General features: G+C 39.9%; 1 protein-coding gene and 2 long non-coding RNA genes across 3 annotated transcripts in view; 1 reads left to right on the top strand and 2 right to left on the bottom strand.

Annotated features, from left to right (window-relative positions):
* Window positions 1–703: 703 nt before the first annotated feature.
* On the bottom strand, window positions 704–2,382 carry LOC144381557 (uncharacterized). Its single transcript, XR_013446894.1, has 2 exons — window positions 2,085–2,382; window positions 704–831 (listed from the first exon to the last, which is right to left on the bottom strand). It is a non-coding gene; the product is annotated as an uncharacterized LOC144381557 (long non-coding RNA).
* Window positions 2,383–3,489: 1,107 nt separating this feature from the next.
* On the top strand, window positions 3,490–38,379 carry RAP2A (RAP2A, member of RAS oncogene family). The gene is made up of 2 exons (XM_036068365.2): window positions 3,490–4,089; window positions 34,481–38,379. The coding sequence occupies exons 1-2, from the start codon at window positions 3,776–3,778 to the stop codon at window positions 34,716–34,718; spliced, it is 552 nt and encodes a 183-aa protein (XP_035924258.1). The 5' UTR covers window positions 3,490–3,775; the 3' UTR covers window positions 34,719–38,379.
* A 17,057-nt stretch (window positions 38,380–55,436) lies between these two features.
* LOC144381460 (uncharacterized) overlaps window positions 55,437–57,077 on the bottom strand; it is a 6,125-nt gene continuing 4,484 nt past the window's right edge. The window contains exons 2-3 of the long non-coding RNA XR_013446700.1: window positions 55,933–55,995; window positions 55,437–55,502 (exon numbers count right to left, since the gene is read on the bottom strand). This is a non-coding gene — a long non-coding RNA (uncharacterized LOC144381460). The remainder of the gene's footprint in view (window positions 55,503–55,932; window positions 55,996–57,077) is intronic.

Genomic DNA, 57,077 nt, shown 5'->3' with positions numbered 1-57,077 from the left:
TGTGACAGTTGAGGGTATCTGGGTATAGGTAAGATAACTCTCAGATTTAGTGGGGAGAGGAGAAATGAAGTTTTTTTTTTTTTTCTTCCAGTAATGCCCTTCTGAAGCTAAAGAAACCCTAAAGTGTCAGTGCACAGTGTTAAGTTTTCACTATCATACAGATTTATAGCTCTTAGAGAAAATTCAATTTCATTTTATCTCATTTTTATTTTGTCTTTCCCACAAACAAATGGAGACATAAGTTTTTATTTCTAAAATCACTCTCAGAATAGATAGTTCATGCTGGCATAAAAATGAACATGATTAAGGAATCAGGAGACAGACACCCATCTCCCAACCAAATCTTCAAAATTCTCTACACGTTCTGACATCCTTTCTTATGGAAGCTAATCCTTCATCCAGTATTTCACATAAAGGCTCAAATTAGGTAAGTACCATCATATAATACAGAAGAGGAAAGAAAATATGACCTGCTTATCATGTTTCTTTTGCTTATTAGTGGTTAAAAATCTACCCTTATGGCAACATTGAGAATGAACATTGAGAATGAATATCAAATGAATATGAATTCATTGAGAATGAATATCGAATAGCAAGATGAGAAATATAAATGAGGCGCAACTACCCTAAGGGCGGCCGTCTGTATACTTCTCCTTATCAAGAAAAGTCAGCAGTAATGAAAGGTCAGAGAAAACAGCCTGGAAAATGTCAAAAAGCTCTCCTAATTCTTTATTATGCTAAGTGGGGTGACTAGGGAGCCCACTCACTATTTTTTGTGTGACAACTTCTATCAGATGCACTGCAATCCAGAGCTTCTCAACTTCTGGGGACCTAGGAAATGAAAAGTTGCTTAAGGTTACATTGTGGATTCACAATCCCAATGCAAATTTCCAAAAAAAACCCAAAACAAAACAAAACAAAAAACAAAAACAAAAAGCCACTGGACCTTTATTTGCTTCCAAAATAAATGATTTTTCAGCTCCATTGCAATGCAACGTACTACACAGATTGTAATGATCTATACAAAGAGAGAAAGTTTGAGTCTTCTCAAAAAGCCTAGGAATTTTATCACCATGATGCACAATTTGGATCTTAAAGAGACAGTCTGTCTTTCTTCTGAAAAGAAGTGTGACTGTTACAAAGCTAAAGTAACCTCAAATCAGCATACAAGTTTCACACAAAATATGAGACTTGTAAAAAGCTAGGTGAACACTGCACTCATCTACAACATCTTCTTGAAATATCCCTGCCAAAAAAGCTCAGATGTGATTTCCTTTAATTTTAATTCACTTTTTCACATTACTAATCTAGAATCAGATATCAGATCCTCTATGGTTTCCATGATCTTAAAAGATTCTTCTGATTCGAATTTTTTTGCAATCTGCCTTCACTGCTGATTCCAGAGGCTCAGATATTACCTCTCATACTTTGACAACATTTAATCAAGAAATGAAGACTGAGTTATATTTATTACACATTTTGACATGACACTTGCCCTCAATTATTTTAAGCAAAAACTTGGTATGTGCTATACTATAGCAAGATAATGCAAATATAAATTCTCCATTCTAATATAATGGACTAACAGAGCAATAGAACACTGCTGAATCTAAGTACACCTTTGTAGTAGTTTGGTAACTGACAGAAAAGATGGTAAAGGAACACCTGGTTTTTCCAGGAACTCAGACCAACATCCTCTCTACATGATGACCTTGTGGGGAAAGAGAAAGGGCGAAGAGGTATGCCATGATCAAACGTTAGAACTGCAGAAACTTATTATTCCCAAGAAATGTGATTTAGTAACAGATGGGTGTAGACTAGTCTGAGAAGGACAGAGTTTAAGTAAGGTAAATCCAATAACCAGTTATTACAAAATATAATCCAGGAATACTTGGAAATATAACTTCTAAATTTGACGTTGCGGGTATGAGAGAGTGCAACTAACATATGCTACAGAGACCGAACGGTAAGTTTAAAAAACTAAGTAGTTAAAAAAAAAAAAAAAAAAAGTTTCAGGAGGCACGCATGGAAGACCCGTGCCAACTGCTGCAGTATGTCTCCTTAAGTACCGGAAAATTTCTCACCCTAAAGACAAAAGTCCCTGTTTTCTCGATTCATCCCACGATTCAGCCCACATTCCCTCAGCACCATTTCCATGCCCATCATTTAGGCAGCATGCCAAGGAGACGACGTTAAACGCAGAATTCATCACTCTCGCCTGCAAAACACCTTGCTCCTTGCCAGCATAGGGCACGGCGACCGGCCCCTCATTCTCCGACCCCTCCCGGACCCCACCAGCCTCCCTGTCTCCATACCACCGGCCCTAGGTGGCAAGGGAATCGCGAGTCCTGGTTGGCTCACATCGAAACTCCGTCATTCGCCAGCTCACCTACGATTGGTTGGCAGAGGTGCGCAGGAGCAAACGCCCAGCCTGGCCAGGCAAAGGGAGGTGAGTTGGTTGATCCTGCGACTAGAGTTTCCCCCATTGGCTGACGGGTGGGTGTCACGTGGCATGAAGTGGCTCTCGATTGGCCGAGAAAGATACCATGGGGTACAGAAACGTGATCTGGTTGGTTGGACCGAATCCCAGCTTCCTACTAGGTGCCCCAGCTAGCTGTTGCTATGAGGTGTCCCTGGGCCTTCTGTTGCGGGTGGGAGTTCCGTTCTCCCGGTTTTCCAAGCGCCCGTAGCTGAGAGGGCGTGGGAAGAGCTCGACACCAGGCCGGCGATGGAGCAGGGCGGGGCTGGGGGCGTTGGGCGGGACCCCCAGCGACGTCACCGGGCGTGCGCCTGGCTTCCGCGGACTCGCCTTTGCCACCTCGGGCAGTGGGCAGAAGGGGCCCTGCAACCCCTCCCTCAGCGTTCTGAGTCTTAAAACAAAGCTTCGCTTCGTTGTGTTTATGTTCGTCCCCTCAAAAAAGCTTCTCGTTTACGTTGATGCAGGATAAAAACCAAAACTCCCAGTACTGAGAGACTGGGTGGTGTCAAGCAAAATCCCTCACCAAGACCTCCTTTTGGGCCTTGCCCGTTTCTTCTTTTCACTCTCCGCCTCACGTTAAAGCCTGCAGATTGCTCCGGCCCCGCTAACATCTTGTCTCCCCCAAATGCCGAGCGTGGGATTCTCCAGTTGACCAGGTTCCCGGCTCAGGCAAGCGAACTGCGCATGCTCAGGACGCAGGCCCTGGGGTTCGACGGGGCGTGCGGGGTAGGGTGGTGTTGGGCGGCAGAGGAGGTTGTTTATCTAACCGCGAGCGGAGGCTTCCGCACGGCGCAGTCTCCCGGGAGCGCGCGCGGCCGGTCGCCTAGGCGACAGGGAGCAGGGGCGGGGCTGCGCCGCGGAGCCCCGCCTCGTGCCGCCGAGCCCCGCCCCCGGCAGCGCTGCGGCTCCCGCTCGGGCGCGCGCTCCGGCAGCCGAGGAAGCTGCGGTGGCGGCGGCGGCAGCGGGCGGGGAGCTGGGCGTGGAGGCGCGAGGGGCGGGGCGGGCGGGTGGCACTGCGGGCCCGCGGCTCGGGCGGCTCCGGTGGCTCCGGCGGCTCTCGCTCGCTGCTCGTGCTCAGTGCCCGCCGGCGCCCGCGGGCCGCATTGCCGCCCGGCTCGGCCCATGCCCGGGGCTGCTGCTCCCTCCGCCGGCGCCCGGGGGGTCGCGGCGGCCGTGAGGTGGGGGCGGCCGCGGGAGGCGGCGGGGCCGGCCGCCGGCGCAGGGTCCGGGGGCGCAGCGCGGCGGGCGTAGGTCTATGTCGCGGGCGGCGGCGGCGGCGGCGGCCGCGGAGGGACGATGCGCGAGTACAAAGTGGTGGTGCTGGGCTCGGGCGGGGTCGGCAAATCCGCCCTGACCGTGCAGTTCGTGACCGGCACCTTCATCGAGAAATACGACCCCACCATCGAGGACTTCTACCGCAAAGAGATCGAGGTGGACTCGTCGCCGTCGGTGCTGGAGATCCTGGACACGGCGGGCACCGAGCAGTTCGCGTCCATGCGGGACCTGTACATCAAGAACGGCCAGGGCTTCATTCTCGTCTACAGCCTCGTCAACCAGCAGAGCTTCCAGGACATCAAGCCCATGCGGGACCAGATCATCCGAGTGAAGCGGTGAGAGGGCCGGGGGGAGCGGGCAGGGGGCTTCGCGGTGCTGCCGGCAAGCCGACGTCCCGGGGCCAGAACTCCCCCGTGCTCTGGGTGGCCGTGGACAGGGGGAGCTGTCTGGGGAGATGGCTCTGGGGGTCTCATGCTCTGTAATAATTTTTTTTTTTTTTTTGCCAGCATCACCACCACCACCATCCTCTTGAATCTCAAATTTGAGTGCTTTGTTTCACAACTCAAATTTGGCATCCCGTGAACCTACAGCACAGCTCTTTGTCTCTTGGATATTATTAGTAGCACTTGTGCAGAACCCCAAAGGAAACAAAGTTTAAAACTTGCAGTGGGGGAAAGGGTCGGGTAGGTTTGTGTTGGGAAGAGGGGAGTTCTGCAGGCATAGTGGAGACATTTTCAGATTGAACAACAACAAAAAAATCTACCTTGGCAATACTTGACAGCAAAATTGCTCACACATATATGGTAAAAATGTCAAGTCCAGAGGAAAGACACCTTTCTCCTCTCTTAAAAGATTGAGTGGTGCCAAGGCGTTTTACAAAAATGAACTGTGCAATTAAGACGAAACTTTGAAGACATTAAATTATTTGAAGACGTCCTAACAGTTCAGTGAGGTTGAGAGAGTTATTAGCATATAGGAGCCCAGATATGCCATTTACATTAAAGAATGCGGCTTAACTTTTTTTTTAATCCAACTGCCTTACCCTCTCAAAAAAAAAAAAAAAAAAAAGAAAGAAAGGGAAAAAAGCATTCCTGGAAACAAAACTGAAGTTTCTTCAAAGGTGTAACTCAAGTATTAGCTAATTTAAAGTTAATGCAAACAAGCTTTTTCCTGATATAAACTCTTTTTTTTTTTTTACAGTGTGCATTTTGAAAATATGGCTTGTAGCTTAAATGGCTTAAAATACTTGTTTTCTCTTAAATATGAGTATATATTTTCCTATAATTTCAAGCATCAAAAATGTAATAATATCTCAGTTCAAAGTTTTAGCAAATTTTTCTAATTACTAGTTGCACATTATTGTTCTGTGATTCTTATTAGCTAATAATTGTTAATAATTTTGATATAGTGTAATTTTTTTTTCCTACCTAACTCTAGCTTTAGCCCTAAATTTGAAGACATTTACTGAAAGATAGTTGTAAGTGAACTGTAGACACAATCATGTTGTAAGTCAGAGTCACTTATTTTGAAAGAGCAAAGACCAAGTCATGTGTACTCAGTAGGTACTCAAAAATTCATTACAAGAGGTGGATTTTTAATGCAACATATGATCAAAGGGGATGCCCTGTCCCCATCCCCCTTTAACTCATTGCGCATACACTTTAATAGCTAAAATAAAATTTTGTATATTATTTCTTGCTAAAACTCAAACTAGAATAAAATGAATATTTTCATGGTCTCTGTTGCCGTTCTAAGATCTGTAAATCTGATAGTTTTTTACTTCTCCAGTCTCATTTTCTTAAAGTTAATTGCTGTAGATAACAAACGAGCAGTTTTGGTGCTAAATTTAATAAATGTATACTTAAGGGGCTACATTGCAGTGACTGAAATCCTTAATTAGTACACCACCCCCCATACTACTAAAAAAAAAAAAAAATACAGAACAGGGCAGTCTAATACATTGTCACGTGTCAATCTTAAGCCATATACATACATCAAATAATAAAATGAATGCCCCAGCTGCTCCAAACTTTACATTTAAGTGTATACATAAAATTCAAACATTGATAAAAGGGCAAACTTCTTGACAAAAGCCTAGGGGACAGAATATGGCAAAATATCCTCAGATAGTTTAGTCCACATGATTTTGTAGTTTCTCATGATTTAGTGGAGATTACTAATAGTGGGCTAATCTAAACTTGGTATGGTGAAACTATTTATTTGTTTGCACCACAACCAAGGGAGAAAAAAAAAAGTAAAATTCTACTTGCCTAGGTGTCATTTTACTCACTAGTCTCAGTTCTTGATGTAAAAAAACCATGGGTCAGCTGACGTCAAGTTCATAAACTCTTTTCACTGGAATTCATCCATCGTATCCGTAAGGACCCCTTGGGCCCTTCTGTGTTCTGACATTATATACCTCACCCTAATTTTATCATCTGGCCTCCCAGCCTATAACATATTATAAATAACTTACATAGAAAGAGAGGATCTGTGTATATTATGTATATTAGAAGATAATAGATAATGCCTATATGATGCTAAAGTAAGCATTAAAGGTGCTAGTAATTTAACTCCTCCCACTTGAGAATAAAACATGATTTTCAAATAAGTAAATTTCCTGTTCTTTTTGGGAATCAGTTTTTAAATTAAGCAGTTGCTATAGGAAGTATTCAGTAATTATTCCTTCCTCTCTGCCCACTAGCTGCTTTACATATTAACAACCATTGTTTGGGGGTATTTAATATCACCATAATGCCAGTGACAAAAGTGAAGTGCAGAGAGGTTTGGTATTTTACCCAAGACCAGTCACTGATGGAAGGATTTAAACCAAGATCTGTTACAATCCATGTACTCTTCTTCTATACCAGGCTGGCTTTGAACTTGTTATTTACTGGCAAATTCAATACCCAGCTTTTGGTCTAGGGTGGCATTGTTCCATACAAGTATAATGTGAGCCACATATGTAATTTAAAACTTTCTAGTAGCTTATTTTTTTTAATTATAGCAGATAAAGTTAATAAGGCATTTTTTAATGTACTATTTGCCATTTTAACGTGTAACCAATATTCAAAAATTGAGATATCTTACTTTCCTTTTTATTCTAAATTTTCCAAAATCTGGTGTGTAATTTACACTCACAGCACATTTTAATTCAGATATATTTCAGGTGCTCAGAAAGCACCTGTGGCTGCAGGCTACCATATTGGGCAGTGCGGGTCTAAGGTGTATGTATTGCAGGGAAGCAGTAAGCCTCAGCTTCCTTATCTGTGAATGAGATGCACCCTTCAAAGTCTTTATTAGGATTAAATGAGATAATTTATTTTAAGGTGTCCGACACAATACCTTGAACACAGAAATTGCTCCAAAATTCCAGCTATTCTTTTATTAATAACCTTGTCACCCTACCTTCTTTAAATTTTATCCTTGATATAAATGTAATTTTAGAGGAAATAAATTTGTGACTGCCTTTTGAAATTCATTGCCTGATGTAGACAAGATGAGAATAAAAAGCAACTGGGATTAAAACAACCCTTGGAAAACTTTTGCTCATATATTCTCAAAATATTTTCCCTTATTAAGGGCCTTATGGGAAAGGGGAGGAGACTGAAGATTTAACTTCAAGAATAGCACCAATTCATGGCCAGTGACAGTGAAATGGAGCTTTTTATTGGATTGTTCTTGTATGGAATGTTGTGCTCTTAGAAAATGTGGAACAAGCCCATCCTCCCTCAAGTGTTTACAGGTGCAGAGGCATTCATCTACTTATACTACCTCCCGTCCAAGCCAAGGGGCCCAACTAAAAAGGCTGTATTTGTTAATTCACATACTTTCCTTTTTCAGCTTGACTTCAGATGAGAACACACACTCAAGGAAGTGGGATAGGGATATAGAATATGTTTCAGTTGAAATAAAACTAGAATTTTTTCTGATTTCATAATTGCTCCTCCCATTCCTCCCCGGGTAGGCCATGGTCCTGACTTAGTGCTTGGAACATGCCGTTCAAGGCCTGTTGTTCTCAGAATAAAGCCCAGAAATCTTCTACATGACCTTCCGAGGCGCAGCATGCTCCTGCCCGTGTCTGCCTTTCCGGCCTCACCTTTTCAATCTCCTCGTCCCTTAGGTTCCAGCACCCACACCTGCTTTTAGTTCCTTGAAAGTACCTGTCTGGGCTTTCCTTGTACATGTAGCATTTACCTTTTGCAGTTAATTCCTACTCATTTTCACCCCTACTTAAAAGGTTTCCTCCTCAGGGAAGCCTTCTTCCCCTTCCCAAGCTGAGTTAACTCCTTCCTGTGTTCCCACACTGGATGAAATGTCATGCTTCACGCCTTCCCTGAACCATGCATACCTCAGACCTCTCTGGTACCCTGAACTTCCCTCTTCTTGTAGCACTCACCGAAGTTGAACTATTTGTGTGATGATAAACGTGCAGTCGGTCTTTCTCATTAAACTCTAGTCCTGTGTGGCTAGCACAGCTCCTGGCAGAGAGGAAACGTTCAAGAAAAAAGTGTTGAAAGAAAACCAGTGTTTGGAAAGAAAACTATTTTTATTGTCCTTTAGCCTTGGTATCCCCGAACATTTTAATTTTATAGATGGGGGAGACGATTCTTAAAAGTCCATTTTGCACGTGGAGTAGGTGGTCTCCCTTCAGCTCTAACATTCTCTCACAGTATTGTACCTACTTGGGGTGACAAGGGAAGGGGTGAAATTTAATAAGAATCTTGAAGCATCAGGAGCTCCAAAGCCTTCCAGATGGAGGAAGTGGCATGGGAAACTCATACAGTGTGTTTGTTGGCTGTTAAATAGACCAGATTGGCTGAACTAGGAATTCATATACAAGTGTGAAAGGAGGGAGGTAAGGCTAAAAAATGTAAAGCTAAGTTACAGAAGGTTAAACAGTTTGGACTTGATCTTGTAGTAAAGGACCGTGATCAAAATTGGTATAGAAATGATAACATGGAGATGATGTGATAGAAGGTTTGGTGACAATAGACCAGAGTTAGGGGGAATGATCCTGCAATATTGTGATCATCTATCCTAGTTTTTGTGTGAAGTAGAAAGATTCTGAATTAGCATGGTATCTGCAGGAACAGAAAGGAAAGAAGGGATGCGAATAATACTGTAAAGAATGAATTAAACTCAGTTGGGGGGGGAGGGTCAAATGTAACCTTGGACACTTTGAACATGAGTGAACGGGATTACAGAGGAATAATGGGGGGACATTATTTCTGTGTTGGAGATGGTAATCATCCGTATAGATGCACCTAATAAGTAATTAGAATATTTGAATAAAGCCTGAAAGATCACTTTACATATGAATGTAAGAACTCAGGATCCTCCCTGTAGTTCAGATGTGGAGAGTAGATGAGACCTCCTGGGTAGAATAGACAGAGAGGGAAATGAATGGATATGGCCAGAAATAGAAATTGTAAATGAATATGGCCAAGGATAGCACTTGAGAGTTGTTAAGATATATAGAGGAGGCTTCACGCATTACTATATAGGCTAGAAGGCATGGGGGGCATTTTAAGGTTGGGAAAAAGAGAACGGGAAGAGGCAGCTGATTTGCACTACCCAAAGCGAAATTCGTTACTATTTTTTTTTAGTTTTATTACTAATATTTCTATATCATTTAAGCGATCACTTTTAAGTGACCAAACTGATCGTTTGCACTTTTTCTCCTCACAATAAGTAGCCATAAAAACCTTCTCTAAAATAGAGGCAGGTGGGGGCGCCTGGGTGGCTCAGTCGTTAAGCGTCTGCCTTCGGCTCAGGTCATGATCCCGGAGTCCCGGGATCGAGTCCCACATCGGGGTCCCTGCTCGGCGGGAAGCCTGCTTCTCCCTCTCCCACTCCCCCTGCTTGTGTTCCTGCTCTCGCTATCTCTCTCTCTGTCAAATAAATAAAATCTTTAAAAAAAATAAATAAAATAAAATAAAATAGAGGCAGGTGGCCAATTGCTACACAGACCTTGACCCATGACAGATTGGTGCTATGGAGCCGAAACCAGGGAATACATCAAATGTTTGTCCCAAGTAAGTGGAATTTCTAGAGTCTCCCACCACTCCTTCCTCCACAAACACCTTCTTCCCCAGTTTGATACCTCTAGTAACCAAAATTGTCATTGGAAGCTGGGCCTCCAAAGTACAGAGCACCTAGAAGCCATGAGTCACTTTTTATAGCCCCAAGTATTGTCTTCCTGAAGGGGAAACTTGTATTTGCCACATTATGAAATTAGAACATTACAATATTGTGCCTTTCTCTTTGCTATCCCGAGATTGGAATTGTTTAAGTTCGCTTTGCAGATGGAGCAGATGATCTCCCTTCGGCTCTAACATGCTGTTGGTACTTCTCTCTAGTGGGCGCCATGAGGGAAGAGGTAGGGTTCAATATGAGCCTTAACGAATGAGCAGCCTGTGACCCGCAAATCTTGTCTAGTTAAGATTTGGTGATAATTGTGTCAATGAAATCTATAATCAGAGGGATCATTCCTATAATTTTTTTTTTAAAAGGGAGAGGGGGCAAAAGTAATTTAAGTAGCCAACCGTTCTACTACTGCACACAGACAAAATACATCGCCTGTCCCTGCATATTGATATAACTCCTCCGGCAGGAACAAATGGATGATTTGAAGGTGACCTCACTGACCACCCAGTGAGAAATATTAAGGTCGCCAGGCAAGTGGATGATGTTGACTCTCTAGCGCTCCTTTAGGAAAAGGTGGAGTAATGAATAGGTAAACACTAAGGAGAAGGTGGAGGAACTGATAAAATGTCTCTAGATGACTCAGCCAACAGGAAGACCCAACTAAGTTGGAATCCTGTTATTTGTTAAAGTTTTCCAGTTAGTAATACATTTGAGTGTTTTCTCTGGGTCCTCTTCCACTAAATTATATATGTCACACTAAAATGCATAGATTATACATTTATGTATATTTCTAAGCAATGAACTTTACATAAAAGCATGTACACCATACTTAATTCATGAGGTTTTTTTTTTTTTTTTTTATCAAGGGTAATTTTGGTTACACAGTTTTTTCCTTAGCCATTGTCTTCAAACCTAAGCCCCTGGGGAAGGATGTGTGATTCTACTCTAGGGTTTTTCTTTTTTGCTTCTGTTTTCACTTTTCCTTGTTATCTGTTTTTCTCTCTCTCTCTGTTCTTACCCACTATTTTCTTATGTACTTATATTTTTCTGGCTTATGGAATAAAAAGAATTGTAAGTACTCTACAGTTTTTTTGGAAAAATATCTGGGTTTGGATATGAGTAGCCTCTAATATGAGATAAAACTGATGGAGACAGAATAATTACAAAAGTATAAATGTAGAGATATTATTTCCATAGGAAATGCATCATGAAATTTTAAGAGTGTGCAGAAATACTTTTTATTTCTTACTTTCACAGTTGTGGTTAATTATATTAAAAATTATTCTCAGCCTGGCAGAGAAAAGTTAAGTTTCTTAAACATACCGTTATGCTTTACCAGATCAAACTATGCCCTTCAGTAGAATAATAGCAGTAATGGTAATGCGATGATCTTAGACATCTACATTTCCATAAAGTGTGTAAGTAAAATGTAGATATGTTGGTAAAGTTTAAGGTTATCAAAATATCTAAAAATAGCGTATCTCTAGTTGTGAAGATTTTAACATGGTATATACCGAATACTCTTTCAATAGATTTAACTTTATACTTCCAAAAGATTGAAATCTCTTTGGAACTATTGGGCCCAATATTCCAACTATTTCACCTTTTATTCTTGTAGGAAAACCCTAATAAAACACCTACATGAGCCTGATTTTTAATACATTTCAGTTTATATTAAAGGTCACAACTGTGAAAAAAAATTTTTTTAGGCCTGTGAGTCAAAATAAAATTATTGGGTATCTGAATCAAATATCAGCAGCATATTGTATGGAAATCATGGTTTGGTAAGTCCAGTAACAAAGCAACATTGGGAGTCTTCGAATCTGATTCATTTTATTACTTAATGTTGAAGATACTGCACATTGCTGAAAACTCTTATCTGAATAAGCTATTTAAAATAGATGACAGTGTGTAAATTAAGTACACTTGTAAAGTATACATTCTTTTTACTCAAAATGCTCAAATATATTCACTGTCAGAATTGGATAGATTATTGTTTTTGCTTTGTTCTGTTTTTTACTTTCTCTAATAATCTTTCTTAATATGTGTAAGGTTTGAAAACATACCAAAACTGATATTTTAAGGGCAAATATAATCTATAATTTTTGTGTTTTTAAAAAATTGATTTTTATTGAGATATAATTGACATACAACGTATTTAGTTTTTTTTTCCACTTAGTAGAATTATGCAAGAGAAACATTGTAAAATTTATTTAAAACATTTAGAAGTGTCACTCCCCATAAAACATGATAATTTGATATGTATATACATTGCAAAATGATCACTACAATATGTTTAGTTAACATCCATCACCATTCATCGTTGCAATTTTGTGTGTGTGTGTGTGTGATGACAATTTTTACAATTTTCTCTTACCAGGTTTCAGATGTACACTACAATATTGTAACTATAGTCACCGTGCTGTACATTAAACCTCCAGGACTTACTTATCTTGTAACTGGAAATCTGTACTTTTTTACTACCTTCACCCATTTCTCTCTCTCTCTCTTTCACACACACACACAAACACACATGCACGCGTGCACGTGTTCACATACACACCCACCCATCCTGCCAACCACTTATCTGTTCTCTGTGAGTTCAGGTTTTTGTTTTCTTTTGTTTTAAGATTCCACGTGTACATGAGCTCATACAGTATTTGTCTTTCTCTGACTTATTTCACTTAGCATAATGTCCTCAGGGTCTATCCATTTTGTCTCAAATGGCAGGATTTCCTTCTTTTTTATGGCTGAATAATATTCTTTTTGTGTGTCTGTGTGGATATATGTGTATACAGACAGACATACCACATTTTCTTTATCCCTTCATCCATCAGTGGACACTTAGGTGGTTTCCATGTCTTGACCACTGTAAGTAATGCTTCGGTGAACATGGGGTGCAGATATCTCTTCGAGATAATGATTTTGTTTGAATAAATACCCAGAGGTAGAATTGCTAGGTCATATGTAGTTCTACTTCTAACTTTTTGAGGACCCTCCATACTGTTTTGCATGGTGGCTATACCAGTTTACATTCGCACCAGCAATGCACAAGAATTCCTTTTCTCCACATCCTTGTCAACACTTGTTGTTTCTTGCCATTTTGATAATTACCATTCTGATAGGTGTGAGGTGGTATCTCATTGTGGTTTTGATACGCATTTCCTTGATGATTAAATTACCATTTCATGTATTTGTTGGCCATTCATATGTCCTCTTTGGAAAAATGGCTTTTCAGATCCTCTGCCCAATTTTTTAATTGGGTTGTTTGTTGTTTTGTTTCTGTTGAGTTGTATGAGTGCTTTATATACTTTGGATATTAATCAGATCTATGTTTGAAAATATTTCCTCCCATTTCATAGATTGCCTTTTCATTTTGTTGATGGTTTCCTTTGCTTTGTAGAAGCTTTTTAGTTTGATATAGTCCCACTTACTTATTTTTGCTTTTGTTACCTTTGTTTTGGTATCACATCCAGAAAATCACTGCCAAGACCAGTGTCAGGGAGTTTACCCCCTATATTTTCTTCAGAGTTTTGTGGTTTCCGATCTTATGTTCAAGTCTTTAATCCATTTGAGTCGATTTTCGTGTATGGTGGAGATATTGATCCAGGGTCATTCTTCTGCATGTAGCTGTCCAATTTTTCCAGTACTATTTACTGAAGAGACTATCCTTTCCCTATTGCATAGTCTTGCCTTTGTTGTTGTGAATTTGTTGACCATGTATGCATAAGTTTATTTCTGGGTGTTCTAGTCTGTTCCATTGATCTGTGTGTCTATTTTTATGTCAGTGCCATACTGTTTTGGTTGCTGTAGCTTTGTAATATAGTTTGAAATCAGAAGTGTGATGCCTCCAGCTTGGTTCTTCTTTCTCAGAGTTGCTTTGGCTATTCAGGGTCTTTTGTGATTCCATACAAATTTTAGATTTGTTCTATTTCTGTGAAAAATGCCCTTGGGATTTTGATAGGGATTGCATTGAATCTGTAGATTGCTTTGAGTGGTATGGATATTTTAACAGTATTCTTTCAATTCATGAGCACAGAATATCTTTCTATTTATTTGTGTCTTTTTCAGTTTCTTTCATCCGTATCTCACATTTTTTTTAAATTGTTATTTCTGTCAAAAAACAAAGTATTGAAAAAAATAACACATCTCCCTGCCTACTTCTATGTATTCTCTCAGCAGTGGCTTTCACATTTTCTTAATCATGGCCCTCAGTAAGAAATACATTTTACATTGTGACGGTACACACAGCATAAATACAAGTCTCATGAAATAATAGTTAAATTTGTTATGTTCCTTGTATTATATTTTCTATTTTATTCTTATAATTTTATTTCATTGTTTTTAAATGTTCCTCTTGATCCACTAAATTGATCTCATCACACACAATTTGACAACTGCTATCCTACAATATTTGTACTCTAAGGAAAATAAATAGAACTATCTCTGTAATTGTTGGAAACAGCATTTATCTTTTCCTGCTTTTCCAGTTTCCAACAACCCTATATAAATGCTACAAAATGAAGTGCTTCCTAACATGAGTTAGTAAATGCACTCTCCATTACAAAGAAAGATAACATTTAGTCACTAAACAAAAAGACATGTAAAGTCTATCTTTGAAGAAGCCTTTATTTCTGTTAGTTGTGCATATTAGAAATATGGGGACCTATTTCTCATTTGTCGTGGAATTTTATTCATTCTGGTAAGGCAGGAGAGGTCCTGCCTTGTGAAGACTTTAAACAGAAAGAGATGTAGTAGGATTCAGCCCGGGATGTGTGCTTATTACAAGGATTATCCATCACTACAACAGGTTGCTGAGGAGATTTGGGAAAGTGATCTTTATTAGAGCTTTGGTGCATCTGTCCAGGATGACATTGATTCAGCTCTCCCTTTAACAGTAAAAATAGATGAAGATGACCATAATTATATATACCTTAATATCACTTAGTAGAATTACCCAAGAGAAAGGTCATAAACCTTTACTTAAAGCATTTATGAGTGTTATTTCTCATTCTTTTCTAGGAGCAACCCTTAAAAATTAATAATTCAGATGTGGAAATACTACATCATATTAATAATTCAGTACATATTAGTATTTTCTGCTTTATTAGGTATCTTTACAGCTTTCTGTCAATGAAATCTTGGAGAGTGTTTTTCTCTATTCTGGGATGGAGAATTTTGTTGTTTTATTCTAAGTTCTAAATACATCCATCGTTAGGTTTCCAGTGATTATAACAAATACTGCATATATGATAATTGCTCTAACTTATTATTTTATTTTACCACACATACTGATCTTATTTATGAAGACAGTGTTAATCCGGTTAAAGCTGATTCGCGGTACTTATTAGTCACATGATTTGGGGCAAGTTAACATTATCTGCACCTCAACTTCCTCAACTTCTGTAATATGGGTATAATACTAACGAGATAATGAATGTAGTGTTTCTTTACGTAGTAACCCTAAAATATCCGTAGTAAAGTTTCCCCAAAAATCACACACACAGGAATGCAACTCCAGCATTTATCTGACTTTATAAAACAGTGTACTGCCACATGATTTCTTAAGAATTAGACTCAATTGTGATTGCCTTACCATATCTAGATAAACTATATAGCCAATCTGGTAGTGTTTTTCCATTTTTTTTCCCACTGCTTTCTCGTCTGTGTCTGAAGTTGCTAGTACAGTATGTTACAGAAATTTAGCATAGACCCTGAGTGTTTTGTCTTTGCCTTCCCGTAGAGACTCTGTTGGCTGTAAATGGTGACAGTATGTTTTTGTGACTCACAAAGAATTGTGATGATTTTTAGTACATGTATTTTAAGCATAAGGAGTACTTTATAAAAAGTGATGAGACATATAATAAGTATTTGTTAAATAACACGTCTTTAAGTTGATAATGATAATAGACCTTTTTATGAATACCAAAAACTGTACAGGGGGTGAAGACAATTTTAACACTCTATATGGCCAGTTTAGATAGGTAGACAGAAGACAGATGGCTAGTGTAGAGAGAGAAATATGTTGACAGCTTTTTAATAAATTGATTTCAGAAGTTTTATCTGTCTTTGTATAAAAGTCATCACTGTCAACATTAAATACTATAGTTTAACTCACTTCATTTGCATAACATTGCTCTGGGCGTTATGCAAAATCAGTACAAGGTGGTATCTGTCCTTCTGGTATGCCAAAATGTTCTGTAAGTGAATATATATTTGACAGTGTTGAGTTGATGGTATATAGAGAGAGGGACAAAATGCATTCTCTAAAACAATTTGATTTCTAAGTTTCAAAATATTTTTCCACCGGAAAACATTGCTTTTACTAGGCCACCTTTTCTAAGGACTTTTTCGTGCATTGTAACTTGTAGAAATGAAAAATTTGTCTATAAGAGTAGTGCCCACAATGGTACATTCACTTTGTTATGTTTAGTATATTTCGATCCTCCCTGGAAATGAAATCTTAGTTTCTGTTTGTATTTGGTTATAGAATGGTTTGAGCAGAATTGTTATTTTAGAAAGCATTAGAACAGGAAACTGATTTGTGGAAAATTGAGAAAAAAACAGAATAGCTAGTCGTCAGGGAAGATAGCTGGGAGCCTAGCTAAAGATAAAAGTTGATTATCAAGGATAATCTAATATAGATTAAGAAACAAAAAATAAGCTTTATCTTTATATCATTTTTTGTTTTTGCATTTAGCAAAGTAAATATCCAACTACAGTGTATATAAAATTATACTGTCCAAAATATCATTCCCCCCCACACCCAAATGATCCACATACAGTCAAGACTATTCTTTATCTGCTTTTGAACCAACACTTCAAACAAACTTTGGCCACCGGTGACGTTGGTACAGTGAAGGGCTGGATGCCCGTGGTAAGAAAATAGTTAAATACATTTATGCACACATACATGAAAGCTAACTGGAAATTAAGATAACTTTTTTTAGTTTATTTTGAAGAGCAAGGGATGAGAAAAGAATTTCTCCGTGGTTAATTCAGTTCGTGCATACTGACTAATATAATATTACTAATGAGACAGAACTTTTTTTTCCAGTGGTCTTGCATTGAGGAGCAGTAATGTTTGCATAAAAAAAAAATGTCTGTTCTTGCTCTCAAATGGACATTAACCAGTTTCAGCGTGCTGGTTCCTTAGTGAGGAAGGCTCTAAACAGAGTGTTCATCTCAGTGATGGAGCTGCCCTGCGGAGCGCTGGGTGGGAAGGACCCTCCGGCAGCGTGCGGGCTCAGCAGGGTGAATGCTGTGCCCACCAGCAGCAGTTACCCTGAGGGAAGCAGCCGGTGTGGCCTGTTCCCATCCGTGCCTAACATGTCAGCGCCCTGATTATGGGAGGATACCTCCCAGAGGTACATACATTTGAAAGGCTGCCCTTGATGACAGACAGTGTTTATTCCTAAGGCCTTTCTGAACAGGTCATCTGTTTTGATTGAGGGAAACACTTGGACACTGATGGAAGGAAAGGGTTGTTTGGGGGAAGGAGATTTGGTCCATGGCTCTCATCAACACATCCTATTAAAATAACAAGTCTGGAAGCTTTTTTTTTTTGGCCATACTGATTGGCTCCAAACAATCCCATGCATCTTTTCCTTTGATTAAGTATCACTGTTTTGATCTCGTCCCTTTTTTCCAGCGGTGACCACGTGTCTCTGTTTACCTGGGGCAGTTCAGGTGTCTGTTGCTGTGGCACATTTTTGTACAGTGCCCATTTCCATCTCGAGTATCTCTGGGCAATAGATTATATGGTCATTCTAGACTCTTACCTCAAATTCCCTGTTTTTAGAATCTATCACCATTTAAATCCCATTTTTACATATATTTTTGTGATATCTAGTCTATATAGAGTCTGTTTTTTTGACCAACATCCTTTTGTATTGCATTTGTTGATGTGGGTCAACAAATCCTGATAAACTGGGACTTTTATTCCGTTTTTAAAGATGACATTTTTTTCTAAACACGCTGGATTAAAGATGGCTACAGAGTCTTTACACAACTCCCATCGAGAGGAGGCTCTGTCTCCCCTCCCCTTGAGTCTGGGCTGGCTGGTGACTACTTTGACCAACAGAGGATGGCCGAAGTGATGCTAAGCAAGTTTTGGGCCTAGTCACTAAGAGGACTAAGCAGCTTCCACTGTGGTCTTTTGGAGCCCTGAGCTGCCATGAAAGAAGTCCAGCCAACTTGCTGGAGATCCCATAAAGAGGGCTGAGACTACGATGGAGAGTAGCCAGCCCGCCAGCATTCCAGGCCTGTGGTGAGGGCCATCTTCGACCCTCTGTTCAGCCCAGCCCTAACTGAACACCACTGACTGTTCCCAGTCAGTGCCATGGGGAACAGCAGAATTGCCCAGCTGAGCTCTGCCTAAATCCCTGACCCATACCATCATAAAATACAGTAAAATGAGGGTGCCTGGGAGGCTCAGTCGATTGAGCGTCTGCCTTCGGCTCAGGTCATGATCCCAGGCTCCTGGGATCGAGCCCTACGTCGGGCTCCTTGCTCAGCAGGGAGCATGCTTCTCCCTCTCCCACTCCTCCTGCTTGTGCTCTCTCTCTCTCTCTAATAAATAAATAAAATCTTAAAAAAAAAAAAAGAAAAATAGTAAAATGATTATGTTAAGCCATTAAGTTTTGGGGGTGGTTTTTTATGCAGCAGTAGTTATCTGAAACAACAAAACATTTTAGGTACACATGTTATTTTAGCAGTTATTTTGATAAAAGAGTACTATTGATCTTTTGGATTTCTCTGTGAAGATCTTTAAAAAATATTAAAGATAAATGACAAGTGAATCAATGAGTTGATGTATCTTAACTCTTAAGAGGTGGCAAATTGATGTAAGCACCTACCACCTGGCCTCACATTTATCTGCCCTCACATTTTATCTGCCCTGTGTCATTTTACTCTCCCCACCCACACATAATTAACTTTGAAGATCACATTTGATTTTATTGAGAATGTAACATATTAGGGGCGCCTGGGTGGCTCAGTCGGTTAAGCTTCTGACTCTTGATTTCGGCTCAGGTCCTGATCTCAGGGTCGTGAGACCAGCCCCACGTCAGGCTCTGCACTGGGAGTGGGGCCTCCTTGGGATTCTCTCTCTCTCTCTCCCTCTCCCTCTGCCCCTCCCCCACCAACCTCTCCTCCTCCTCCTCTAAAAAAAAAAAAAAAAAGAAAATATAACATATTAAAGTTTAGTTTCAGCAGAAAATCTTAAGTATATTTGACATACTGCCATCTAATTTAACAAAAAAATTTCCTTCCATGTATTTATTTGGTGGTAGACTGCTTTGATTTTGATTATCAGGCATCTGGCACATAGAAAGTTTGTTGAATTAATGAATATAGGTCCCTTCAGGTCATTACGTTCTGCATTTTGGCCATTTTCCTCCCAAATATCTGGAGACACCCTCCCCCCCCCACCACGAATCAGATGAAGCATTTCAGTATCTAATGCAAGGTATAATAAAGAATAAAAAATAAAATACTCTGGATAGTGTTCATCCAAAAATGCTTTTCTCAGACTGGTGACCAGGGATATTGTTTCTGTGACATTTCCACTGTGGTCTATATGCAAAAACTGTTGTATTTGAAGATCTTCATTTTATGTACTCCTCTGTTTGCATGTTTATAGAAGAATTGATTGCAGCACTGCGATAGAGGTACGTAGATAGAAAACATTCCTAGCCCTTGTTTTCCTGAGGGCCCAGATCTGACTGCAAAGGGAGCATGGCTGGTGTGAAGCAGACACCAGACTTTATCCCAGAGCTCCTAACTCTCTTCGGAGTTTTGTTTTGTGTTGTTCTCTGTTTTCTTTCATTATCTCACTAGGGCTGAGCCATGGCTCATATCTAATGACTTAGCAGTGTTTGGAGTGAGAAGATGACTAGAATAAGAAAAGATAACTTCTGTTTGGAGAAGATGGGAAATTGTCAGCCTTTGATAGTAGAAGGAATCACATTTATCCTGTTTTTTTCTCAAATCGAATGGTCTTCCATAGACGGTTAGATTGACTCATCCTTGCCAGACCAACGGGAGCCAGAGATAGAGGAGAGAAGATTTTATGTAACATTTTTCGTACGTTTTTTACAGATCTATCACCACAATTAAGATTCTAGAACTGACTTGACTAACAGATGGTTTGAGCGAATTTCGAAAAGAATAATTAGCATTTCTGTAGTATTTTACAGTATCCATAATACTTTCATGGCTAATTCATGTAAACTGCCTAGCGGTGTCTGGCACCTAAGCTGTCTACAGATGCCAGCTATTATTAGGAAAATCACCACCGTCGTGCTCCTCAACATAATGCCTGAGTATCATTAATATTTCTGTGTCACAAATAAGGAACCTGCAGCTCAGAAAGGTCACCTGACATCCAAGGGAGCAGAGCTGGGCTTTTTCTAGGTCCCCTAAATCCAAATGCAGTTTTCTCTCCCTTATAATAATGCACTCCATTAGGATTTTAGCCAGGGGCCAAATTGTGGTTGACCTTGACTCTTAGCCTAGGGATAAGCTTTATCTAGTCATTGCAAAGCCAACACATTTTTTTTTTCCTGAGGTAGCGGGTTCAGGGGGATGGGGAGAAAACTGTGTGCAATGTTTTAAGATAAATACTGTGGCGGTGGCATAAAGGATAGAATACAGAGGTGAGGAATTGGAGGTGGGATCAGCTAGGAGACTATTGCATAGTTCAAAGGTTTCTGTAGCAGGAATGAAAGTGAAGGGACAGATTTTCTCACATCCACTAATGCTTGCTCTCCCCATCCTCTGTACTCTCTGCACTAGACCTGTTACGGCCCCTCATCCCAAACCTGATGACTATTAAAGGCTACTGAAGACTTTGTGCTCACCAGCCATTCTTCCTTGCTGGCTCCCACAGAGACTTTTTACAACTGTTTCTAATTTCTTTTACTTCGGTGTTGGTTTGAATCAGTGTCTGTAGCTCATCCTTCTCCTTTGGCTGCTGGTGGGCACCCTAACCTCTGCCAATAGTGGTAGTTTACAGCTCTTTCATTGTGCATTTGTTTGGTGTTGCATTTTCCATCTGTCACCTGTTATTCTCCTGGTTCAAAAAAAAAACCAAAAAAACCCTCTTTAATAGATACCACCAGTTGGTCTTACGCTGGTTGAACCAACCAATTATAGCACCATGCGTAACTGATGTGTTCTTCCCCCAAGGTCTTTATTGCTGGAGAGAAGAAATCCTAATTCTCTTGTCTAGAAACCAAGCTTTCTAGACATCCGATGTGTTGGGTTTTGAGGTTAGCTTTTTCTTTCAGTTTTATTTGGTGCTGTTGGTATTGTAACTTGGAAAGTAAGAAATATTTTGATATCCTTTGGTGCTGTTTGTATTTTAACTTGGAAAGTAGAAATGTTTTGATATCCTATACTACAATCGTAGAACAATCTCCCAGGACAAATACTACCCTATTCATCATTTAAAAGTTCCTAAAAAGTTTTAGCTCTTCATAGCTTTGCTGCATCTTTTTTTTTTTTTTTAAAGATTTTATTTATTTATTTGAGAGAGAATGAGAGAGAGCACATGAGAGGAGGGAGAGTCAGAGGGAGAAGCAGACTCCCTGCTGAGCAGGGAGCCCTATGCGGGACTCGATCCAGGGACTCCAGGATCATGACCTGAGCTGAAGGCGGTCGCTTAACCAACTGAGCCACCCAGGCGCCCGCTTTGCTGCATCTTTAAATCTTCTTCATTCAAAAGTAGCTTTTAAACAGTATTTGTAATTGATCTTTAACTGTGTACCAGAGACATGGGAGTTTTCATTCGTAAACATTTTTGTCAGAAATTCTGAAATGAAGAGGTGCCAAGAAGATGTATTCTGTAACTTAACCTGGTAAAAATGTATGTAACAGTTCAGAAAACTTGCTATTCCTGAGCAATTGACTCAGTGTAGTCTCTTCAAGTACAATAGTTAGACCTGTTTTTAAATGCACAGGTTTCAGATTGCAACTCTCACTAAAGGTAAAACGCATGTTTTATGTCTGAACACATTTGTTCCTTTGATAGATGAAAGCTGCGTGTTCTTCATATATGCATCCAAGCTTGAGTTTTCCCTGCTATTTAAATTATGTAGGAAGACCCGTACTTTGCTGACAGATTTTTAAAATGATATATTTTGATTTGGTGACTGAATATATATTAAAATACAGATTGAAATTTAGCTACACATTAAAGTATCAAAGATAGACCAATCACTGCTTTCTTCTACCTTATTTTGGGTATCGTGAATATTGCGCTTTAAAAAAAAAATAAGAATCAACTGGTTTATTCAGATAATTTTTTGCATTTGGTTTTTAAGTGACAAGATTTTAGGCCTCTAGTTGTAAACACTTCCTTACAAATAACACATTATGGGGGTAGAAAATCTCCATTTCTAATAAATAAAAAGCCAAATTAAATGTGTAGTCATCCCTGTATTTTTTCTTTTTAATAGAGGTATTTGAAGTGCTGTGGTTATCTTGATAAGCCTGAAAAGAACTGTGGTCAGATGAATCCAATTTATAGATCGGAGAGTGAAGAAAATGTTCAAAATTATCATCATTTGTATTTCCAATGACATGTACTTCAGTATTAGTATTCCTTACGCTTTCAGTCTTCAGCCAGTTTCGAATATAAATTAAACAGCATAGAACCTGGATGAAATTTAAAATTGATTAGCAGCGTTCAGCTGAGTAATAAACTTAACTGATCGGCTGAATCATGCGCTTTATGTGCCTTAAACCCCGTAGCCAACATGCATGCTCACTCAGTTTGTCTTGAAGGTTATTTTCTGTTCCTATTTTAATGAGGAAATCATTTAGATAATTATCTTATTTATTGATTTTCTTTTTGCAGTTTCAATTTATTTTTTTTATTGAGGTATCACTTCTGTGCCGTAACGTGCATCTATCTTAGGGGTCCAGCTGGACAAATCCCAGATGAAGAGGCAGGACAGACATTTCAAGGAACAGCAGTTTCCTTCATGTTCCGTCCCTGTCACTTCCATACTGAGAGACCAACACAGATGAGTTGTGTCTACTCCCGAGCTGCTGACTTCTGTCCTTCAGCATCCTCTTTGTGAGAGTCATCCATGTTACATATAGCAGCAGGTAATTCCTCCCTGAGCTGCAGTAGTCCCCTTGTATGTATACACCATGGTTTCACTCTCTCTCCTGCGCATGGGCATTTGGGTAGTTTCTAGATGGGGGCTATTATGATTAATGCCTCTTTGAAGATTCTGCATACATGGACACTTTCTCTTGGTGTATACCTAGGAGTGGAATTATTGGGTTGTAGATGCATACGTTCAGCAGTAGCAAATACTGCCAAGTGATTTTCCAAAGTAGCTGTACCAATTTCCTCTTCCACGGATCCTGTCAGTCTTTTTAATTTTAGCTAATCTGGTAAGATTCTAGTGGTACCTCATTGTGGTTTTAGTTTTTGTTTCCCTGGCATGTGATGATGTTGAGCACCTTTTCACATACTTAATGATGATGGGTGTCTTCTTAAAAGAAATACCTGCAAGTGTTTTGTCCATTTAAAAACTGTATTGTTGTTTTCTCTTGTAGAAATTCTGTATACATTCTGGATAGAAGTCCTTTGTTAGATACGTGTGTTGCAAATACCTTTTCCCAATTTTTGGTTTACCTTTTAACTTGCTTAATAGTTTCTTTTAATGACCATAAATTCTTAATTTTAATGAAGTCCAGTTCATTAACCTTTCCTTTTATGATGAGTTCTTTTTTGTGTCCTATTTAATATATTTTTCTAAGACTCTTAAAGACTTTAATAAAGTAATAATTTAGAAAGAGCTAAAAAATGTACATTTATAGTGTTGCATAATTATCATTCACAAACTTTCAGAAATAAAATGTCCAAGTGTTTGGTAAGAGTTGAAAGCTAAAATATCATTCTCTTTTTATTAATAATTTGAGAATATATAGGAAGACCTTCGAAGACCAATTTGAGTGGCAAATGATTTTTATCTTAAACAGTAAAAGAAAAGTTTGTCTCTGGAGACAACATACATCTTTAAAGAAACTCACAGGTATAGTCAGTAAATGATAGGTGGAAATCCAGAAAATATTAAGGTAAACATGAAGTGAATAACCTGAGTAGGATATTTTAAAAATAAAACTTTTATAGGAAAAAGAAGTAGCTAATTCTACGGGAAAATAATCATTTTGTAAACTTGAAGCCAAGAGGAGGTGATCTTTAATGCTTATTAAGAACTCCATGAGGGCGCCTGGGTGGCTCAGTTGGTTAAGCAACTGCCTTCGGCTCAGGTCATGATCCTGGAGTCCCGGGATCGAGTCCCCGCATCGGGCTCCCTGCTCAGCGGGGAGTCTGCTTCTCCCTCTGACCCTCCTCCCTCTCATGCTCTCTGTCTCTCATTCTCTCTCTCTCAAATAAATAAATAAAATCTTTAAAAAAAAAAAAAAGAACTCCATGATAAACCAAAATCTTCTTAGTAAGCAGTAGTGATTTGATAACCAAGATCATTTTAAACATGGTCACAGTGAAGCGTATTAGAAACAGGGTAATAGGCATATGGTAGTTCCCTTTGGGGTCCTATGTTCTTAGTCGTGAGACAAAACTATACTTGTAAAAACAATAGCTTACCTATGAATCATTTCTGATTTCTCTTTGCCAAAACCACGGCCTGCCCTGTGTCTTTCAGCCAGTCTATTAGTATATCTTGTTGGTACAAACTCCAAATATATTTTATATCTTCTTTCTTTCCATTGTCATTGCCATCATCCCAGTTCGAGTGCTTGTTGTCTCATGCCCAGAACACTGCAGGTGTCTCCTATCTCCCTGCTCCTGTTGTGCCCCCCGGATCCATTCTCTGCCTGTTAGCGACACTGATCTCTAACACACATGCTTTGTAACTTCCCTGCTGAATGGCCTTCAGTGGTTTTCTCCTGTTCTTAGAATAGTGGCCCTCGGTCCTTTTGATCCCTCATACTCTCTCCTCTTGCTCTTTATGATGTAACCATGCCAGTCTCCTTTTTGTTCCTGAATAAGCCTGCTTCTTTCCTACTGCCTATCTTTTATATTTTCTTCTGTCTCAAATGTTTAATTCCAGGTTTTTCCCATGGTTCATTCAACTTTCTATCTTCAAGCTTGTGCTTCAGTTTCATCTTCCCCACAATGCCTTCTTTAATCACCCAGGGTAATTAATAGTGGCTTGCCCAGGTTAACTATATAATAATCACGATCGGTTTTCTTCATAACAGCCATCACGATCTTTATATTGTCTGTTTTATAGTGTTTCCTCCAACTTGAATGTAAACTTCAGGGACCTCTCATTTGTCTAATATCCCTAGTCCCTCACACAATGCCTAGTGGATACTCAAGAGATACATTAATGAAAATCTGTGCACCCCACATTCTTAATGGTGTAAAATGTAAATGAGAGTTCAGACAAATGAGCTAATTTGTTACAAAAGTAAGGGAAGATATTTATTAAAAGAGATGAAATTTGACCTGAGCTTTGAGTGGTAGCTAGAATTTGGTGGGAAGTGATGAGCTGCTGAATTCTGCACCTGAAACTAGTATTGCCCTGTATTTTAACTAACTGGAATTTAAATAAAAACTTGAAAAAAATCAAAAGATAATAAAAATAACAATTTGATTGGTGAGGGCCACTATGGTTAAATGACCGCTCTGAACAAGGAAACAGAATTTAGAGCAGAAGATTCTCTTTGGAAAGTTGTAGGAAGTAAGGTTGAATTAGATATGAAGGGCAAGAGTTTGGCTAGCTGAAGAACTAAACAGAAAGGGTTAGGTACGATACGGTTAACAGTGGAAAGCTAATGTCAGCCCCTGAGCAGGGCTATGATTTTTCTCTGTGACGTGCTTTAACTGTATCCCACAAGTTTTGGTGTGTTATATTTTCATTTTCTTTCTCTTAAATCTTTTCTAGTTTTCCTTGTGATGTCTTCTTTGACCCATGGGTTATTTAGAAGTGTATGGTTTCCAAATATTTGTAGATTTTCTAATATCTTTCTGTTACTGATTTTAATTTAATTCTGTTATGGTCTGAGAACATATCTTGTATCATTTCAGTTCTTTGACATTTGTTACAGTTTTTATTAGCTCAAATATGGTCTATCCTAGTGACTGTTCCCCACACTTCAGGAGGACTGTATTCTGCTTTTAGTGAGTGGAGTATTCTATCAATGTTAATTAAAGTTGGCTAATAGCCTTTTGCACTGCCACACAGTTCTCACAGTTGTGGTCATCTTCCTGGTAAAGTGGGCAAAGAGAAAAGAGAAGGAAAAACCGAGATTTCCCATATAACCCCCTGACCCCACACATGCATAGGCTCCCCCATTATCAACAATCCCCACCAGAGTGGTACATTTGTTAGAATTGATGAACCTACATTGATACATCATAATCACCCAAAGTCCATAGTGTTTACTCTTACCTTAGAGTTTACTCTGTGTTATACATTCTGTGGATTTAGACAGTTGTTTAATAACTTGTATCCATCATTATGGTATCCTACAGAGTATTTTCACTGCCCTAAAAATACTCTGCGTTCCACCTATTTATCCCTTCCCTTCCCCATCCCAATTCCTGGCAACCACTGATCTTTTAACTGTCTCTATAGTTTTGCATTTTCCAGAATGTCATATAGTTGAAATCATACAGTATGTAGCCTTTTCAGATTGGTTTCTTTCACTTAGTAATGTGCATTTAGTATTCCTCCCTTTCTTTTCATGGCTTGATACCTCATTTCTTTTTAATGCCAAATGAAATCCCATTGTCTGGATAGACCACAATTTATTTATCCATTCATCTACTGAAGGACATTTTGGTTGCTTCCAAGTTTTGGCAGTTATGAATAAAGTTGCTATAAACATCCATGTGCAGGTTTTTGTGTGGACATAAGTTTTCAGCTTTTTTGGGTAAATACTAAGGATTGCTGGATTGTATGGTAAGAGTATGTGTAGTTTTGTAGGAAACCACCAAAGTGGTTTTAACATTTTACATTTCCACCAGAAATGAGAGTTCCTGTTGCTTCACATTCTCACCAGCATATTTGGTGGTGTCAGTGTTCTGGATTTTGGCCACTCTAGTCGGTGTGTAGTAATATTTCATTGTTATAATTTGCATTTCCCTGATGACGTATGAGGGTGGAACATCTTTTTATACGCTTATTTGCCATCTGTATATCTTCTTTGATGAGGTGTCTGTTAAGGTCTTTGGCTTGTTTTTTTATTGGGTTGTTTTCCTGTTGTTGAGTTTCAAGGCTTCTTTGTATATTTTGGATTATAATCCTTTATCAGATGTGTCTTTGTCAGATGTAAAAATATTTTCTCCCTCAAGTAGCTATTTAATACATTTAAAATGCCTGAGTAGCTTTGTCATGATCAATTGGTCCCTCACAAGCTATTAGGAATCCATTCTTCTGATACAGTGTCAGCTCTTAATTTCTTGGAAAGCAGATTATCTTTATTAACCTTGGTATGAAGTATCCCTGGTAACTTTGAATATCTTTTTAATGTCATTACTCTCCTTGCTTAATTTTTATATTACATTTACAAATTTCTCTCTGTTCTTCTTCAGTATGCATTCTGTAACCAAGAGAAAGTCAGAGTGGAGGATTGTGGTTTCCTTTCATTATTCAAACTAAATTACCAGAAATGCCCTTTAAGATGAATATTCAGTCACTTCAAAACAAGTCAGTCTAGAGGAAGAGAGCAGCCTTACTTAGCTCATGTTTTCCATCCTTACAAGAAGTATTGATGTTTCATGCTAGCAAGCTGTGGTAGAGCCGTCACCTCCTAGCCAGAAACAGTCCTTTTTCTTCAATACTTTATTGAAAGATTAAAAATATCAACCCCAAGGGTGGGGAAACAGACACTCTTAATTTAAGCACTGTTGGTTGAAATATATATTTTGGGATGTCAGTTAAGTCTATGTGTGTGTACACAACAATCTGATGCACTCACTTAGAAATATGAGTTTTCTGGTTCAAGGGTTATGTTGTACACACACAGACACACGTGTATACCATTGAGGCGGAAATCACACTTCTAGGTGTAGTTCATCAGATTGCTGTTTATGTTAGTAAAAAAAAAAAATGGGGGGATGGGAGCCCTTCATATGTACTAATAGGGAAGGAATAATTAAATTATGGTACAGTTTAGTATAGGACCTATGAAATGTAATACTCCTTAGCCCTTAAAATGTGTATCATTTATTGAAATAGAAATTTCCATGATACCAAGTGAACATTGAAACTACTGAATATGATTGGTATAATCGCCTTTTACAAGAATTTATATCTATGTTTATATAGATTCATATGGGAAAATAGTCTGGAAGGCTATACACCAAAATAGTTAGATTGTTCTCACGGAGACGCGACTAAAAACATTTTTCATTTTCCTCTTTACCTATTTAAATATTGCTGGGGATTTTTATCATTATGTATTACGGTTGACCCTTAAACAACACAGGTTTGAATTGTGCGGGTCCACTTACATGCAGATTTTTTTCAATAAATACAGTATAGTACTATAAATGTATTTTTTATGATTTTCTTAACATTTTCTTTTCTCTAGCTTACTCTATTGTAAGAATACAGTATGTAATACATATAACATACAAAATACATGTTAAACAACTGTTTATGTTATCGGTAAGGCTTCCAGTAATAGTAGGCTACTACCAGCTGTTTTGGAGGAGTCAGAAGTTATATGCGAAAAAAAAAATTATATGAGGTCAGCGGCCCACTTCCCGCATTGTTTGGGGTCAACTGTACTTACTTAATCTGACCAGGGAGAGGGGAAAGAAAACCTATTTTCATTTTGGAGAAAAGAAAAGATTTCTATATTCAAAAGGGTAAAAGAACTAGAACCTCTGGGAAGGGCCAAGATGTTACAAATGACAGCTCATGAGATCGGGATAAAGTTTTTAACATTGACTTTTTAACACTAATGTTTCACAGAACTGACAGAAAGGACAGAACGGGTTGTTTGAGATAGGAGTTCCGCATCACTAATGAGGTTCAAATATAACCATTTGGTAAGGTTGTCATGGAAGTGATTGGAGCATCGAGTGGTTTGACATTTTGCCTTGAGACTCTCTCGGTAGATGAGATTTTTAACACGGGTAGAAGGTTGAATAAGGGGACCTATAAAAATCTTTCTGATGTTCATTCCTGAATTCAGAGAGAATTGTAGTTTAACCTGCTTGTGAAAAAGTGACTTAAGAAGAAAGCAGCATGATAAAATTTACGTGAAACATGGCCTTTTTAAAATATGCTACAATGTAACACCTTCCAAAGGGAGTTAAAGGGGCTGACAGTAGGGTTTCTGTCTACAACTTATCACGGGGGAATAAATGAAGGGAAGGAGGAATGATTCTGGACTTGCCACAATGGAAAACCAAGAACTATATAAATATGGTATTATTTGGGGTCACGAACTAGTAGATGAGGCCAGTGATTTCTAAGCCCTGCTGAACCTCACAATTAGTCTTCAGAGCTTACACATATAGATACATATTTTAATAGGCTCTTTGTGGGTCCTGACCCCACAGATTCAGATTCAGTAGCTCTGGAGTAGGGCCTGGGGATCAGTATGTTTTAATTCTCAAGTAATTTTGCCAATCGGCCAAGTTTAGACACAACCACAAATAAGATATACATACATACACATACACACGTATCAGGACAGTTACCAAAAAAGGAGAAAACAACATAAAGACCATTGGAAAGCATCAAATGTTTTGAACTCTACAAAGCTGCCTCACTGCGAAGCCTATCCACGTTCTCCCTCTGGGTGATGCTGGAGCCGTATTTCTGATGTTCCATTCAGTGCATTAAGCAGACCTACTTAAAAGAACGAGTTTTATTTATCAATACATTATGTAATCATGCTCGTGAATACACGATAAGCAATCTGAAAATGCATGTTGATAAAACATGTGTTTGTCTGCAGACTCTAAACTGATTTGAGCTACATAACCATAACCCTGGGCATGCCCTTAAAGGAAATGTCAAGGAAGATACGCTAAAGTTGAAGAGAAACCAGCTGATGTTTAAGACGTGGACAAGGTGGTATCCTGCTCGTGATCAGGTTAACAATAATATGTCAGCTGAATATTTTTTGGAATTTTGCATCTTCAGTTTCACTCCCAAATGATGTTAGTTAGGGGGGAATTGAAGGCAACTGGTAAAACTATTAACAGATCTAGAACATAAAAGGAACTGCCATCACCTACTATCCAAGTGCCTAGGCTTCCTAAATAATAGAGTTGACCCTGTCATAACTGTCACATTTGTCTTCTGAGGTCACTTCTGCCACCCAGATTCCCAAGTTCTCTTTAGCCTCCAGTGAGCTAGTTCCCTGCACCAGAGGGTTTCAGGCCGCAGGAGCTGTGGGAGGTGACACAGATGGACCCCGCAGGCCGTGGGCTATTCGCTGAACCACCGCACGCGCTCCCCTACCGCCCCTCCCCCCCGGCTTCCACATTGTCTGCTCCAGGTCCTGCTGGAATGCTCTTTCCCAGGTACCCACTCGGCAAACTCCCTACTCCTGTCATGTCTTTGCTCACACACCACCTTCCCGAGGCCTACCCTGAGCATCTACTTTAAAATTGCACCTGTCCCCCAGTCCCTGCCCAGACCTACATTTTCTTTTCTCCAGTGCACTTAACCCGTCAGTAATTATTTACTCGTGTTTATTGTCGGATGTCTGTCTCCTCTGCTAGATTGTCATCACTGTGAGGGCAAAGATCTTTGTTGCGTTCATCGATGTATCTTAAGTGTCTTGAATAGCATCTGACATGTAGTAGGCTCTTATCAAATAATCACGTGTTACGTGGGTGCATAGATATACGACGCCTTGGTTGGTTATCACTAATTCTTTATGCTGCTTGCAGGCTGCTTTCAGTAGAGCCTCCCGTACTCCCGCAGCTGCAGCCGTCCCTCAGCCGGGTCCCGAGCCCAGCGCCCGGGCAGGAGCCGCTCCACGGGTAGAGTTGGAAGCCTCCACTGCTTGGTGTCTGGTCCCCACGAGATGTGGGGTTTCCCCTACATTTTGGCCTTAGTCGTGCTGTATACTTTCACATCCCTTGTAGACATCAGCCTGTTGGGGTTGTGCTGAGATCAGCGCTCAGCAATCACTCGGTAAATGATACGGATTGATTATGGGAGTGGCCCACTATGTTCTGATTTTTAGCTTAAGAGTGCCTTAGAAATGGTCTAGTCCAGCTCGTGTTACAGTTCAAGAAACTGGAGAACCAAGAGATAGTTAATTTTCCAAATTCACAGGACTAGCTGGAAGCAGTTCTGGGACTGGAGTCCTGGTCTGGCGTTGTTTGCTGGTTTTTAAGGACACCGTTTTGCTACAGCAGGGAGGAAGGTTCCCCCAGGCTCTTCTCTGTTCCGTCTACACAAGGCTTTGCTTCGTTCCCCTTGCCTTCGTTCCGTGACTCCGGGTCAGTCTGCCCTGCCCATCTGTCCTCAGGAGTTCCTCGCCCCCATCAGCGTCTCTTGCATCTGACACTCGGGAGAGGCAGTGGGCGGGAGGGGAGAGAAGCGCCACCCTGCTTTGATCGAGTCCTCGGGGGTTTCTAGGTTATCTCGTGAGCTTTACAGCAGCCCCGTGTGGTAAGTGGGAGCACACGCTCTTACTCCTTCCTTTACTGACGAGGAAGTGAAATACAGGTGAATCAAGTAAATGGTTTGCTCAGTCTCGCAGTCTCCGTGGTGGGGCTGGAAGCTGAGCCTCCAAATCCTAGTTTAGAATCTTTTCTACTGTGTCATATTTTAATGTTAACAGAAAGAGACAAAAATTTCTCACCGTCTGCTATTGTGAAATGTACATAATACCTTTTTTTTCCTGAAGACCTTATTCAGTCTTTGAAAGTCTTCTGAGGATATCAGTCTGGATTTCTCTAGCATTTTTAGCGTGTTGGTCTTAGAAAAGACCACTGACAATTCGAATAGCGATATAATGGACAGGCTCCCTGATAACTAACTAAATTGTCGTCTTCATTTGACCGTCATTAAACGCTGTTACATACGGACCTGTGTTTGCAGTGTTCTGGTTGCCCTTTTGAGACTCTCTTGGTAACATTTATTCAGATTTTTTATTCAAACATTGTATCATACAACTGTTAATGATTTGATATTTTTACAAGTTTTGAAAACCCACATATATGTGGTTTTTATTTAGGAGTGTAAGAAATATTTCTTTACATATAAAACACGATATATTACTGTATTTAAACTAAAAAATATTCTCTAAAATATGTCATGCTTAACTCCTACTAGAAAGTGACGTCTTATCGCTGTCCTTGTCGTTAAGTCTTGTAAACAGATTGAAATTAATTTTTAACCTAATTACATTCAACCAATACAGTGACTGAATTGTATTAGTGTTTATGTTACCTCACTGCCAAACAAAGTGTTTTCAAACACGCTGTGGCGTATATACTCTCATAAGAAAAATGAAGCGCATTATATGTTTGCGAGTCGCATAAGGAAGGGGCATCGTCCCGACGTGACTGGCACCAGTAGCCACTGCCGGGCTTCTCTGCACAGCAGGTCAGGAGGGTGGCATGCAGAGCACCCGATACACAGTGTCTGTAATGCGCCTTCATCTTGCGGCCGTTTGTCCTTCCCGAGGCCGCGGGCTACACAGAGTTGTTGGTGGGTAAGGGTCCTGGAAGATACGAGAGGCTCTCGGGTCCTGTGTTCAGAGTTCTCGGTAGGATGGGGCCAGAAGGCGTGAGGCTCGGTTGAGGTACAGTGAATTCATGCAAAGTCACCGATAGAAGTTGGAGTTGTCTGAATCCGTTTCCTGCCGAAACGATACCCAAGTTCTAGACTGACCGTTGATATTGTTACCCCTACACATCTTTAAGTTGCTTTCACGTTTCAGACCGCCACGTGGCACGCTGCCTGGAACGTGCCCTCTGTTGAAACCACTCTCCATTTGGTCTCGTGCCAGAGAAAAAAGCGAGCCTCTGCCGAGAATATAGTTTGCTTTACAGGTTAGAGTGCGGGGAGAACCCCGTCTTACCAGGATGATGGGATCGTGGAAGTATTCTCGCTAATCGTGGCCATCGGCCCTCACTCAGTTTCCTGAATGCTAGAAACTCTGTACGAGCCCCGCCCCGGTGAGGTCTCCGCCACGTGACAGTTTTCTGGCAGATGAGCTGTGTCCAGTCACGTTGTTATTGCTTGTGTGCCATCTTGCAGTTTGCTTTGTTTATAAATTAGAGAGGCACTCTGCTCAGGGGACAGTACAAACACACACACGCATTGATTTCTACTATGAAATCACAAGAAGCTTTTAAAATGGTGTTTAGAGTAAAAATGATAGCCTTATGAAAATATATGAGCAACATTTCTTACAATAAACATAAAAATAGTAAATAAACATGCAGAGTAACACCATGTATTTTTACATAGGGAGTAAGCATCGTAAAGAGAATCATCTTTAGGTACCAAAATGATGTAGGGCCTTTCTTCTTTCTTCCCTTCGTATCATTTGTTATCTTTACTAGTCGAGCCTTTTCCTAATGTCATAACTCACAGTCACCTTGTGTTATTCTGTCTGGCTCTGTAACAAAAATACCATAGACCATGTGGCTTAAACAACAGGAATTCATTTCTCACAGTTCTGGAGGCTGGAAGTCCGAGATCAAGCCTCTGGCAGATTCCAGGTCTGATGATGGCCTGCTTCCCTAGTTCATAGACTCTTCGTTATGTTGTGTCCTCACACAGCGGTAGGGGTGAGGGAGTACTCACCTATCCCCTTTATATACAAAAGGGCACCAGTCCCATTCATGACCTATTCACCTCCCAGAGGCCCGACCTCTTAAATACAATCCCAGTGGGCCTTAGGTTTCAACGTCTGGCAGGGAGGAAGGACACTATGACACACGTGTTCTGTTTAGGAAGGAAAAGAAGAGACAACATCAAATAAAGCTAATGATTGAAAGGTTTAATCCATGCCAGGCTGAAAAGAACCATGATTGTCTTTCAACTGGCCAATCTAGAGCAGTTTTATAAAGGGATAGAGTGTAGTCTTATTTGATAGTTTCCCTCCTAATGATCTCTCCTCTCTTTTTTCATATTCAGGAACTATTCACACATGACCAGTATGTGTATTTATGGAACAGAGTAAAAATGCTGACAATTACAAATTGTTTTTTCAGTAGAGCTATTACCTCATCAACTGATATTTTGAATAAGCATCTCTTAAAATGAAAAAAATTTAAATTAATCCACCTAACAAGATTTATTCTGAGATTCTGAGAATAATTTTCCAAATATATCTGGAAAGGTAAATTGATTTTCAAAGATGTATAATTGATGAATTAACCTCATTTTCAAAAAACCCATTTACGATCCACTATGAGAGCAGCTTCTAAATGCCCTCAGGTAGGCGTCAAGCCAAGTGGAGCAAATAATTTCTCACGCAACTGAAGACAATATTTGTAGTAGAATAGAAGGACAAAAGAGAAAATGCGTTTTAGCCGTTGAACTTTGTGCTAACTTCTACAATTCATGTGTGTCGTGTACTCTCTTGTAGATATGAGAAAGTGCCAGTCATCTTGGTTGGGAACAAAGTGGACCTGGAAAGTGAGAGAGAAGTGTCCTCCAACGAAGGCAGAGCCCTTGCGGAGGAGTGGGGCTGCCCCTTTATGGAGACTTCCGCTAAGAGCAAAACCATGGTGGACGAACTCTTTGCAGAAATCGTGAGGCAGATGAACTATGCCGCGCAGCCCGACAAAGACGACCCGTGCTGTTCTGCATGTAACATACAATAGCATTCAAGTACGGCTGTCCTGGACGGGGCCCGCCCGCTGCCGTAGGCGACACTCGCCTCCTCCGCGCGGCTGCGGCGCTTGCCGGACGCGTGGTGTGAATCTGCAGTGAGACAGCAGCCCTCATTCAGCACTGAGCAGTGATTGTCAGTTGCTATCTCTGAGTAACATTTGGGTTCAGTAACTCCAGTTTCCGCCACGGTCCTCGGTCTCCTGTGTGCACCTGCAATTTGAAGGCCTAGCCAGTCGGTCTACAGGGTGATCTCCTCCGAAAGCTACGATGGCCTTGTCACTGGGTTGACAGAAGCACCTACTGTATGCATTAAAAATAACCATGAGAGAGAAACCGGAAGAAGCCCTGTGACCACTTACAGTTAAAATATTTTGTCTTCTTTAAAAAATAAATAAATAAGTAAAGGAGAAATATTTTCCTAGGAGAGTACTGAATTTCAGGACTTGAGATAGTGCTTCTAACCAATGTATCCCGTCAAGTAAGATGATAACAACCGACCTGCCGACAGCATTACAGGGAGCGAATCTTTCCTCAGCTGACGTGTTCCTGTTTCTCAAAATTGATGCTTAATTGTAGATGTGATCCCAGTCTGTGACACGGAACTAACTCGTGCATCGGTCCTTGATAGAGCAGAGGTCAGAACAGGTTGTGGTAGGAATACAGTCTGGCTTTAGAGTGTGTTAAAATCACCTGCTTTGCCACAGAAGATGGAGGCTCTCCCAAGGGTGTGATCCGCATTAAAACCCCAAGCCCACCCTCTGTTAACAAAGCAGGGATGGTCTTAATTACTTTACTGAACAAGAAGGAAGCAACTGTAACGGGAAGATTGCCTAGCCTTACTCACAAGACGCGTTCTGGTAGATTAACTAGTACCATCGTGTAAGGAAAATGAAGCCATGCTGTATCCACATGTTCCCATTCGCAGAAACCTCACAGGACAGCACAGATATCTTGCATCTTTACGCTCGTTAAAGCAGCAAATTCCTTCTTGCCTTTAAGGGCTATGGTTGTGGTGTGATTCTTGGCTAACCTGCTTTCGAAATCAAGTTTGCTATAGCAGAGTTTATTGCAGGCATCTAAAAATTGAATAACCATGTGAAATAATTTGGGCTTAAAAGTAGAACATAAATTATAGAGTGGAAGGCAAGGGACAAAAAAAAAAAAAACCACAAAACCACAAAACCTTTTATCTTTAATTTTCCTGGGGAATTATATAAAGATTTTCTTATAACAATTTTGCCCTGATTACTGAAGTGGCAAAGCTAGAGTGAATATTTTGTTTTGAAAAGGTGCTCAAGCTCTGACATTTTTGGTTTTCATAGCCGTGAAGTATTTATCATTTGCATGACTAATGGCACAGGAAAAAACCTATTCATAAGTTTTTACAATCAAGCGTAGAAGGGTTTTCAGCCAACTTCAGAGTCATAAATGCTGAAGAGAGTCTCCTGAGCTAATCCTCTGGAGATGAATCTGGCCTTCAGAACTGCACTGTCACCGAGCCTGCGATCTGCGTGCTCGCCTCACACTTTGCTGGCTTCACACACTTGTGCAAGTAACCTCTGGTCTTACGTGTGTACCTGAGAGAAGAGTGTGTGTTTGTGTGTGCATGTGTGTTTATTGTTCCTAAGAATTTGGCACAAGTCAGAGATAATTGCCTATACTGAGAATCCGTACTGCAGAATATCGTGTATCAAAAGCATTTTTTTTTCCGTTTAAATTATTTGCGTGGGCTTTTTTTACACATTATGGAAATCACTGCTGGCCCCCGAATGCTTGGTAAGCTGGCACTGAGCTTAGAGGATAGCAAAAAGGTGGCTAGTACTTTTCACAGATGAGAAAACAGATATGTGGGTACAGGTCGTGATTGTGAAAAATCTTTGAATTGTGAATATTTGCATTCTTCAACATAGTTTTTTCTTACAACCCCCAATTGGGAAGCACCTTGTTTACAGGACAGAAAGTTCTAACCCGTTTTCTTGAAACCAGTTTCGGTATGTCACAGTTGATTCAACTGAAAACATTTAGAGAAATCAGAGATTCAAGAAGTATGATTTGTCTACAGAAATAGAAATATTGGCTAGTGAATCGGCTGAGATTTGAAGCCTCTAACTTCTCAGAATGATTGTTTTTGTTTTTAGAATTCCATATTTAACAGCAATTTATGACAACTAAGATTACATATTAAACACATCTGTAAAGACTCCAAGTTTTACACTATGGATTGCTATGCAGACCAGAAAAAGAAGTTAAATAATACGAAAGGTATGGCAAAAACGTAAGGTGGAAAAGATTATTATCTAACCATTCGGATGTCCGTCGGGAAGTAAGTGTCTGTGTCAGACGAGAAGGCGGGCTTTTCCTGCACAGACATTGCCAAGAACCGATCTGGCTGCCTGATCAGTGTTCCCACATCTCCCTCCGTGATTAGTGACAAAGCATCAGAGATCCCCAGAAACGTGGGAACCCTCTTGTGCCCTTCCTGTTGGTGTTCCATCTGGTAGGAATATAACTGGGTTTGAATGAACGGGTTGGTGGAGATGTTACTAACAAGCTGAAGAACAGGATGAAATGACACGACGTCACAGTGGCTACAGGAGAAAAGTCGGCGACCTTGTGTCGCTGTTGGTTTTATGCCCTGATCAGACTAGCAACTAGTTAAGTGAAAGTTTTTCTAACATGCCTTAAAAAATGTTATGGTTTGATCCAAAGACCCACTTTTTCTTTAGCTGTTTGTGATAAGCTTTTCTTTTGTTTTCATTTTGCCTCATTTTACTTTCAACAAAGGCGGCGTTTTTTTAGAAGGTTTTTTTTTTTTTTTCTTTTTCGTTGCAGCTTTTTTTGGGGAGGGCAGGGTTGTTTTTTAAGCTGTGATAGTGATGGTAACTGATGCCTTTCGTTTTGTTCAATTTACACCAAACAAGCCAGCATCTGATCAAAAGCATTACATAAAATCTTCCTTAAACTATTGAAAGGTGCTTCGATGATTTTCTCCTTTGGTTTGTAGAATTAGAACTGAACTTTTGACTAAGCGCTTAGAGTTGCCATCACTTTTCTGTGGTAAAACTACTGATACTTGCTTTTTCTTTATAAGGAAATGTTGCCTAAGGATGTCTGCTGTTTGTTTTCAGGAGTTTTCCAGTGGGAATGTTGTCTGCGTATGTCTGAATGTGAAAAGTGCGTATTTTGTTTGTTGCTGTTGGTTTTTTTGTTGGTTTGTTTTGTTTTTTAGCTGTTGTTCTTCTCACTAGCCTTGTGTTCACACTGGTAAGCTTTACTTGTCTCCTTTGCCAATCAAATGTTAAAGACTATGGGGGTCTTTCTATTTTATTTTTTTTAAATAACGTGTCATTGTGCATCTATTAAATCTTGATCAGGGTTTCAAGAATGACTGCAGTGGGTTTTGGAAACAGACTTATCATTATTGATTTGGGGTTTCCCAGAGATATAGTTCACAGTTAATTGTTGAGCTCTAATACAACTGACCATTTAAAATTGAACAACAGTTTATTGTTTTGTAACAATGTCAGTTGTTAAACCTTGACATTTCGATTAAAACATGAATTGTAGTTATAACTCAATGCAAATTCAACAGTTGTATTTGGAGTTAAATTATTTTAACAAATAAATTTATTTAATGAAACTTCCTCTGGATTTGTTTGGTTCGGTGTGGTTTTGTACATGTTCGTGAGGGAAATGTGTTCAAAATGTAGGAAAACAACTAAAAGTTGCCATAGAACAAGTTTAATACACTTGATACAGAAATATTCAAGCTGAATTAAATCGAGAATGCATCAGATAAAAAGGGAGGTTAATCGACCATGTTCATACCCCTTAAAAATAATAACACAAGAGAGACTTTAAAATCAGTAATTATAAATATAACCATCTCCCTGTAAATAGTATTTTATATGTTTTTATGATAGTTAGCTAATTTGAAGTCTCAGTGCTAATGTGAACAGAATTGTTCTAGATCATTAACATTAATTAGCAGTTGCTCTGTGGTCCTGCTCGTATCACTAAAATGTATCGGTGTCCTTCTAGTGGTGGGTTGGGGCTGTCCTTTTGTTGAGGTCTGGTGGATTTTAAGGTGCCAGAAGCTGGAGGTTGCTGATGGGCAGGGCTGCAGGGCCCGCCTGTGCTATCCGGGGCCCTGTGAATGTTGACAGATGCTGCTAATTATGTGCAGCCTGCAGCTGCTCTGATAAGGAGCCCATTCATTCCCTAAGCCAATTTAAACTATGCCTTTTGGTTATGTCGCCTTCAAACTCTGTTGAAATTCTCTGGCAACATTCCACCGGTTTAGAGGCTTCATTGTTTTAGAATATAAGAATAATTTGAATGAATATAACAGAGGCACTGTAGATAGAATCTCAAATATTTAAAGGAAAATGTGCCTAAACTTTAGTGTAATAAATATCTGCTGGTTAGCTTCATAATCTCATTTGAAGCATTTGTGAAGTATTTAAACCTATTGTATTCTAATTTCAATTGGGAGAATTTCTTTATGGCTGAAAAGCGGTATTTTGAGCAAGTACTTGGGAGAAAGTGGCCTTTTATTGATAGTTAGAGGTCCGTGAATGGAAATATAGGTAGCTGGAGGAATAAAGGGCCACCCAGTTTGGAACCCATCTGATCCCGCAGGACCTGCGAAGCAGAGAAAATGGTCACAAACTCCCTAAAAAAGCTGCTAACTTGTTTCCTAATTTTCAAAATATAGGTTACATGTAAATACTAATAAAACAGGGGCTCCTGGGTGGCTCAGTCAGTTAAGCGTCCGACTCTTGATTTCACCTCAGGTCATGATCTCAGGGTGGGGAGATCAAGCCCCACCTCAGACTCCGTTCTGAGTGTGCAACCTGCTTACGATTATCTCTCCCTCTCTCTCTCTGCCCTTCCCTCCACGCCCCTCCCCCCGTGTGTGCCACACGTGCTCTATCTAAAAAAAAAAAAAAAAACCAAAAAAACTAATAAAACATAGGGATACTTCATTTGTTAAATAGATAAACTAGTTTCACATTGTTTAATCTTAACTTTTTCCTGGTTTTGGTGTTTGTTTTTCCTTTGTGGTATTAGGTTTTTGAAAGATTTGCTGCTCTTCCAGGTCAGGTGATGTGTTATTTCTTTTGGTATTTTCTTAGAATAGTCGTCTTCATGTTACCGTCTACAGATTCCTCCAAGACTTACTAGTAAAGAAAAAGGTAGAAGACTACGTGCTTGAAAGATTAAATACAAACATCTATTTAGTACACACAAATTAGGAAGAAAGAAAACTGAAGGAATGATTATTTGGTTTGGTTTATGGGAATTTTTTTTTTTACAAAATCTTTCCATTTCAAAGACTCCGACGTATGAAAGGTTTCATTGTTTTATCATATGATTGCAAGTTTACATGGACAGTATTTAGGGTATGGTTTACATTTTTATCTTTAAAAAATCAGATATTAGTAAAAAATACAAAGAAGAAAGGGAAAAGCCACCCAATTTCCAAATCTCCAAAACAACCACGTTGACATTTGGTGTAAGTGTCTTTCTATGCATACATACATGTGCGTGCACACACACACACATACACGTAGAGAGATAAGTGATTCCATGTTACTTTGAGAAACTGGCTCTGAGTACTAAAAATGAATCACCCAAGGTTACGCTAATAAAGTGGCAGAGTTGAGGTGCAGACCCAAGTTCTAACTTTAGATCCTTTTTTTCCCCACTGTTCATTCCTTCTCTTGAATGGTGTCCACTCATTTCAGGTTCACTCAGCTATTTTTTTTTTTTTTAAGATTTTATTTATTTATTTGCGAGAGAACGAACAGGAGAAGGGGCAGAGGGAGAAGCAGACTTCCCACCAAGCAGGGAGCCTGATGTGGGGCTCGATCCCAGGACCCTGGGATCATGACCTGAGCCGAAGGCAGACGCTTAACCGACTGAGCCACCCAGGCGCCCAGCTCACTCAGCCATTACTCATCAGGGGTTACTCTTACATCAGGCCTGGTGCAGCAATACACAGACAGGCATAGACATCTAATCCCCGATATCCAAGACATCGTAAATGTCTTACCCCATTCAGGCTGCTATAACAAAATGTCATAAACTGGGTAGCTAGTACAACAAACGTTCATTCCTCCCAGTTCCAGCGGCTGGGGAATCCAAGATCGAGAGGGGTAGGTTTGGTGTCTGGCGAGGGCCGACTTCCAGCTGACTGCTGATTCCTCACTGTGGCCTCCCAGGGCAGAAGGGAGAAGGTGGCTCTCTGAGGTCTCTTTCGTAAGGGCACTAATCCCATTTGTGAGGGCTCCACCCTCATGCCCTCATCCCCTCCGGTAGGCCTCACCTCCTAATACTATCTCTTTGGGGATTAGGTTTCAACATAGGAATTTTACAGGGACACAAACATTCAGTCTACTGTACCAGTCTTGTCCTCTGGCCTTTCCCTTTCCATCAAGGCAGATACAGATTAGGTCCCTGGCAAGAAATAATTTATTTCCGTACTTTTACATACCGGAACTCCAGTAACCCAGGCCACGCCAAAGTCCTGGGCACAGCCCACAGAATCCATAGCTGGCTCCTTTCTTCCCAAGGCCTGTGGGACCAGCCCGAATTATTCCCTCCTGGGAACTTTGAGGAGTCTGTGTGATGGATGAGGGTGGATGACAGTAGGCAGGGCTCCAGGGCTCTGCTGTTACACAGCGTGTCTACTTCCTAAGGAAGCACTCAGGCTAACAATAGGATCTGCAAGGGGCTGGATCCTCGATGGTGGGCATTGGGGGGCAGTGTGCAGGTTTGGGGATACCAGCAAAGCTGAGAGGGGCAGAGGGAGCTGTATTTCAGATACTACATTGAAAAATGCTGACTCACCAGTGTCCTTGACCTTGGCCCATCTCAGGAAATGATGAGTTAGGGGTGTCATTGAGAGAACACTGTCCAAAATATCCAGGAATCCCTGAATCCTATCTGCAGCCCTCACCACGTCATCCCTGAGGGAGGTATAAGCTCGTGTGAAACCACCCTCACACAGGGACACATGCACACAAATGCACACATGTATGTGTGCACACACACCCACCCTAAAACACCAGGGTGACGGAATGACAATTACTTGCTGGAGCTTTCCTTTTAAAGCCTAAGTGCAGAACTCTGGTACACTGTGTGGACCCCAACAGACTCAGGTCTGCTAGAGGAGCCTAGAAGGAGAAGCAGACCAAAGGCCTCTGTCTACATCTATCTTGAAGCCTGAATCCAAATCCTGAATCTTGCCTCTGCAATGCAATGGCGAGAACACCTCTGCTAGCGAGAAGAAAAGAAAGAAACCAAACCAAAAGCGAGTTCGGTCCTGCACCTAGCACAGTGCTCCCCTGGGCCATCCTCCCCAGGGCCTGACTGGGAGAAGGGAAGGCAGCTCACAGGAGGATGACACCCCAGGAGGAGCTGCCTCCAGACTCATTTCACTTCACAGGGAGAAGAGGGAAGAGCAGGGAGGCCCTGGCCTTTATCCTGGAGGTGCCATCTGGGCAGCCTGCTACACGGCTAAAGGGAGCTTGATCTGACTGCCCTCCAGCAGCCATCCTCCTTTTGAGAGTGGAACAGAGATGGAGGTGAAAACCAACACAGGTTAGGGGGCAGCTTTTTCTCCACCAGAGCCCAATAACACCTTTCTTGTAAGTAGAGTTTGAATATGTTTTCCCTCAATTTATTTCATTTGCTTCATTATTCACTACCTTTCAGTTCATTTATACTCTGTATCAGTTACCTATCACTGTGTAACAAATGACCCCAAAACTTAGCAGCTTACAACAACAAACATTTATTATCTCACAGTTTCTGTGGGGTGGGAGTCTAGGCATGGCTTTGGTCACTCACAAGCCTGCAATCAAGCTGTGGGCTGGGCATTCAGTCATCTGAAGGTTTCACTCAAGGTAGATCAACCACTAAGATCCTTCAGTGGTTGTTGGCAGGGTTCAGTTTCTGTAGGGCCATTACCATGAGGCCCTTACTTCCTCATTGGCTGTCAGCCGGAGGCTGCCCACATGGGCCTCGCCATTGGTCAGCTTACAACATGGCGGCTGGCCTTCTCCTAACCAGCAGGCGAGAGCAAGAGAGGCATATGAGCAAAACAGAATCACACAGAGTCTTGTGTGTTTATCTCGGAAGGTATACCTCACCACTTTTGCCCTATTCGCTTAGTTAAAAGCAAGTCACTGTGTTCAGCCCACACTCAAGAAAAGGACATCACACAAGAGTCTCAGGATGGTTGAGGCCCCTGGGTGGCTCAGTCATTAAGCATCTGCCTTCAGCTCAGGTCATGATCCCAGAGTCCTGGGATGAAGCCCCGCATCAGGTTCCCTGCTCCGCGGGAAGCCTGCTTCTCAACCTCACCCACTCCCCCTGTTTGTGTTCTCTCTTTTGCTGATGTCTCTCTCTGTCAAATAAATAAATAAAATCTTAAAAAAAAAAAAAAAGAGTCTCAGGATAGTTAATTTTATGTGTCACAGTGACTGGGCCATGGGGTGCCCAGATATTTGGCAAAACATTCTGGGTATTTCTGTGAGGGCGTCTTTGGATGAGATTAACATTTAAGTTGGTACACTGAGTAAAGCAAGATTGTCCTCCCTAATGGGGGTGGGCTTCTTCCAATCCACTGAAGACCTGAAGAGTACAAAAAGCCTGACCTTTCTCCAAATAAAAGTGAATTCTTCCTGCCTAACAGCCTTTGCACTAGAATATTGACTTTTTCCTGCATTTAAACTCAAACTGAAACATTGGCTCTTCCTAGGCCTCGAGTCTGCCAGCCTTCAGACTGGGATCATACCATTGGCTCTCTTGGTTCTCGGGCCTTCAGATTCAGACTGGCACTGCATTATTGATGGGCTCTGCGGGGTCTCCAGCTTGCTGACTCAACTGCAGGTCTTGGGACTTACCAGTCTCCATAATCTCATGAACCAATTCCATGTAATCAATCTCTATATAAATAGGTGATACATACATACATACATACATACACACACATACATACATACATACATCCTATTGGTCTGTTTCTTTGGAGAACTACGACTAACACAGGTGTGAATATCAGGAGGCAAGGATCATTGGGTGCCACCTTAGAAGGCCACCTACCACATAGTATTATGAATTTTATTCCATATTATTGCCCTACTTAGAGGATTAGGTCCCACAATCCTAAGGATTTCAGTGTGTGCTCTTTTTTTCCATTTATCTTGATTTCAATTCCTCCCTTACCATCATGTATACCTCTATATCTAGAAAAAATGTCCAGTGCACGACAGACATATAGGAAGTCCTTATCAACTATAATGCTAACTAGAAGGGCAGGAGCCAATTATGTTTAAGTATGGAATATTACATAGGGATGAGTTAAATTTAGCTTTCCCCATTCAAGTAAAATAATTTCCCAAATACCCATTTGGGATAATTCCCAAATTGTATTCCCAAATCAATTCCCAAATACCTTTCCCCAGTGTACCAAACCAGAACAGTTTTCAAAGGAAATTGATTGGCCTTCATTAAGTGATAAACTAGCATTTCGACAGAGTAGTCTTCCATTGGTGGACTTTAGAAGCAATTCTGCTATTGGCAGTGAGGGGATGGGAGGGTTGAGTTTTAACTTGTTACCTTTAACCTCTCTTACTCAAGACTGACCAGACAAATTAATAAAATTAATTTTAAGAATTGTAAATATCTGATTTCTTTTTTTTTTTCCTTTGTAAATTTGGTTCATAATTGTCAGTAACAAAGCAGGTTAAGTCTCTGGTGACAGTTGATTTAACTGTCAATTCATTGCATTTACCCAGTTGCAGATTAACTGGTTTGGTTTATGGACTATCCTAAGAGGCCCATGAAATGAGATTATTTTCCTCCCTACAGAGATTCTCTTTCAGAGAGCCTTGGTAATTAAGAAGCAGCTGATAAGATCTCGTGGTAGATATCTGAGTGGGAGGAACTGTTTTGATTAAATCAGGAGCATGAGACCTGGGGGGGGGGGCCCTCTCTTCCCCCACTAGACCACAAGCCCCAAAGTTTGTTTTTTCCTGCTGCAGAGGAGGTAGGCAATGCACTAATCAGGACTACTTCATTACCAACCCCACTCCCACCCCCCCATTTCCAGGAGATGACAATATCACAGGTCACCGTGGGACCTTAACCAAACCAAATAGTCTATAAAACAGTTTCTGCAATTGGCTAATAAAGAATTTACTATAGTTTGAGGTGTGTTTGTTTTTTAACTGACCCATAACCTACCTACAGTAAAATGCCCCAAACTTGTGCATATACCTCCATGGACTTTTACATATGTAACCACCAACCACATCAAGACTTAGAACATTTCTGTCACTCCAGAGGGCTTCTTCGTGCCCCTCTCAGTCAATACCTACAGCCCAGAGGTAAATGCTGTTCTGACTTCTTTCACCTTTGGCTATTTTTGCCTTCTTCAACTTTGTATAAATTAAATTATACAGAATGTATTCTTCTGTGTCTAGATTCTTTTGCTCAGCATTGTGTCTGTGAGAGTCAATCTTGCTGTTCATGTAGCAGTAGTCTGTCCTTTCTTACCATTGTATAGTGTTCTTGTTTATGAACACATTTTATTGATACAACCTGCAGTTAATGGACATTTGGATTTTTCCTAGTTTGGGTCTGTTATGAATAAAGCTGCTATGAACATTCTTATATGTAATTTTGGTGGACAGGCATAGTGCTTATGTCTCCCAGGTAAATATCTAGGAGTGGAACTCCTGGATCCCAGGTAGGCTTGTTATTTGGCTTGGGTAGACAGTTTTCTCAAGTGGTTGTACCAATTTACACATTAACAAGCAATGGGTGACAACTTCAGTTGCACATGTCACAGGATGGGCTCCCTGGGATGCACGTTCTGCGACAGAGCTTAGGGTGCAGGGTCTTTTTTACGAAGTGCCACTGGGATCTCTCACTTCCGTGGGAGAAAGTAAGATTGGACAAAGAGGCTGAGCTGACATGCAGGGCTAACAACCTGGGAGAAGGGTGGGGAATTAGAATGGCCCCTCAGAATTGTCCCAGGTTGGGTCAAGTTGGCTAATCGTTTATGCCCTCCATCCACCGGACACAGTGACCTTGGGTGAGATGCAGCCTAGACAGTCTCTGAAGGACTGGAGATGGAGGCCTTCAGCCATGTCAGCAGCTGGGGCAACAATCGCCTTATTGAAAGGAGAACGAGGCGATGCCTCACAGCATCTACCAACTCCACACACCCACACACATACCTATTGCTGTCAGTGTTTTTCATTTGAGTCATTCCGGTGGGTGTGTAGTGGTATGTCATTGTGGCTTTTACTTTGCTTTTCTCGAAGGCTGATAATATTCATATGCTTATTGGCCATTGGTTATCCTTTCCTGTGAAGTACCTGTTCAGGTCTTTTGCCCATCATTTAAATGTGCTGTTTGTCTTTTCCTTGTATATTTGTAGTTCTTTATATTTCCTGGATATGTATTTGCAGATATACCATCCTCGTCTGATGCTTTCCTTTTCACACTCTTGTTGGAGTCTCCTGACAGAAGTCCTTAATTTGAATGAAGTCAATATACCAATCTTTTCTTTTATAGTTATTTTTATTCTTTTGAAGACATCTTTCTTTACTTTGGGGTTGTTCTTGACCTCAGTTTCCTCAATGGTATGCTAAGTTGACCTTATGCGTAGAGTCATTGTAGAATAATTTTTTTTTTTTTTTTAAATAGGCTCCACACCCAGCATGGAACCCAACATGGGGCTTGAACTCATGACCCTGAGATCAAGACCTGAGCTGAGATCAAGAGTCGGACACCATCCAGGTGTCCCTAGAATAATTACTTTAATCATACAGAATTTGTTGAATAAAGATGGAGCTGCCATCATTAATTAGTCTTTGTTTCATATTACTGATGAAATATTGAAACATTTAATTGGCAGGTTTGGCTCTTGGCCAGTGTATCCCCAAATGTATTTTACCAAGTTTGTGTTACTAAGTCTGTGTTAAATAGGAAAAAGAATTTAATGATCAAATTAGTTTGAGAAACACCTGGTTAAACAAAGTTAAGCAGGTTTTCTACTATAGAACTCCTTGGAGTCTTCAATATCCTAATATACATTATATAACTTCAAGAGAGATGTTAGATTCATTCTGTCTCTAAATTATTTGACCATAGAATGCTTTTTTTCCTCAGAACATTTCACAGGACTAGTGTTTCTCAGGTCACTAGATTGGTAGGTATATCTAAGAGAAGTGGTATGATATCCAACAAAAAAGAGGTCAAAAAAACTGAATCCAAGAATCCATAGTGATATACTAAAATGTCACTAAAAATGAGGGGGAGTAGCCATTTTTTTAATAGGAGGATCTAGTTAGTAAATATAGAAAGACATAGAATCAAGAAGTCATCATTTTACAATTTTTCACATAAAAGTGGAATCAGGCAAGGATCAACAATGTTAAGACCATTGGGTAAAAATGTTATAGGGAAATGGGACTTTCACATGGTCTCAATGTATTATTCCACAAAGCACTTCTTAATTGTTAAGAGAAAGAGTTAGCTTTTCAATGGAAAGATCTAGCTGACACGAACTGAACCAAGAGATCAAACTTCGCACCCCCTACAGTGGGATGAAACCCATCATGGGCCCTTGCTGTGAGGCAACGGGAAGTACCCCATGTCACCTGTATGGTGTTCTTGCCACAAACATCCTGAACCTAATCATGGGAAAGCCATCAGACAAATCCGCATTGTGAGACATTCCACAAGAATAGGTCTGGATATTTCAAAAACATTTGTCTCAAAAGACAAAAATAGTAGAGTGAGGATGAGGTGCTGTTCTACATTTAAGGAGACTAGAGAGATATTTTTAAGAAGAAAAGAATGGAAACAATGCCTCAACATCTTCCCTGCCTCCTTGTTCTTCACAGGTACAATGTGGTCCCATTAGCAAAAATTGATTGCATATAGGAAGTCTCAAAAAAAAAAAAAAAAAAAAAAAGGAATATGGGGCTCCACCCCCAAGCGAATGCATCAAAATCTATGTGTGGGTATGTGTAGAAAAAGCTGGTCTTTCCCCTGATCTGGAAATTCAGAAATCTCCTTCCATTGCAGATTGTACTCTACCCCTTTCCTGCTGAGAATCACTGAATTAGGTCGGGGCTTTTCCTTTAACGTAAGTGATGCTCATAACACTCACTGCTCAAATTGTTCAACTTTCACCACCCTTATGGCTGACCAATACAAACTAAATATGGCCCGGGGTACTGCTGCCCAGTGGTAAAAGAGAGAGCAAATACGGAATTACGGAGTTTACCCTGTGAACCCCAATGAAAGATTTAAGATAGACATCAAATGTCCTCTTAAACCAACTCAAAATTTCATTATCCTTCCTCCCTCCTTCCCTTCTTCCCTCCCCCACTTCCTTTTGTCTCATTTGCCACTGATGTGGGAAACAAAGGCAGAAGAAAAATTATTAAATGTCCTTACTACCTACAGCCCATTGACAAGTCCTTGAAACGGCAGAGTGACATTCCTCTAGGGACTCAACTGCCTCAATGTTAATACTTTGCTAAGGGCAAAAGGCAATCCTAGCCTGAGCCCGCACCCCCCCACCCCCCCAACATCAACCCCACCCCCACCCCCCACCCCCCGCCCAGGATCCTGTAAGTCTACTTTAACATATAAAAATTCCTTTGGAAACTTCCTTTATCTCTAAACCCCCCAAGATACATGTTGGCAATCATCCCCAAGCATATGACCCCCTGATATACATCTGAGTTTCTACTAAACAGTAATAAATGAACTTTCCTAACAACAGCTAGCCCCCTCAGGATCCTGGAAACCTTGTTTCCAAAATACCTGGAAGGCTTACACTATCCCCAACCCCCTCCCGACTTGAAAGTATATAATGGGCCACTCCTCATGACCCCATTGCGGCTCTTCCTGCCCATGGGTCCTGTCCCCATGCTTTAATAAAGTCACCTTTTTGCACCAAAGACATCTCAGGAATTCCTTCTTGGCCGACGGCTTCGAACCCTAATGTCTTTCCTACATCACCACCAGTATCTTCCATGGACCCACGCAGCTGGATTTGCTCCACATCCTAAATCCAGACAACTGCTATTTAAGTCATTAACAGTATTTCCTTTTGAGAATGATTTTGGGCCGGTGGTTGCTCTGGTGGTTTTTTCTAGTAATAAATTAGTTCACTTTAGCATCTCTGGGAGTTTTCATTCACCACTCAGGGACATGTGATTTACAACTAAAACAAAACAAACTAAAAATTTTCTACACTCCTTTCATTCACTCATACAGCTAGTATTTCATTGTATAATTGTGTTAAATGACAAACCTTTTGTTGTTGTTGTTGTTGTCGCAAATATCATGGGCAACAAAACCAATTTCTTGTCATTAACTTTAAACTAGGACCAGTAATTAATGTTTATCCTGGTGTCTGTCAGGACTTCTCTGTCTGTGTCTCCTGAAGCTGCCATGTCATGGTCTGGGGGCAGGTAGGAAAGAAGTCCACATCCCATAGGCAGGATTGGCTCGGATGCTAGAACCTGGCTGGGGAACCAGGGCAGATGCTTCTTGGGATTCAAGGGTGGGGCTTTGGATGATAAGGCCTGGTAGGAGTGCTCGATGGGAAATGACATACTAAGAAGTGGGAAACCCTAACAGAGTGGCCAGCCTTCTCATCACTCCTGGAAGGAACTCCAAAGAGTAGCGAAAGAATACATCTTTTCTTCTTGTTTTACTGTATCTGCAGAATTCCTAATGCTCCTCCAAGATGACTGTGTCCTCTTTTCTTTCTTCCTACAATGACTTATCAGCCTTGGTCCTGAACAAATACCGTCTGACATTTTAGCACATCAGTGGCTTAGAAAAATATAATTAAAGGTGAAATGTACTAGAACCAAACAATATAGATACCCTAGTTACTCACTTTTAATTACATTTGGATGGATCCTCCGTTGCCATGGAAACTCTCTCCTTGGGAAATTTTGGAGGCAGGGATCTGCACCACGTTTCACAGTTCTGGATCTTAAAGAAATTTCTTGTTCTGTTTAGAAGTTTAGAAGCTCTGCTGCCACCTTCCACTGCGGTATCATGCAAAGTTAGCTGTTGTAGTTGCTCAAAACAGTTAATATAAAAGGCATTGTTTGTTTTTCACTGTTACAAGTTGTTACGAATTCTTTCTATATGGAACTGTTTTCTTTATTGTGTATAGGTTAGTAGATTCATTAAACTTCTTTGTCCAATATGGCAGCCATTAGCCACACCTGCATGTAGCTATTTAAATTTATGTTAATTAAAATTAAATAAAGTTAAAGTACAATTCTTTAAAGTACAAGTAGAACTACTTGAATTTCAAGTCACGTTGGCCACATTTTAAGTACTCAATAGTCATGGGTAGTCAATGGCTATGTATTAGGCCGGATAGATAGAGACCATTTCCATCATAGCAGAAAGTTCTATTCAACGACCCTACGTTACAACAACAATCATTTGTACCAGACCTGTTCAGTTTTCTTTGCTCAGAAACAATAAGAGTCTAAGAACACATATGCAAGGCTCATTTCATGGGCTTGCAATCTGTGTAGTCATAAAGGGACCTGCACTTAAGAAGGACTCCACGCTTGGTTTAATGCTCTGTTGCCACAATCTTGCAACTCTTAATACTTTTGAACAAGGGACTCAGCACTTACCCACCACGCTTCTCAACTATGTAGCCAGTCCTGCATATATGAGATGGAGCTTGGATGTTGAATTGTTTCCCTTCCCTGGAGATTGGTTCATTTTCAGCCTCCTCCCCTACAGTCCTTAGAGAGTGAGGGGGATCAGCTGACCCATCAGGTAAAATTCAGGTGCCTGCAAACGTTTAAGGCATCTCATCAGAGACCCTAATAGGGGATTCAGCTTTTTTTTCTTTTTTAAGATTTTATTTTTAAGTTATCTCTATACGCAACATGGGACTTGAACTCGCAATCCCAAGATCAAGAGTTGCATGCAGTACTGACTGAGCCAACCAGGTGCCCCTGGGATTCAGCGTTAAATATATCCCTTCACAGGAATGCTAGAAGCCTAAAGCTGTGTCCCAGCACCTCCAACATTAAGAGAAAGCTGGGTTCTCTTTTGAACGGGTGTTTTCTAATATGGATTCTGAGTTGCCCACAGTGGAATTTCCTTCCCTTCAACAGCCTTGCCAATGCTCCTGTTAAAGCTTGAGCCTGGTTACTTTCACTCCTCAGTCACTCATTCCTTTATTCTCACAATCATTCATTCAACAACTATGAAGCATCTATCATATATGAGACACTGTTACAGATCTGAATAAAAAATTATAGGACACAGACCTACTGTTGCCATCTGGTAAATTATGTGCTGCAATTAACCCAACACTAACAGCAGATACTGAACGACAGTAAAATCATATGCAGCCTGAGTATCATCAAAGATTTATTAGCTGCTTTCCATGTTTCCATGGTCACATTAAAACAAAAACAGCGAAAACAGGATGAATGTAGCAACATTCTGACTGATTCATGTACTGTGTTATGAAGTTTTCCTCCACACAAAATCTTGGTTGGATTTTTTTTCTCAAAAATACGTACCTACCAGAAAAAGAAAGAATAGCACAGGTAATAATAGTGTTAGTAATCATACAGTAAATACCCCAAGTCATTTTCACTTGCTTCTGGAATTCACTGCATGACATGCTTTTCTGAAAACTTTGATTCCTAATTATGCTTGAGTTAAACTAACATTGCACTGCTGTTGCATTTGGGAGCTTATATGATCCAGGTATGTACCAGAAGGCAGAGGGAAGACAGTATGTAATTAAACTGGCCAAAAAAATTTGCAAAGCCAGAGACATTCATGCTGAGAATTTAACTGTCATTTTAAAAAGTATTATACTCTCCTTTGATATCTTGGGGGGCTTGCAAGAATTCATACCACATAAATTGACTAGGAAATAAGAGCAAAGGGAATATAAAATAAAAAAAAATTAGAAAACAACAAGGGTACACTCACTATTCATAATGCGTGCCAGATGGTCCTATGTTTCTGAAAGCTGAGCTCTTCTTCATACTTGATTCTGAGTTCCCTGGAAGCCAAAGTCAAGAGGAAAACAAAACTATAGGATTTGAAATGTCCTTGAGTTGAAAAATAACCAGCTCTGGAGATTTGTTCCAGATATTTCTGTGGATCCCCATACAGGGCACACTGTATGATGTAGTAAATGATACCATCAACTACATAGTGGGGACTATTCTGTTGTTAGTCTTGTGATCCCCGCCACTCATTTATTCTTTTCGATAATTTTCTGGGTTTTCAGTAAAGGGGCAGATTTTGAAATAATCCTATTTAGAGTATTACAGAAAGATGAGGGTTTGTGTTACTTTCAGGCATAGCAATATTACCAATTGATGGCAAGTGAACTGTTTAAAATGAGATGCATGAAGAAAGGACCCTCGTGATGTGCCTCAGAATGTAGAGGTCAGGCTATTTAATAGAAAGACCCTTCTCAGATCTCTCATTATAAGGAAAATGTGTGTGCTGAAAGTGCAGGAATAGAAGAAACAGAAGGAGAGGCAGCAAGACAGATGAGGGAGCAGAGAATTGTCCTGAGGAATTAACCCTGTTGGATTCAGAATCCTACACCATGACACGGAGGATGTCCCTTAGAAGATGCTAGACATTCAGTGGAGGCAGAGCTGGAGTCCGTGGGCTCTCTGGGCATGGCATCGGGTAGTGTTTGGGGTTATTAAGTCTATACACACTATGTGTGTGTTTGCTTTCTTTATTATTTCGATATAATTGACATATAACATTATACGTTTCATACATTCTGGTAAGAGACATAATTTTTAGAGCAGTTTTAGGTTCACAGAAAAAATAAGCAGAAGTATAGAGAGTTCCCATATACTCCTTGCCCCCGACACATGCACGGCCTCCCCCTCTGGTATCAACATCCCCCACCAGAGTGGTGCATTTGTTACAATCAACGAACCTATGTTAACATGTCATTATCACCTAGAACCCATAGTTTACAATAGGGTTCACCCTTGATATTGTACATCCTATGGTTTTGATAAATGTATAATGACATGTATTCACCACTATAAGCCCATATTTTTTTAATTGAGGTATAATATTGATGAGACAGTAGTTATAAGAAACATCTTTTTTTTTTTTCTTTACTGTCATGGAATTATTAGTCTCAGGTGTATAACAATGATTCGGTATTTGCGTCTATTGCAAAGGGATCATCACAATAACTCTAGTTCACATTTGTCACCATACAGAGCTACAAATTTTTTTTTCTTGTGGTGAGAACTTTCAAAATCGACTGTCTTAGTAACATTCAAATATGTAATATAGTGTCATTAACCACAGTCAAATGCCATACATTACATCCCTGAGTTATTTATTTTATAACTGGGAGTTTGTATCTTTCAGCCGCCTTCACCCATTTCATCCACCCCCATCCCTGGTCTCTATCTGGCAACTGACAATCTGTTCTCTGTATTTATCGGCTTTTTTTTTTAAGACTCCACATATAAGTGATAGCATATGGTATTTGTCTTTCTCTGACTGATCTCACTTAGTATAATGCCCTCAAAGTCCAACCGTGTTGTCACAAATGGCAAGATTTCATTCTTTTTATGGCTGAATAATATTCCATTATATATATTCCATATATATAAATATTCCATAAATAGGTATATATATATTATACACACACACATATATACACACGCATATACCTACATCACATTTTCTTTATCCATTCATCCATTGATAGACAAGCCTATATATTTTTATCTTCAGAAAATCACAGTTCCTGGGACGCCTGGGTGGCTCAGTAGGTTAAACGTCTGCCTTTGACTCAGGTCATGATCTCAGGATCCTGGGATGGAGTCCCACATCAGGCTCCCTGTTCAGCGGGGAGTCTGCTTCTCCTTCTCCCTACTTGTGCTCTCTCTCTCTCTGGCAAATAAAATCTTTTTTAAAAATTTTAAAAAGTATATATATATATATAAAAGAAAATCACAGTTCCTTAGAGTCATGTGGCTAGACTTGACCATGATGTCATCAAGAGCTCCAGATACAAGAACAGCCAGAACCAAGTCCTCTTGCTGTGCAGCAGAAATCTGTGGGTTCTAAGGCACTGGAGTGAGATAGATGGTGGGCTTTCAGTTCAAGAGATTTTTCCTGATTAACTCCAAGTTTGACTTTCTCTAGTCCGGGTCTGGAAAACTACACATTCTAGTGGGAGGTGAAAATAGCATGTATAATGAAAAATAATGGAGTGTGGGATAAACTTAATTAGGAAAAGCCAATTATAATTTTACCTCAGAAGACTGAGATGCTTAGGGAAGTGAATTGAATCTTAAAGTTAATTAGGCAATAATATATTGTACCATTTGTTAAAAATCTTTCTAAAATTTATGTGTTCAATTTCAGAGTTACAATAGCAATAAGTTTTTAGGTCCATATACCTGTTTCCAATTCCTCATTAAATTGGCCATGAAAATACTGAAAACTAAAAACTGCCAAAGTGCCAAAGTCAAATAAATAAAATTAAAAATTAAAAAAAATAAATAAAAGTGCCAAAGTCAAGGTGGGATTTCTACTAACTGCATTATCCCCATATTTTACCACAATTTAACACACACACACACACACACACACACACTCACCCCCACATTAACCTGAAGGCAAGATACTAGAAATAATTCCATGACAGTAAAGAAAAAAAAAAAAGATGTTTCTTATAACTACTGTCTCATCAATATTTAACACTGTTCTAGAAGTTTTATTCAATGACATAGAAAAAGATAGATAAAAAACAGAAATTAGGAGGGGCGCCTGGGCGGCTCTATTGGTTAAGCCTCTGACTCTTGATTTCAGCTCAGGTCATGATCTCAGGGTCGTGAGATCGAGCCCCGCGACCAGCTCTGCACTCAGCTTGGAGGCTGCTTGAAATTCTCTCTCCCTCTCCCTCTGCCCCTCCCCCCTCAAAATAAATAAATTTAAAAAATCCTAAAAAAAAATAATAGAAACTAGAAGAAAAAAATGTCACAGGTACACAATGGTCTATTTGGAAAACCTTAGTAAATGAGTTAGAAAACTATTATAGTAATTATAATAAAAAGGAACACAAATATACACCATTCAATGTTAACTATAGTCAATCAAAATATAATAAAGAAAAGAGGCCATTCATTAAAAAAAAAGCAAGTGGGGCACCTGGGTGGCTCAGTCGTTAAGAGTCTGCCTTCGGCTCAGGTCATGATCCCATGGTCCTGGGATCGAGCCCCGCATCGGGCTCCCTGCTCCACGGGAAGCCTGCTTCTCCCTCTCCCACTCCCCCTGCTTGTGTTCCTGCTCTCGCTGTGTGTCTCTCTGTCAATAAATAAATAAAATCTTAAAAAAAAAAAAAGAAAAGCAAGCAAACCAAAGCACCTAAACAGGGGAGGTGATGAAGCTATGCTGAAGGAAACCACAAAGCTAAATGAAGTACCTGAGAAAAGTCTTGCTGTGACGTTGCTGAAAAATCCAGTACTGTGAATACATTACATTTCTTAAATGCAGTGTATACCCTTAATGCAACATCAGTCAAAATGCCAATTTTGAGGGAATTGATAAAATGATTATATAGCTCATCTGGAAAACAAATGGAAAGGAAGAGATCAGAACCTTTTAACAATGTAGAGAAATGTTGAGGGTCAGCGAATCTTGGGTGCCTGATCTTGAAGTATCTGCTGAAAAATAAATAAATAAAATGTTATTTGTTTTGGACTCAGACCTGGTTGAAACTGTACCGACTACTAGTTGGGTTATCTTGGGTGAGTGGCTAAACTTCTCTGAGATAATTTTTTTCATCTTGAAAATTATTATATACATATATATGTAAACAAAGGGTGGTTAGAATTAAGGGATCATTTTATTTCTTAGCACAATAGCTACCGCATGTTCTCTGTTATTACCTTAGACAACAGAACCTTTAGGGAAACATATTCCATGAACCAAAAGAGAATCACTTTTCAAACTTGATAAAGCAAATCATTTACAATGAAGCCGTACTGTGACTCTTCACAGGCTACGATAATACCCATTGCCGGTAATGGTGTGGAGAGGTAGATCCTGGAGTGAAAAATGGTGCAACATTACTGGAGAGTAATTTAAAAATACCTCTCAGGAACCTCAAAAATGTTTCTGTCTTTGACTCGATAATTCTACTCCTAAGAATCTAATCTAGAAAAAAAAAAAAAAAAAAGATAGGAATGAATAACTTAATTGTTATGTTATATATAACAACTCAAATATTCAAAAAAGAAACTATTAAGTAAAATATACCCACATGAGGATTTTTAGGCTATCTATATTCACGCAAGTAAAGAATTACAAATGACTTGATAAAATAATCACAGCAGAATAAAGAATATATATACAGTATAATCTCAATTTTGTAAGTTAGAATCATGTAGATACCTGTATCTATTTATGACAGGAAGAAATATAAAAGTATCTCTGGTCTGTCGAATTTCTGTTTTTCTATGTTCTCTAAATATTCTACAATAAATAATTATTTGTTTACACTAGAAAATATGTTATTTAAAGTAACATATCTGAGAACAATTAGGCTTCTATAAATCAAGAAATTAAAGAAAAGCATGAAATCTAAACAGTCTTTAAATGAAATAGAGAATGGGCGCCTGGGTGGCTCAGTTGGTTAAGCGACTGCCTTCGGCTCAGGTCATGATCCTGGAGTCCTGGATCGAGTCCCACATCGGGCTCCCTGCTTGGCGGGGAGTCTACTTCTCCCTCTGACCCTCCCCACTCTCATGTGATCTCTTCTCAAATAAATAAATAAAATCTTTAAAAAAATAAATAAATAAATAAATGAAATAGAGAAGACTACTTCCCTGTATTCGTATTATTTAGTTTAATTAATGTTTTGGCATTGATTTGAATTATTTAAAAGGCTTGGGGTTATCTCCGAAAATATTAATCATTCTACAATATTTATAAATATTAGAGAATAGAATGTTAGACCTAATATGTTTCAGGGGAATGACAGAATATTCCCTGGAATTGTATATATACATGGTTATGTTTTAATTGCTATTAATAAAGTTACCACTCCTGTAATTTTCTGTCTCTCTTAAAAAAGAAATTCAATTAAAAAATAATTGCGAGTCACAGTTATCTGGATTCTTGTTAATGAAAATTCTATCAAATGAAAATTAGAGAGTACCTGTATGTAATAATTTCCTATACTACTGAGGCACTGAGCATGACCCAGTACATATCAGATCTTGGTGAAAATTCCAATT

This window comes from Halichoerus grypus, chromosome 4, assembly GCF_964656455.1.
Source record: "Halichoerus grypus chromosome 4, mHalGry1.hap1.1, whole genome shotgun sequence".
Lineage (NCBI taxonomy): Eukaryota > Metazoa > Chordata > Mammalia > Carnivora > Phocidae > Halichoerus > Halichoerus grypus.
The sequence above is the reverse complement of the archived record's forward strand: the minus strand, read 5'-3'. Positions and strand labels throughout refer to the sequence as shown.

Bases quoted from the DNA above. Each gene is read 5' to 3' on its own strand.
- RAP2A (XM_036068365.2), top strand. From the start codon at position 3,776: ATGCGCGAGTACAAAGTGGTGGTGCTGGGCTCGGGCGGGGTCGGCAAA. The intron at 4,090-34,480 runs GTGAGAGGGCCG...ACTCTCTTGTAG, and splicing joins CAGATCATCCGAGTGAAGCG to ATATGAGAAAGTGCCAGTCA.